The sequence below is a fragment of the Miscanthus floridulus genome, chromosome 18, assembly GCF_019320115.1.
Source record: "Miscanthus floridulus cultivar M001 chromosome 18, ASM1932011v1, whole genome shotgun sequence".
Classification (NCBI taxonomy): Eukaryota; Viridiplantae; Streptophyta; class Magnoliopsida; order Poales; family Poaceae; genus Miscanthus; species Miscanthus floridulus.
In genome coordinates, this window is record NC_089597.1 from 67,028,483 (window position 1) to 67,098,931 (window position 70,449).

General features: G+C 50.9%; 2 protein-coding genes across 7 annotated transcripts; both read left to right on the plus strand.

The window, feature by feature from the left end:
- The first annotated feature begins 2,895 nt into the window (after positions 1 to 2,895).
- LOC136523139 (ubiquitin-like-specific protease 1D) lies at positions 2,896 to 49,655 on the plus strand. 6 transcript variants are annotated; one of them, XM_066516917.1, is made up of 15 exons: positions 2,896 to 3,243; positions 3,666 to 3,717; positions 4,934 to 5,007; positions 5,075 to 5,328; positions 6,249 to 6,341; positions 7,018 to 7,066; positions 16,027 to 16,097; positions 16,292 to 16,321; positions 16,399 to 16,494; positions 17,920 to 18,031; positions 20,375 to 20,469; positions 29,440 to 29,562; positions 30,054 to 30,168; positions 49,017 to 49,124; positions 49,218 to 49,655. In XM_066516917.1, the coding sequence occupies exons 1-15, from the start codon at positions 2,965 to 2,967 to the stop codon at positions 49,413 to 49,415; spliced, it is 1,749 nt and encodes a 582-aa protein (XP_066373014.1). In that variant the 5' UTR covers positions 2,896 to 2,964; the 3' UTR covers positions 49,416 to 49,655. The 6 variants fall into 6 exon arrangements, with proteins under 6 accessions (XP_066373014.1, XP_066373015.1, XP_066373016.1 ...); XM_066516918.1 differs by having other exon boundaries at positions 17,932 to 18,031; XM_066516922.1 differs by having other exon boundaries at positions 3,205 to 3,243; positions 4,944 to 5,007.
- An 8,016-nt stretch (positions 49,656 to 57,671) lies between these two features.
- On the plus strand, positions 57,672 to 62,363 carry LOC136523990 (uncharacterized). Its single transcript, XM_066517485.1, has 4 exons — positions 57,672 to 58,411; positions 58,493 to 59,231; positions 59,321 to 59,729; positions 59,817 to 62,363. The coding sequence occupies exons 1-4, from the start codon at positions 58,083 to 58,085 to the stop codon at positions 60,239 to 60,241; spliced, it is 1,902 nt and encodes a 633-aa protein (XP_066373582.1). The 5' UTR covers positions 57,672 to 58,082; the 3' UTR covers positions 60,242 to 62,363.
- The last annotated feature ends 8,086 nt before the right edge of the window (positions 62,364 to 70,449 follow it).

A 70,449-nucleotide genomic window follows, 5' to 3' on the forward strand; every position in this document is an offset into this window, starting at 1 on the left:
ATGTATTTTTTAATTAATCCCTCACATCAGTTATCCTTATTAAAAATAGATCCTTCTCTCTCTCACCGTCCCGCTTGCTGGAGCAACGCGCTGCCGAGACCGTGGCCGCGTATCGCTAGCGCTCGCCGTCACCCACCTCACCATGGCATACAGCGCCTCCTGCCACATGTCGCTCGCGCTCGCCGTCGCTCACCTCACCAACCAAGGCCGTCGTCGTGTTCTGCATCGCTGGTGCCAGACTCGAGTGGTAGGGGAAGGGTCACCTCATCTTCGTCGAGGCAATGTCTTCGTGTTTTGCATCGACGTCACGTACGACTTCTGCTCCCACTTCCTGCCCAGGTGAGGCACGTCGACGTACGGCACTGCCGTCGCGTCCTCCTCCGAAGCCCCTGTCTACCTGTTGCCCTGCAACCATCTTGCCCGCGTGATTGGCTGCTGTGGGAAGAGAACACGCAGCGAGGAGCTCTAGATCGGACGCCGAGGGTCCCCTGCATTTGTCAGATGTGTGTGGTGGCACTAGGGCTGAAGCGGCATAATGTCGAGCACCGGACGCCGTGGGGGAACAAGCTCACAAGAACAACGGACAACGACAATGCGGGGCTCCTCGTGTGCGTGCATGACCGCACAGCACGTGGCGGGAGGCGGGCGTGGCCGTGGTCGGGTACTCGAGTGTGGCTACGATTGACGGGGGACCTCCGCCTAGGCCACACCAAGCCTGGTGGCCGCCTTGTGGACCTTGACGCTGTTGGTGCAGGCCTTGATGCGTCCCCACGAGAGCTAGCGGTCGTGCCGGCCGGGGTCGTTGCTGACAAGGGCTAGCGCATGCGGTTCCGCACTTCCACTCCGATGTGCTCCCCTTCCCCGAGATGGCGGAATAGGTGAACCTATAGCTGTCACCACGGTTGCAGCCACGATGTCGCTGCCACACGCAGCCTATGCTTCGACGCCCGCCTCGTCGAGCTCTACAGCGTCCTCAGGGACCGAGTCAACTAAGCAGAACCTTCCGCCCTTTGAACACATGCAAGAAGCTAGCTAGCTGACAAGACTCCAGAGGCCATGCATCTGGTCTCGCCGTACAACCCGCGTGCCTGACTGACTGCGCACGGTGCGCCCTGCGACGCGCTCGTGCTTGCGACAGGCAGCCCGCGCAACCTCCTAGCTGCAGCCCTGCGCGTCCTCCGCGCCTAAGTGCCCGCGTCCTCCCTCGCGCGACCTCCGTGCCTGTGGGTGGCGGCCAGCTCCGCGCGGCCCCCTGCGTCGGCGACCGACGGCCCGGGGGCAGGTGACCTAGCCAGCGGCGGCGGTCGTGCTCCAGTCGGCAGCGGAGGAGCTTGCGCAGCAACTGCGGTGTCGGGAGGCTTGGCTGAGGGGCGTGGAGTAGCCTACGGCCAAGGTCTCGACAGCGTGCTCCAACAAGCGGGACAGTGAAAGAGAACGAAGGGTCTATTTTTAATAACGATAACTAATGTGAGGGGTTAATTGAAAAATACATGCCATGCTAGCATGCCACATCAGCAAAAAAAAAAAAAATCCACGTGGCTGGCATGGGCCTTCGGTGCACCGTTTAACAAGTTTAGGGACCCAGAAATACATTTTTGTAAGTTCATGGACCTATATAACATAGGTATACAAGCTAAAGGGCCACTGGTGTATTTAACTCTATGATAAATAATATTTATCTTAAAGCATCTCCAATAGTTTCTAAAAAGTTAATTGGTAAATCAATCGGTTTTCCAAGTGCCTAAAATATTTAGAAGTATATTTGTTAGGTTTCTTCAATGATTTTTAAAATCTCACTCCCGTAAAAATATAAAGATAATTTTACATAAAAAAATCCTACACTATTTTCAAATCACTCCAATTACTATTATTCTTTCTTTGTCTCCTGTGCACTGACATTAAAAATCTTGTCCTACTTATTCTTGCCCACATCCTTCTATCTTCAGATTGGCCGATCAATACGCATGCCTATATTTGCGCGTGATTGGATAGGTTTTGCCAAGCGCGGAAAGATTGGAAGTGGATGGAGAGTAATTTTTTAATCTTACTGAAAAAGATCAGGATTGAGAGTGGCTTTCTGAACTATTGGTGATGCTCTTAGAACCGTTGTAATTATAAATAATGGGATGGTTCCAATTAAGGGCCTATTCGAACGCACCCAACTAAAGATTAGATAGCTAAAATTTTAAAGTAAAATTTTAGCCCGCTAAGGGCCTGTTTGGATGGTGCGGTTTTCAAAAACTATAGTATCACGAAACTGTGGTTTTATAAGCCAAATAGATACAAAACTGTGGTTTAGAAAAAAGAGGTGGTAACTGGAGTTTCTAAAACTCCAAAAGGACTATAGTTTTGACAAAATCATGGTTTTAGGTACTACAAGATTTGTTGCATCCAAACACCCAGTAGCTTTTAAAAACCAAAGTAATTTGTAAAACCACAGTATTTCTCTAATACTTAAAAAATGCTTTGCATCCAAACATGGTCTAAAAGTTTCCTAGCTAAACTTTAGCTGTGTTGTTTAGATGCTCCAGCTAATAGACTCAGCTAAATATTTGCTAATTTTAGAGCATCTCTAGCAGTCCCCTTTCCTAACCTGAAAAAGAAAAGTCTGTTATTTTAGAGATCTTGTAGCTCCAGCAGTTCTAATGAGAAAAAAGGTGATCTCTCCTTCCTCAATCCACTATTTTTCTCATTAGAGATTAGATTTTCTCGTTCTGCTAAGGTGAAGACCTTAAAAATCCTAAAACATATTTTGTATCTTCTCAAATAACTAGTTTTTGCGTTAAAGTTTTCTCATACCGCTGGAGAGGCTCTTAGCTGGGTTAGAAATAGTTACAGCCAGATCAGCTTTAGCTGACTAAATTTAAGCATCATGCCCTAACAAAAAAAAAAAAAAAGACTCCTGCTGTCTCCCACAATTTCTCCGCCTCCGCCTGGTAAGAGGCGAAGCCGCGCCCCGGGTGAATGCCGATGGCCGCGGCTTCGCCGGAGAAGCTCCACTGCGGCGAGGTGGGGTCCGGTGACGAAGAAAAGGAGGAGGCGGAGAGGGCTGATGCCGAGGTGATAGCGCAGCAGCTGTCGGATCAATCGCTGCGGGAGAAGGCGCAGCGCCTCCAGGGCCTGCTCACCGAAGGCACGTCAGAACGCCTCCCTGACCGCGGCAGGAAGCTGCGCGCCACACTCGATGCTATCCACCGGGAGCAAGACCGCCGCCAGGCCCGAGGTGACGGGGCACGAGCGCCGGTGAGTCGCTCTTATTCTTTCCTGTTTCTGTCTTCGTGGGCGGAGGTATTAAGAGTAGAGGTTCTATTTTCTGGGTGCTCCAAGCTGGTGTAAAAACTTTGTGGGGGATGAATTGGGGGAGGAGGTGGAGAGTTGTGCTTGACTTCAAGGTCCTATTCAACGAAATGCCTGCAAGCCGTTTGAAGTCTAAGCAGAAGTGACACAAAGATGCTATGCAATCTTGGACGTGCACAAAGAATCTGGAATCAAAATTAGAGCTTGCTAGAGTATATGATCAATTTGTCTTACTGTCTGGTAATGCCTAGCATATGTATCTGAAATTGTGCCCAGCAAATGCTATGCGATAATTGTACAATATAGTAAAGGTTTGGTAAGTGGATTTGCGTGCCTGGTAAGCCTTGTTCCGGAATTCTTTCTTGCAGGGTAATGAAGCATGTGAAAGGAGAGTCCGATCAAGGTGTATTGAATCATCTGGTACGTTACTGATGCAATATCGTTTTAGCAACTCTCTATACTTGGGAGTTTCAAAATACCATCTTGTAGAAATTCATTGTTCATAACATGATTACATACTCTCAAATAGTAAAATGCAGGGTTACATACTTTCATGTTTGCATTTACAAATATTCAGTGCATTATATCAATATTGAATGAATGATGAGTATCCTTTCTATGTTTTTCACATTCTACAGTTAATGATGTTGTTTATTGCAGTTCCAGTGTTGTCTGTTTATGTTAGTTTGGGGCTTTATAATTTTTTCTCACTATTTTATTTGTAACTATCACTCTACTCTGTTTATATGTAACTTCTTTAGGGCATCTTTTCATGTGCATTTCTTTCCTTAATATAATATGTGGCTTTCTTGTTCTTAACCCTTTAAATAAAACATAAACACTGTAATTTCACAAAACTAACATGGAAAATGCAATGCAAGTTTGCATAGCTCAATGAAATAATAAATTTTTCATTGAGGGCTCTCATGTTGTACTTGAGGGACTTGAACCTGTTCGCTTGAACTTATCAGCCATGGTATAGTGTTTTTCTCTCACAACAAAACAGCATCAGCCGACTTATCAGCCGCAGAAACCACCAGCCGAACAGACTAAATAAGTGACTATTCATCTTTTGGTTAATTGATTAACCTTTCTCTTCAACGTTTGATGTAACTGAATAATCCTGACATTGTAAGATTTTTTATATAGCTTTTCAAATGATTGAATCTAGAAGATTAGAAATTGTTAAAATAACTGGGTTAAAGCAAATGGATACCGAAAGCTATATGATAGCCGAAACTATGTTGTAAAAGAAAAAAAAATCTGCGCTTACAATCACAATGAATTCATATCTGTGAAGTTGGAAATTTACACTTTTGACTCACTGTTATGGCCATGTGACTAGATACAATGAAGATAAATTATCGCCGGTGTATGGACCAAGTACGAAGAAAATCTGAATGTTGTGCGTGCTTTTATCTTTTCCACCACCCACAAATCCAACTACTTGTTGAAGTGTGGAAGGTTGAAAAGCAGTATGCTGATTGAGTTTTGAGCAGTTTGGATAACATTGTTTTTTGGGCTGACCAAGTTGTTTTTACCATCTGTATACCCTTTGCCCCTTTCTTTCTATATGGTTGTTTTTTCATGATTGATTTCTTTGTTGTTCAGATATGCATTTCCTAACTTCTTGTAGGTTTGCGTAGTGACCTCAGTAGAGTTAAAGTATCAGTGGCTGATTTCATGTCTTCATTTGGAGCGGATAAAGAGGTGAATATCTTATTGTGTTACTTAAATATATTTTTTCCTGTGCAAATGTTTATGTTATGTACATTAGGCAGGCATCAACATATCTAGTTTGGAAATAAAAAGTAGGAGCCCAAACAAGCCTAGCACTTTGATAGGAAACAAGGGGAAGTTGTGTGAAGAGAAAGACTCTTGTGAAGCCTCTTCACAACCAATGAATTCAGTTCATGAAGAGTTGCACCTGGACACCTCAGAGAACATGGGGAAGACATCTTCTGGTGATGCCTCTAACAGCAATGTCCACAATATAATCTGGGAAGAGGTTCCCACACCCTCTCGTAAAAGGTGATCATCTCTCTTTTTTATCATTTTTGGAGTTTTCGAATTTCATTTAATTAAGTAACATTGCATAGTAAAATTTTTTTTTGCATATTCGCTTTATTGCTGATGATGATATTATGATAAGACAAGTTTTCAGGCTTCCCACCTGATTGTTTATAAAGAAAATGCAAGATGCTGTACTGTACCTTATTTATACTTTTTCAGTAACTATAAATAGGTCTGACTAGTGGAACCAAGAAACACGTTTTCAAATTTAACTAGAAGTAATCAAGGAATATAATTGGTTTAGTTATTTTTTTTTGCATATTTAGATAAATGAAATATAAAATATATGTTCTGCAACTATACAATTAATTGTTAATTATATTGCACATATGAATAACCAAAGTTACATGAATTTGTAATATTTAGGGGTGTAAATTTTAATTGAACCCTTCTCTTCTCCTTTAGTTTCAGATTATTCAGAAGACTTTCCATTTAACCAAGGATGCTTGGTAGTGTGTTATTTACCTTTTTTAATAAAAAACAAAATACACACTGTAGGTCATTGAATGACATATAATTGCTCTCCCAGCTTTTTCATATTTTTTTTTCTGTGAACTTGGTCCACCAACCAATTCATTCATTTTTCTGAACTATTGTTGCATTCAGTTTGGACTTTGGATAGGTGCTAGACCATGTGAAAATATTAAGTTTTAAGTTAATGCTCACTTCTGGAAAATCATTGGAGGGGGACCACTGTTCAATTTTTTTTTCCACCATGGTTCATCATTAACACTACATATATACAGAATGTCCTGTAGTCTCCTTAGCTGGCTTTGGAGATCCTCATGAAGCCATCTCCTAAAAGTAAGACGCCAATTCCTATTTTTCATAGTAGCCACTGACCAAAATTGCTCTTTGTTAATCTCAAACAACTGCAGGAAATTATCCTTGAGGGATACATGTCCACACCACTTATCGTGCCAGAAACTAGTGTCTTTTCCATTTCCCACTAACATGGATCTCCTACTTAGGTAAATATGTCTCACTTTCAGCAAATCATTGCACACAGGTGAATTGTTGCTGCCTTTGCTGATGTGTGCTATACCACCATTCTTCATATATTTCATCTTCACAATCTCCTGCCAAATTCCACTCCCGTTTTCCACATTCCACCACCATTTGCAGAGAAGACTAATATTTAATTTCCTCAGGTCCTTAATTCTTAAGCCCCCTTTCTCCTTAATTCCTAAGCCCCCTTTCTCTTTGAGTTTTGTTATTTTGGCCCATTTAACAAGATAATATTTCTTTTTCACCATTCCCCCTTGCCAAAAAAAAAAAAACTTGGAAATAATCTAATAAGACTTCCAAAATGCAATTTTGAGTTATACACTTGTCATTCTAGTTTTTTAACATGTACTTGTCTACTTGAGAGTGTCGGATGGCTGTGCTAGCCTTAGGTTGGCAATCGCATATGATAAATTGTGCTAATCTATCATGTGCTGGAAAGGACAATAGAATATGGGGACCATGATGATAGCATGTCTTGCTATGCAGTTGTATCTGCACTGATTAATGGAGATGTTACAGTACAATTATTTCTACATGACCACTTCTCATGCATGTCTATAGGAGTAGAGTAGCTGCTGTAATTTGTTTTTATCATGCGGATTTTGTTGTTGCATGAGTAATCTAACTGACTTTTATTAGGAAAGGAGCTTATCCAGTTAACTTTTCAATGCGACTGAGATCAAGAAAGGTCAGTATGGACTTTTGACATTCTTGCCATCATGATTTTGTGCATTGCTTGTTTTTTTACCACCAGAGACCAGACTGCTATATATTTTTTTTTCTCAAATACGCAGGAGAACTGCGTATCATTATATTAATAGTAGAGAAAGGAGTCATACAGAGACCCAAACACACACACAAACACACACACCCAGACTGCTATATTTATGTAGCATTTATGCTGGATTGTTTAATTTGATTACTATAATTGGTAGAGCCTCAAGCATTTTAGTTTTTGGACATGGAAAAGGAAAGTTGTTTTGTTTGTGTTTGCCTCAAGCTCATCGATAATGTGGAAATGATTACTAGATTACTATATTTTCGAACTGTGGGTAATGAAATACTGATTCATAGGTGTTCATGTCACATATTCGCTTATGGACCTAGACCCTTCAACTTTAAAGCACTAAGCATTCTATATCATCAAAGCCATCAACCATCATGCATGTTTCTTCTGTGGTGATCTGTTTAATGGCCTGTTTGGCTGGGCTCCTCTCCGGCTCCGGCTCTGGCTCCTCCAGATGAGCCCTACCAAACGTTTTCCTGGAGGAGCCGTTTTTCAGTAAAAAGCAGAGGAGCCGGAGCCATTTTGGCCTCCAAAATGGCTCTGGCTCCTCTGGAGGAGCCCCTCAGGAGGAGCCGTGCCAAACACCCCCTAATTTGATGGCCACTGGAAAGTAAGAAATATTGATATGCCTTTGCACTAAAAGCAATAAACATAGTGGTGAGATGTGAGAGCAAATTTTGTGTTGTGAGCTTAGGCAGCATTGGTGTTTAGTGTACATTTGATATCACCCTTCTGTTTGAATAAATTTCAAGTTTGCATGTGCTTGTTAATATGTTCAGTATATGATCATATGTTTGTGTACAACTATTTAGTTTGGCCATGAAAGTCTTTTAGTTAAATGTAATACCTGTAGTTGTGAAGCGCATACCTAAAGTCTTGAATTCATCCTTAGTTGAAAGAACTAAAAAAGACAAGTAGTTGACTGTATTATGAATCTTCCTTGTAATATGCTACTTCCCATATTGGTAGCTACCCACAGATACATATGGTGCACTGCATGTATTTTTTCTTGAACATGTAGGAGAACTGCACATCATTATATTAAGAAGAAAAGGAGTCTAGATGACTCTTACAACCCCTATAGGGGCAAAGAAGTTACAAAAAGGCTTGCCAACAAAACCTTAAACACAACTAGTGACCATGAGCGAACAATCATGCATATATGCTATGGAGCCCTTTGGCTCATGACATACACCATAACAGCGTCTCATCGCTAATATCCTGCAAGATGGTAGTAAGATTAGGAGAAAAACCTTGCATTTATAGCTTATTATCTTGTAAGAACTATTCTTGGGTGCAGTAACAATTTTTATTTTTGAAAATCATGGATGTAGTAACATGAGTACTGTACGCACTGCATCACACACATGCGTTGTCAGAAATTTTGCGTATTCTCTTCAATTTATAATGTAGCATATGGTGTACTGCACTCATGTATTACATATTTTTCATGAAGCTTTTCGAATGCACTGCATATTTTCGAGTGTGGAATCTGCTACATTTGAATGTGAACCCATGTAGGGAACACAAAAAAGAATGCTATGAACATCAAATAAATAGCTTCATTAAGATCCAGCAGCCATTTGCACCAGATACTGCTAGTGGAAAATTGTAAACACCAGTCTACTTGATTTATAAGTCACTTATCTCCCCAAACAAAGGGCTATGTATTAAAAAAAATGAGATATGGAAAAAAGTCAGCTTGGAAATCATTCCAACAATGTTTATAAGTAATGCGCCATAGCTGCCAGCTAAGCACTTGTGTAGAGCATTTATCCAGTGATTTCAAAGAAATAGGCATCCCAGCCACAGGGGAAAATTGGATAAGGGTGGAGTGGGGTACCACTACTGCAATGCCCATATTAACCTTTGAAGCTGCTGGATGTACATGTACTATGTGGCAAAGATGCCATTTAGACACATCGCAGTGCTTGTGTATTCGATGGAGCGACTCCTAGCATGTCAAGAGCTCTCAGCGTCACGAGTGATGAACGGTGTCTTTGGGAGATAGCAGGCGCAGGAAGCCTCTCTTCTTTGACTGGTCTGGCTCATGAAGAGTAGTAGGTTGGCATCTGGGTGTGTCGGTCGCTTGTTTCAGTCCTAAAGGCGCGCTTGTAATCACAAAACAATAGAGTGGTGTGTAGTGTGTGTGTGTGGGTGTTAGTGTTTATGTTTGTTTGTGGTTTTGTTGACCCTTTTTTCTTCTTAATATAATGATACACAGCTCTCCTGCGTCTTCGAGAAAAAAAAAGATGCCATTTAGGATGCTAATGTCATTTCAATGGGATTACACTAGGGCTCCATGCAGAAACTTCTTGGAGGAGACATCTACAAGCAATTGTAGTAGTCTAGATATTGTGTGTCACTGCCCATGAGCAGCCCATGAGCACAAAATTAACTTTACAAATTTGTAACGGGTCCGCATTTCCAGATAATAAATCAGCAGTCTAAGATGTATCTTAGAGACCAGACTCAATAAAACACAAACATCCTTTTTGAACTGGAAATCTGTGATTAGTATTTTTCGATTCGTAGGAACCTGAACATTTTGAATGTCATTTTCAGGATCCTTAGGACTTAGGCAGCGGTGGATCCAGGAAATATTTGAGGGGGGGGGGGCTGAACAACACTGCTGCTCGATCTTAAGTCTCAGCCCCCCCTACACTATAGAACTTTGCCTAAAAATTCATGGGGGCTCCACAGGAGGTTCCACTGTTTCGGTATGGGTAGGGGGGCTTGAGCCCCCCCCCCCCCCCGCCCCACCGTTGGATCCGCCCCTGGACTTAGGAGTATCAGTAGAGAAAATATTTTCTTGAATCTTATATTTGCTACGGTTAAGATGGAATTTAGGCACAGTTTGGTTCTGCGGATGTCCGGGGATGGGATAGGGCAATCCCCTTTTCATCGGTGTTTGGTTAGGAGGGGCTAGGGACGGATTCATCCCTGGAAAGGTATATCTTTTTCTAGATGTGGGGCAGCTCGGTTCTCTCAAATTGGGTGGACGAAGCCATCCCTCATAGTCGGCGTGACGCGCTCTCTCTGCGCGGCCAGGTGCGAGCACGGCTACCAGGAAGAGCCAGGTGGCATGGCTAGCGACAGCGGGGGGAAGCATGGTCAACTCGTGAGGTGCTGGCCTGGCGGAGCTATGAGCTCGAGGCAAGCAGAGGAGAGGGGCAGAGAAGATGCGGAGCACTTGGGCGAGCGCCAACGGGTGGGAGAAGCTCAAGGATCGATGGCGAGGGAGCAGGACGAAGCTCCAGTGCATGGCGGAGCAGGCCCAACGACCTCCTCCGGCTGCACAAGATCTCCACTGGGGTGACCTCCGGCCACGTGAGATCTGTTAAGTGTATGGTTAAGGCTCTATCTATAGGCCTATCTATAGGCCCACTCTATATTTAGCCATGCGGCTCTCTATATATGGTCCCCTTCACCTCTGGAGCATCTGTACTCTGTGATCCCAAAGGTTCGTAACATGGTATCAGAGATATGGGATTAGGGTTAGGATTAGATTAGTCTGACCCACGATCCATTTTTTTCCTTGGGATCCTCTCTTCTTCGCGCGGCCCGTCGCTGTGCCCTCTCGTCGCCTGTCTTCCCGCGTGGACAGCCCGTCGCGGTCTCATTGCGCGTCTTCGCGCGGCCTGTCGCCGTGCCCCTTCGCCCGACGGCCCGTTGCCGTCTCATCGCCCGCCCGAGGCTTCTGTCCGCATGTCCACATCACTCGCGACTTGGATCGCGACTCGTCTCCGTCGCGGCTCGTGAGTTGCATCGCGAATCATCCGTCGCGGGGCACGTCGCTCGCGACTCGTCTCCGTTGCGGGGATCGTCGTCTGCTGCTTCCGCTCGTCGCCTCTTCAACCTCTTCAATCTCCGGCTTCTCTGTTCTGCCCGCCTGTTGTTGGAACAGAGCAGAGGAGGTCTTGATCGTCATCTGCTTCCGCTCGTCGCTGCTCCACGCCTCTTCAGTTTCCAACTTCCCTGCTTTGCCCGCCTGTTGGGAGCAGAGCAGAGGAGGTCTTGCACGTTCAGCAAATAGAGGGGGTCGTCTGCTTCTTATACCACAGTGGTAACAGATCGCTGCCTCCCTCCTCCTTGGTCAGCTGTTAGCAGTTGTTTCCATCATCTCTCAGTCTCAGCTCAACGCAATTGTCATCCGTATCACTTTAGAGGGTCCAAATTATCCTGAATGGGCCTTCTGTGTAGAAACTGCTTTAAGGGGTCATGGTTTACTACATCATTTAACTGACAATGCCCCTAAGCCTAAGGAGGATGGTAGTAATGCTACTGCAGTAAAGGATTGGGGTATCAATGATGGCAAAGTGATGGCTGCTATGGTCAATAGTACTAAACAATCCTTGATTATGAGTCTATCTAAGTTCAAAACTGCTAAGGCCATATGGGAAAATCTAAAGCAGCGCTATGTACAGGACAGTGGGGCTCTTTTACATAGTCTTATGCAGCAAACTCATGTCATAGAGCAGAATGATATGTCCATTGATGAGTACTATTCTGCTTTTGATCGATTGATGGGATCATTGACTTCCATGGTACCTGAATGTTCAGCTGATTCTTGTCCAGCACATAAATTTATTGAAAAGTTTTTCACTTACAGATTTGTCATGGGAGTTCGAGCTGAGTATGATTCCATCCGTACACGGTTGCTTCACAGTTCTTCTGATCTCACTATGGCAAATGCTTTATCAGATTTGCTTGCAGAAGAAACTCGTCTCAAGTCCCTGTCCTCTACAGTGTCTCATGGTGTGTTGGCAGCTTCTCGGAGGACTAGTGCACCCAATAGTACCTCTGCCGAACCTTGTAAGCATTGTGGCAGGACTGGTCATCTTTCAGAAAATTGTTTCTCTCATCATCCAGAGAAGTTGGCTGAGTATCGTGCACGGCGTGCTGCTCATGGTGGTCGTGGTCGTGGTCGTGGTACTGGTTCCACTCCTAGAGGCTCAGTTTCAGTGGCTACTTCCTCGACTGTTAGTGCTCCCTCGGCTTGGGTGCTTGATTCAGGCGCTTCTTTTCATGTGACCTCTGATCAGTCCCAGCTGGTTGCCTGCAAGCCGGTCCCTGATGGTGCTTCTGTTCAGACAGCTGATGGTACATATTGTCATATCACTCATCAGGGTTCACTTTGCAATAATCACTTTTCTGTACCCAATGTTTCCTTTGTACCTCAGTTGTCTATGAATCTTCTGTCGGTTGGTCAAATTACCGACCAGAATTGCTTTGTTGGTTTTGATGACTCATCTTGTTTTATTCAGGACCGTCGCAGCGGGAAAGTGATTGGGACTGGCCATCGCCGTAAAGGTGCTTCTAGCCTCTACGTTTTGAACACTCTACGTCTTCCTTCGTCCGTTCCATCTACAGCTCATGTCTCATCCGCTGCATCGTCTTCAGCCTCTTCATTTGCCAAGTGGCATCATCGCCTTGGTCATCTTTCTTGGTCTCGTTTGTCGTCCATGATAAATAAAGGTTGTTTAGGTCATACCTCTATTGAGTCTAGCTTTCATTGTAAGGGTTGTAAGCTTGGCAAACAAATACAACTTCCTTACCCTTCTAGTGTTTCTCGTTCTGCTAGACCTTTTGATATTATTCATACTGATGTATGGGGTCCTGCACCTTTTGCTACAAAAGGTGGCCATAAATACTATGTCATTTTTATTGATGATTATTCTCGCTATACATGGATTTATTTCATGAAACATCGTTCACAATTGTGTTCCATTCATCAGTCTTTTGTTCAAATGGTTCACACACAATTTTCAGCTCCCATTAAAGTTCTTCGTTCAGACTCTGGGGGTGAGTACTTGTCTGCTGTCTTTCGCCAATTTCTATCGTCTGAGGGTACACTTGCACAGCTCTCTTGTCCAGGTGCTCATGCTCAGAATGGTGTTGCTGAACGAAAACATCGCCATCTCATAGAGACAGCTCGCACACTTTTGATTTCATCATTTGCCCCTTCTCATTTTTGGGGAGAAGCTGTTTCCACTGCTGTCTATCTCATCAATAGGCAACCTTCATCCAAATTGTCTGATCACTGTCCTGGTGAAGTACTTTTTGGTACTCCTCCTAGCTATGATCATCTTCGAGTTTTTGGATGCACTTGCTATGTTCTGCTTGCACCTCGTGAGCGCACAAAATTGACTGCACAATCTGTTGAATGTGTTTTTCTAGGGTATAGTCCTGAGCATAAAGGTTATCGATGTTATGACCCATCTTCCCGTCGCATACGCATCTCTCGTGATGTTACCTTTGATGAGGATCGCCCCTTCTTTTATAACCCTTCCACTAACCCTTCATATTCTCCCACAGAGTCCACCTCTTTTTTGAGCCTTCCTCCAAATTCATCCACCGATGATGCCTCTGCACCATCTGATCCTCCTATTTCCATCACACCACCTTTACCTCCTACAACATCCTCGTCTCCATCTCAATCTTTTTCAAAACCACCTATTACACGTGTCTACAGCCGTCGTCCCTCCCAGCTTCCGTCTAGTTCTCCCACCATGGCTAGTCCAGATGAGCCCGCTGCTGATGCTTCTAATAATAACATTGATGATTCACATGTTGATGAGTTACAGGTTGCTCCACGATATAATCTTCGAGACCGCAGTACCATTCATCCTGAAGAGAAGTACGGTTTTCCCCAAGTGCATGCTGTTGTTGATGAGCCATCCACTTATCAGGAAGCTTCTCAAATTCTGGAATGGCAGCTAGCTATGTCCGAGGAACTTGCCGCCCTTGATCGTCAAGGCACTAGGGATCTTGTTCCATTGCCATCGCACATAGTACCTATTACATCTAAGTGGGTATTCAAAGTGAAGACCAAGTCAGATGGCTCTATAGAGAGATATAAGGCCCGTCTTGTTGCCAGAGGTTTTCAACAAACTCAGGGTCTAGATTATGATGAGACTTTTGCACCTGTTGCTCATATGACGACAGTCCGTACATTAATTGCAGTTGCAGCAGCTTCTTCTTGGCCCATATCTCAAATGGATGTCAAGAATGCCTTTCTTCATGGTGATTTGATTGAAGAAGTTTATATGCAACCGCCCCCGGGTGTTGTCGCTCCTCTAGGATATGTCTGTTGTCTTCGCCGTGCTTTATATGGCCTTAAACAGGCTCCTCGTGCTTGGCATGAGCGTTTTGTCTCAGTGATACGGGCTGCTGGCTTTTCAGCTAGTGATCATGATCCGGCTTTATTTGTTCATTTGTCACCACGTGGCCGTACGTTGCTTCTTCTCTATGTTGATGATATGCTGATTACGGGTGATGATAAGGATCACATTTCCCATGTGAAGCAACAACTCAGTGCTCAATTTCAGATGTCTGATTTGGGTCCTTTCAGTTATTTCTTAGGCATTGAGGTCAAGCAATCTACTCAGGGCTATCATCTTTCTCAGTCTAAGTACATACAAGATCTTATTGCTCGTTCAGGCATCACTGATAGTCGAACTGCTGCCACACCCATGGATCTTCACTTGCAGCTTCGTCCCACTGATGGGGTACCTCTTAAGGATCCCTCTCGATATCGACACATTGTGGGCAGCCTTGTTTACCTCACTGTCACTAGGCCGGATATTGCTCATGCAGTCCATATTTTGAGTCAATTTGTTTGTGCCCCAACTTCTGTTCATTTTGGACATTTACTTCGCGTGCTACGCTACCTACGGGGGACATCATCTCAAAGTTTACTCTATGCGCATGATAGTCCGCTTCAGCTTCATGCTTACTCGGATTCCACTTGGGCGAGTGACCCAACAGATCGATGTTCCATCACTGGATATTGCATTCTTCTTGGCTCTTCTCCTATTGCATGGAAGTCCAAGAAGCAAGCAGCTGTATCTCGCTCTAGTACAGAGGCTGAACTTCGAGCCCTTGCCACTACAACTGCAGAGATTGTATGGCTTCGATGGTTGTTGGCTGATTTAGGCATCTCTTGTGATGTTGCCACACCTCTTCTATGTGATAATACAGGAGCCATACAAATTGCTAATGATCCTGTGAAGCATGAACTCACAAAGCATATTGGTGTGGATGCTTTCTTTACTCGGTCTCATTGTCATCAGAAGACTATTTCTCTCCAGTATGTGCCTTCAGAGTTGCAATTGGCTGACTTCTTCACTAAAGCACAAACTCGGGAGCAGCATCGGCTTCACTTGATCAAACTCAATGCTTCAGATCCTCCACTTCCACCTTGAGTTTGAAGGGGGGTGTTAAGTGTATGGTTAAGGCTCTATCTATAGGCCTATCTATAGGCCCACTCTATATTTAGCCATGCGGTCTCTGACAGCAGTGCTATATTCTTTGCGGCGGTGTGAGATCTTGGGCAGGCCGAACATCTCTGGCAGTGGTGCCTTCTCTGCACAAGAATTGCAGTGGCCGGTGCTCACCTGAAAAGGAAGAAGACACTAAGAGTAGGCTTAGAGAGAATGACAGGTGGGGCCCACAGATTACTAGCTAATGGTGTTTAAACCCCATCCATCCCATCCCACCTAATCCTTCATACAGAAAAAAAAACTGGAATGGACTTATTCCTCCAACCAAGCACGAGCTGGGATGATCCCATCACAAAAAATAGGGATAGGATCATTGCCCCACTTTGTCCCTAAACCAAACACAACCTTAGTTTGAAGTTACAACCTGCGCTATCCTATATGGTAAAATGCTTTACTTCTACCCTTTTTTTGTTTTTGCTGGAGTGTTATTAAAATGAATCCTATGGTCTGTGACTGTAAGTAGAGATCTTCACATGTGAACTTCCAGGCACTGTTAGATAAACGCTTTTCTCGCACTGTTATTTATTAGATTACTCCTCCCACAAAGTGTTATCTCATTTCTGTATTGTGATTCAGGAAGTGGTTGTTCTTTTGGATGGAGATACACCCCATCTAGAATCTGCTCAGGAAACATCCAATAATAACTGGTAAATGTTCAGATACAGTTAGTCATTTTGCTTATGTCATAATTATCATAAGTGTGAACGTATACATCATACTTCATAGGCTATTAACTATGCATACTTAGACGGCTGGTTGATATCTTGGCATCTGCAACTCTTCTTATGTTTTGCGCTAGTATCTTATGTTATTGTCTAATGTTGGAACACCATTTTTTCAGGGATGCAGAGAAGCTATACTATCCTTCAAGGTTTGCAGTTAATCTAGATTCTTTGATCTTCTTTTGACACACAGTTCATCGCCATTTTATTTCTGCCGTATTCACAGGGAACACCTTAGTTCTGTTGAGATTTCTTCTGATGACATCAGATGTCTCCAGCCTGAATCATTGCTGTCCTCACCTATAATGAACTTTTACATCATGTAAGCACTGTTCTCCTTTGCTTGCTAAAAGTATTGGTTTTTTAATGTTGTTGAGACTTGAGAAGTAATAATGGGCTTAATAAATTCAGTTGCTCATATCGAATTCAGCGATGTAGTCATGAGTTTATACATGTAGACTGGATTTAGTTCACCTTTGGCATATGTATCAACATGGAACACTCAAGACCTGGGAGTTTTGGAACTTCTACCACATTTTGAGATAATTTAATCTTCTAGCATTGATGCCAAGCATTTCTTAATGAGGCCTCCAAAGACCAGCTTATGCTTTTACATGAGTTGTGGGATAGACTTACTTGTCCGGCCCCAAATGTAGGTCGTTTTAGGATTCTAATTGGTCAAACTTCTTTACTTTGACCATCAATATATAAAGAGCAGCATAGGTTGACAACACAGTTGATGTTACTAGTTTGCTCATGGAAAATACTTTCATACTATACAATTTTCACTATGTAAAACATATACTTTCATAAAAATTGCAAGCAAAGTGTCATATTGGAGACCGTATCGATGTCATAGACGACATACATTTGGAACCAGATGTAGTTAGTTGATTCTAGGAAGGGTATCTAGCACAAGTTAGTAGCTCATGTTACAAGTTTACTTTTGACACAGGAAAATGGCTTAACAGGAAGATGCTATCTGACTGAATACAATGCTATGATTCTAAACATGATTATCAAATTTCATGTTTTACATAATGCTTACCACATATCTGAGCAACATGATGCATTGCCAGGCAGAACTCAATATTTTTTTTTTCTGAACATGGAGAACTGTGTGTCATTGCATTAAAAAGAAGATAATTTGTTATATCTAGTTTGTTAGATTACATCCGCGCTGTTTACATATTGAAACTCCAACACAGCGTAAGCATCTATCATCTAACAGCTTCTAGCAGGAAGAACTCAATATAGATTTGGAAAAGGGAATTCATGGATATTGTGCCACTATTATAATAAATGAAGTTTTGTCCAATTAACAAATTTGATATAAGCTTACGATACTGCAAATTTTGAGGCAAACTTATTGTTCATGAGCTAGCTGCTATAGCCCATCATACATTGATACTTGTATATCATGATTTTATAAATATAAATTTGAATATAATTGCAAGTACGCGACTGTCATACCTGGGTTGTCATGTGACTTTTTTGCTTTCCAAAATGGCCCAATGTAGATCTTTCAAAAAAAAGGGTCCAATGTAAACTGACTGCTTTGAGGCTTTGAGCTTTATTACCCCAATGTGGTAGTAACTGAACATTTCCAGATGTGATTTCGGGTGGTAGTTATTTTTTTTGATGATTTTGATGCTCCAGGGAATGAGGGTTTACATTTTTGTGCTCTTATATTTCTTGGAAGTTTGTAGTCGTCTTTTCTGACCTATTTCGTGATAATCATAACTAGGCTTTCTTGTAGGTATCTACAGGGACCAATGCCATCAATTATTAGACCAAGAGGCGAGTATCACATTTTTAACACATACTTCTTTAGCAAACTTGAAGCCATAAAAACGAAGGTAACTTTTTGTATGGAACTTTTTACTTAATGATTTCCTTACTTTCTTGTCAAAGTTCAAAAATCTATGTTGTGCCTCTTTTGCTTGACAATGTATTCTAGTACATATTCCACATTCTATGAGAATGAACACCTAAACCCAGATGATTCTCTAAGATAAATAGAATTCAATCCAGGAATAACAAACATCACAACCAAGGGATTTACTAATGCAGAGAATTAGGGAACACTTCACACCCAATATAGGGGGGTTGACTTTCATATGTATAGTCAAAGTACAACTTCGAGTACAAGTCACATGATATACATGTGTTAGACTATACGTATCTCTAATGCCCGCCCGCAGTCACAGCGGTAGGGAACTAGATGCAGAGATGGGCCTAAAGTCACTACATGCAGTCCCTTAGTCATGATGTCCGTGAACTGATGTGTGGAGGGGACATGGAGCATGTGGACTTGCCCCAAAGCATCCTTCTCGCAGACGAAGTGGATGTCAATCTCGATGTGCTTCGTGCGACGATGCTGAACCGGATTGGCTGTCATGTATTAACGTTGTCGCAATAGACAATGGTCGCCGAAGGAATCAAGATGTGGAGCTCCTGAAGCAACTGTCACAGCCAGCAGCACTCAGCAATTGCATGTGCAACAGCCCAATACTCTGCCTCTACACTAGAACGGGACACTGTAGTCTGCCGCTTCAAGACTAGGAGACCAAGTTGTCACCGAGGAAGATGCAATAGCCAGAGGTAGAACGCTGGGAGTCTAGGCCGACCCAGTCAACGTCAGAGTAGGCAGTCGAGGGTGCCCTTCACATGCAGCATGCGCTTGATCAAAGCAAGGTGCGGCTCTCCTGGGTCGTACATAAAGAGGCAAACCTACTGAATGGTGTAGATGAGGTCTAGTTGAGTCAGAGTGAGGTATTGTAGAGCGCGAGCAAGACTTCGGTACTCTGAGGGGCTCTCGACAGGAGCACCGTCTATCGCGGACAACTTGTCCCGAGAGTTAGTGTACTATCGCTGGGACAGGAGGAGGTTGTCGGAGGAGCATGTGACGGAGATGCCGAGTAAGTGGTGGATAGCACCAAGGTTTGTCATAGTGAACTCGGAGCTGAGCCGGTCAGTGATGCGCCGCAGGAGGGTTAGGGAAGACGCCATCAAGACGATGTCGGCTACGTAGAGCAATAGGTAGGCGACATCATCTCGATCTTTATAAGTAAAGAGACGTGTCAGATTTTGTCGTCGTGAAGCCGTGGTTGCAGATATACGAAGCAAACCACTGGTGCCATGCCTGACGAGCCTGCTTGAGACCGTACAAGGGCCGAAGGGTCAACGAAGCCGGACGGCTGCTGGTAGTAGACAGTCTCCACAAGGTTTGCCATGAAGAAAGGCTTTATTCACGTCGCGCTGATGAATAGGCTAGTTCACGATGCAGCAATGCTAAGCATGGCACGAATGGTGGCTGACATGACCACCGGGCTAAACGTCTGTCCATGACGAGGTCGTGGACGTTGGGGGCGATGGATCCAAGAAGCCAATTGTGGATGTAGGAATCGTCCATGACCGGACCCACTGGGGATCATTGGTGTTGGTCGGTACAGTTCTGTCAATGTGGTTGCGAAGGCCAAACTTCCCCAGCAGGGACTTGAAGAAGGGCGCCCACTTATGAAAGTTGGGATGTTTTAGCTCGAGGACGATAGGAACATGAGAGCATACAACAATCGTTGTGTAGGTAGCGACGACGATTGGCCTGTCGGGGAGATGGCCCAAGGCGCCGCTGGTGGCAGAGGAGGCCGTGGAGTTAGTGGAGATAGCAGGAACATGCGGGAGAGGTGCGTGGGGCTCACGGACACGTGTGTGCGGAGGAGATCGCCCGCAGGGGAAGGAGATCATGCGTAGGGGCGTCGCGAGGTGGGTATCTGCGTGGCCATGGAGTCAGCAGCGCGGGAGAAAAGTTAGGGTAGAGGAAGGAGCCGGAAGGGGAACCGAACTCTTGATACCATATAGGGAACACCTCACACGCAATGTGGGAGGTAACTTTCATATATATAGTCAAAGTACAACTTGAAGTATAAGTCGCATGATATACATGTGTTGGACTATACATATCTCTAATACTTAATACCTAGGAAAGTCACACTTCCTTTTTTTTTGGAGGGGTGCACATTTAAAATCTTGGTAAATAATTGGTGTCCCAGCCACACTATGGATTTTTTTTTATCATTTACTCGGAATAATTCATTTTTAACCTCATAATTAATTCGGAATTTGATGCCTTTATTATGATATTTGCCATGGTATCCATGTGTTAATTTGTTGATTGACTTCTTTTATTTCTTAATCTGAAGGAGGACAAGACCACTTATTTTTTGAAGTTGAGAAGATGGTGGAAGGGTGTAGATATATTTCGAAAGGCATATATATTGATGCCTGTGCATGCAGAGTAAGTGATTTTGTTCGATGTTGCTGTGGGGTTGAGATATCTTTTGCTTCACATGGTCGAGATCAGCATTTCTTTTACTAGGTTGGCCAATTACAATTTTGAAAACAGATTGTAAAAGTGGTTCTACTATCAAAACCTGGAAGTACCTGGTCCAGTCTGGTTTGGCACAGCAACCATCCCTGCATATGACTGTCACGACTCACAAAATAGTCAAACTGCCTGGTTTGCAGTAAATTGCAAATTTATTAATAAGAACATCTAGTTGTACTTAAATCAAGAAGCATGACACCTTCAAGTGATTTTTTTTACTCCATAGTCACAGAGTTTGTGCAGCCTTACAAACCTATGGCTAAACCACAACTTTGGAATTGGGATATGGAATAGTGACACTGCTTTTGCGTTATCCTTTCTACACGGGTGAATGGCTGTCAGATCATATCAGACCTCCACTACGTAGCTGTTGACCAAGTTGATGCTAAAGTAATTGTTGCCAATAATAAGTGATTCCAGAAGATTCCCTTTTATGTCTAGTTGGCGTCTTGGCCGTGCTTTCCGGACTTCCTTGAACTGGCCATGTATCGTTTGACTACAGAAGAAAGAAAATGAGTGCAACACACACCCGCACACATCCACTAGGAAGAATATACTGCCTTCGTCCCCTATTTTGAGATATAATAAATGTTGATATAAATCTAGTCAAACATAAAATTGATTGACCCCTCGAAAAGTGAGATGTGCACTCTTTTTGGGACGGAGGGAGTATGCGCCACACTGCCACTGGCCAGGCGATAAAGTGACCACAACAGAAAGACCTAACCAACAATGACTTTATCTTGTTACTAACCTTGGGGATCAGAGAGAATGGTAATTCAATTAGTGGAGATGACTATATATAGGAGCCTCATGGGCCATATGGGTCTATATTAGATGGGCCTTCATATACTTAACACCCCCCTTCAAATTCAATGAGGAAGTGGAGGAGCATTGGGTTTGATCAAGTGAAGCTGATGCTGCTCTCGTGCTTGTGCTTTAATGAAGAAATCAGCCAACTGCAACTCAGAAGGCACATGCTGAAGAGCTATGGTTTTCTGATGACAATGAGACCGGGTAAAGAAGGCATTGACACCGATATGCTTGGTAAGGTTCATGCTTCATAGAATAGGTGTGGTGGCATCACAAGAAATACCAAAATCAGCCAACAACCATCGAAGCCATACAATCTTTGGAGTAGTAGCAAGGGCTCAAAGTTCTGCCTTCGTACTAGAATGAGATACAACTGCTTGTTTCTTGGACATCCATACAAGAGAAGAGCCAAGAAGAATGGAATATCCTGTGACGGAACGACGATCTGTTGGGTCACTCGCCCAAGTGGAGTCCGAGTAAGCATGAAGCTGGAGCGGACTATCTTGAGCCTCACTATCCTGAACATGAGCAAACTATCAAGGGCTCAAAGTTTGCTGCATGAGGGTATGCATAAGAGCACCACTATCCTGAACATAGCGCTCCTTCAAAATTGGACCAGATAGCTTTGGCTGTTTTGAACTTAGAGAGACTCATAATCATGGACTGTTTAGTACTATTGACCATGGCAGCCATCACTTTTCCATCGTTAATCTCCCAATCTTTTACTGCAGCAGCGTTACTACCATCCTTCCGACACACAGCTGCATCATCAGTTAGGTGAAAAAGTAGGCCTTAGCCCCTCAATGCAGTTCTACATAGAACACATAATTGTGACCATCTAGGGTGATATTGATAACAATTGCATTGATCAACATGTTAGACATGACAAGGATTTGATCAACAACAGTGTGAGGGTTGAAACAGTTACCAAGATCTCTGCAACTAGAAACAGCAGCACTGCAGCAATATTGATTCTGTGGAACCTCTACACGCCGATGAAGATGCTCTCAAGCAGACGAACGGGCCAGAGGAGCCTCAATAGATGGGTGACAAGTAGAGGCAAGCAAAACAAGGCAGCCATGCTTGGAGACGGTGGATAGCATCGATGGAAGACAGGCACAGATGAAGAGAACCGCGTGGACTGTCGTTGTTGCCACGCGTGTAGACGACGGGCGGGCGGGCGGATATGTCTGTGCGTGGAAGACGGCGGGCAAGCGGACATCTGCGGCTCGCGAAAGGGAGGCCCCGACGAGCGGACTCGGGGTCATGACGAGTGGCCGAAGTGGTTCCGGGAGGAACCCTCGAGATCGGCGCACGAACTGGTGACTGACGCAGATGGCGTCCGGTGCAGACAGGTCCGTAGGGATCGGCGCGCGGATTAGCAACTGGTGCGGCTAGCGTCTGGAGGACACGTCGATGGGCCGCACCGGTTGGATCCTAAGGAAAAAATGGATCGTATAGGTGGATTAAATTAGCCTAATGCCCTAATCCTAACCCTAAACTATGGCTTTGGTATCATGTTACTAATCTTGGGGATCGGAGAGAATGGTAATTCCATTAGTGGAGATGATTGTATATAGGAGCCTCATGGGACATATGGGCCTATATTAGATGGGCCTTCATATGCTTAACATGTCTAACAGAGGCCTTTGCCCCTGTACCGCAGGCACCTTGACAATCATAAGCTTAATTATACTTCATATGTTAGAGAATGGAAGGCATCATTCCCTTTTTCTCTGAGACCAAGGATGTGGGGGTTAGATGATATACCCTTGCTTAGGCCTTACATATGCATGTGCGTGTGAACCAATCGCCCAGAAGCATCAGCCGTGGACTTAAATGTACCGTCATGCTTATACCACATGCACGCTGCGGACAATCGGGAGCGCATGCTGCTTGCAAAGTTGCAAAGTTGCAAAGGGAGGGATATACTTGACCATTTGCTCATTGAAAACAGTATACATCCTCTAAAGCTGTACAAGCAAACGAAACATGTGCACCCGCTATAAAAAACAGAGTAGTACAGTCATAAACGTTTTAGCCTTAATTTATTAGGTATCATGTACATTCATACTGTTAATGAGGAGTGCCCGACCGATGCTGTGGGGCCTCTCTCTGCTTCCATTGATGTGGCGCAAGGAACCGAGGAGACGGCGGCTGTTGTTATTGAGGGGTCCTCGACCGATGCTTCGAGGCCTCGATCCGATGAGGTGTTTCCCTCGGTGGCCTTCCCTACGCTAATGCGCTTTGAAGTTGACGTTGGCGCCGGCGGCTGTTCCTGGAATAATGTGAACATGGTTCCTGGGCCTCTTCCGTCCCCCGAGCCCATCACAGGGCATCTGGTTGATCTTGGGCCCATGGTGACGGCTACTGCCTCTTGCGAACCAGCGGCGGATTTACCTATTTCATGTGGGCTGGACCGTGATCTTCAAGTAACCTCTGATTCCGGTACAACAAGTGATGTGGGCTTGGGTGAGGCTACGACCTGGAATTCCCCCGGCCGGTCGACAGTGTTGGTCTCTTTCGGGAACCTGCCTGTCGATGCGGCAACGGATGGAGTTCCTTCTCCGACCTCGCCCAGCTCGCCTGTGCAATTCCCCCCTCTTCTGCTATCCCGGAGTTCAATCTTCTAGTAACCCCACCTCCATAGCAAAGCACATCTGCAAGGCCTCTCCAAGTGTACTCGCGTCGACGCCTCCGTCGGCGCCTGCACAAGTGCTCGAGTCCAGTGGGCGCCGCTTCTCCCCTGATGGCGGGATTGCAGATGACGCCCCGGCCGAAGGATGGCCCGGCTGCTGAGGAGAATCGGCCCTCGTCCCCTCCTTTGGCGCAGGAAGTTTCCCCCTCGGCTGCCGGCGTGGTAGTCTCGTCAGTGACTCCGTCGGCGGCTGGGGGGCCCTCTGCTCTTCCTCTGGCCACGGGCGTGGACGGCGTGGTGGGCTCACCGGTGACCCCGGTGGCAGTTAGGGCTGCCCCCATGCTTTCTGCCCCGGCAGACTTCATCAACAAGTTGGCCCGGCGTGCTGTCGGTCTGCTTCCTGTCCCCCGAACTAATAAGAGGAAGGGCAGGTCACGCCCGCCTGGTGAAGCTTCGCGGCAGAGCCGGCGGCTTGCTGGGAAGGTGGAATTTGGCTCTGAAGACCTGGAGAGAAGTATGAAGAAGAAGGCAATGCAAGCCGTGGACATTCTTACCGAGCAGGAAGGCATTGATCAGCACGCTCTGGACGACTACGCAAGGCTGTTCGGTCAGACCCTTTCTGATTCACACATTCGTGCCTTGACTGCTTTATTCAACTGGTCTCTTCCTTATGATTTTGGCCCTGGTAATGAGGGGTTTGAGCTTTTAGCTGATTAGTGAGAGAAGATCTCCAGAGATTTGTGGTCGTATTTTTGTTTGTCTTTAATGGATCCAGCTAAAATTCTTATCTGGAATGTAAGGGGCCTTAATTCTTCAGCCAGGCAAGACTCGGTTCGTGCCATTGTCGATTCAGCTCGTCCAGACATTGTCTGCATTCAGGAGACTAAAATGGTGGCAGTAACAAGAAGGACGCTTCTGTCGGCATTTGGCTCTGATTTCTCTGAGTTCATTGAAGTCCCTTCGGCTGGTGCTAGTGGAGGTATTTTGGTAGCTTGGCGACGGCATATTGGAGTATCTGGCGCTCAACGTGTTGATAATCACAGCGTGACCATACAGTTCTCTTCAGCTGAGGGGCAACCTTGGTGGCTTACATGCGTTTATGGACCACAAGGAAATGAGGAAAAGATACAATTTCTGCAGGAACTTCGTAATATCAGAGCCGACTGCCCAGGGCCTTTGGGTTGTAGCTGGGGATTTCAATCTGATATATAAGGATGAGGACAAAAACAATGCCAATTATAACAGGGCCTTGATGGGTCGTTTCAGACGCTTTATAAATGATCTTGTTCTTAAGGAAATCCCTCTGCATGGTCGCAAATTTACGTGGTCAAACCAGCAGCTCTCCCCTACTCTAGTCAGGCTGGATAGGGTCCTTTGTTCAGTAGATTGGGAGGAAAAATTCCCTAATTGCTTATTGCAGAGTATGGCTTCCAATGACTCAGATCACTGCCCTCTCTTGCTTGGTCTGCGGGACAACATGGTTGGTCGCCGAAGATTTCACTTTGAAGCCTTTTGGCCGAAGCTTGAGGGGTTCCAGGAGGCAGTTTCAGTGGCATGGAATTCTGTACCAGCTGGGCCATGCCCATTCATTTCTCTGGACCGCAAATTTAAAGAAGTCTCTAAAGGGTTGCAAAGCTGGAGTGACAAGAAAATCGGGCATATAAACTCCCAACTTGTCCTCGCCAGGGAGATTCTCCACCAGCTTGAGATTGCACTAGATGCTCGTGTGCTCGCTGCAGGAGAAATCTGGTTGAAGAATAATCTGAAGAAGCATTGCCTCGCGTTGGCTTCCCTTAAACGCACTATCGCCTGGCTGCGTTCAAGGATCAATTGGCTAAAGGATGGTGACGCCAAAACAAAACTTTTTCAGCTGCATGCCCGTCATCGGAAGAGGAAAAACTTCATTGGGAAGCTAGTTTCTGAAGATCAAATCTACACAAATCATGCTGACAAAGCTTCCGTTATTGATGATTTTTATAACAGCTTGCTAGGTACACGTGTGGACAGGGAAAATACGGTGGACCTCACTGAATTGGGGCTGAATACTCACGACCTTACAGAACTTGACCTCCCTTTCACTGCAGAAGAAGTATGGAGAACCATAAAGCGGCTACCCCCGGATAAAGCGCCCGGGCCTGATGGTGTCACGGGTAGGTTCTACAAGTCCTGCTGGTCAATCATAAAAGATGATATCATGGCTGCAATTTCAGCAATTTGGAGCAGAAAATTTGTCAACTTCGAGGTCCTCAACACAGCCTTCATCACCCTACTCCCTAAGGTGGACTCAGCAGAACGGCCAAAGGATTTCCGGTCTATTAGCCTAGTTCATAGCTTTGCTAAACTAGTCACTAAGCTGCTGCCCAATTGTCTGGCAAGCTGGCTGCGACAATTGGTGTCTCCCAACCAAAGCGCTTTCATTAAAGGTCATTTTATCCAAGATAACTTCATGTTGGTCCAGCAAACAGCAAGGTTCCTTCACCAGCAAAAACAGCCACGAATTCTACTCAAATTAGACATTTCTAAGGCCTTTGACTCAGTGTCGTGGCCTTTTCTCCTTGAGGTGATGCAACATTTGGGTTTTGGGCCAATTTGGAGAGACTTGGTCAGTGGGCTGTTAGCATCTTCTACTCAGGTTCTGCTGAATGGGATTCCAGGCAACTCTATTGTTCACCAGCGGGGCTTGCGTCAGGGTGACCCTCTATCACCTATGTTGTTCATCTTGGTTATGGACGTTCTAGGACACATGGTTTCAAAGGCAGCCAATGAGGGACTCCTGCAGCCCCTCTCCAGGTGAGTTTTGCAGCATAGGATCTCTCTCTACGCCGATGATGTGGTGCTGTTCCTCAGGCCGGAAGCTAGTGACATCAGTCTGGTAATGGAAATTCTCAATCTTTTTGGTGATGCTTCGGGGCTTAAAACCAACCTTCAAAAGAGCAGTGTTTTACCCATCAGGTGTGGTGACATGGAGCTGACCACCATCCAGAACCTGTTGCCTTGTGCGGTGTCCGATTTCCCATGCAAATATTTAGGTTTACCCCTCTCCATTAAGAAGCTCACTACGGGGCAGATCCAGCCTATTATTGATAAGATTGCAGATCAGCTGCCAGGATGGAAGGCGGACCTCATGACAAGGGCTGGAAGAAAAGTGCTGGTACAGTTTGTGCTCACTGCTATGCTAGTGTACCTTGTTATGGCCATAGACTTCCCTCCCTGGGCCATCAAAGCTGTGGACAAATTTAGACGAGGTTTCCTATGGAGGGGAAGAAAGGAAGCAAAAGGGGGTCATTGTCTTGTGGCATGGGGCAAGGTGAGCCGTCCACCGGAGTTGGGTGGTTTGGGGATCTCGGACCTGAAATATCTTGGATGGGCGCTGCGGATGCGCTGGGTTTGGCTTCAGCAAACGGAACCCCATAGGCCCTGGGCGAACTTTCCTATCTAGGTGCCTGGAGAGGTCCAAGCCTTCTAAAGTTTAGCGGTTGTCTCTGAGGTTGGCAACGGGGCAAGCACTCTTTTCTGGGCAGATAGATGGCTGAATGGACAATCAATTGCAGACCTAGCCCCTCATCTTCTTGCTGGAATACCAAAAAGGATAGTAAATAAACGCACAGTTGAAGAAGCTCTTACTTATCGTGCTTGGGTTCTGGACATCCGAGGTATTATGACCGTGGAAGTAATGGTGGAGTTTTTCAGTCTCTGGGATCTCCTTTATGATTTTCAGCTACAGCCGGAGGTTGAAGACGCTCACATTTGGCGTCTTTCTTCTAGTGGTCAGTATTCGGCCAAGTCAGCATATGAGGGTTTTTTCATAGGATCCACTCTTTTTGGCCCATATGAGAGAATCTAGAAATCTTGGGCTCCATCCAAGTGTCGTTTCTTCATGTGGCTGGTTGCACATGACAGGTGTTGGACGGCTAATCGGCTTGCAAGGCGGGGGCTGCCACATCCTGCACAGTGCCCCCTCTGTGATCAAGAGGAGGAAACCGTTAACCATCTGCTGGTTTCTTGTGTCTTCGCTCGGCAATTTTTGTTCTATTTGCTCCAGCACTTTGGGATCCAACAATTCTGTCCACAACCTTCAGATTTGTCTTTTGATGTGTGGTGGGAAAATTCAAGCAATGCTACTGTTGGGTTAACAAGGAAAGGGTTCAACTCTCTTGTGATCTTAGGAGCTTGGACCTTGTGGAATCACCGAAATAGATGTGTTTTTGACGGAGCTACTCCTAGCTTGGGTGGTGCTTTGGGTTTTGCTTTAGAGGAGAGTCGGCTTTGGGCTGTGGCGGGGGCTCGGGGGCTATCTTTCTTGGCTTCCCAGCCTCCCCCTCCCCCCCCCCCTGTAGCTCTGTAGCCTGGAGGACATCTAGTCTTGGTCGCTTCTTTGTTGTCACAGGCGTGTATGTACTTTTATTTTGGAGTGGTGTGGTGTGTGTTGTAATTGGGGTCTCTCCCCTTTTTTCTTCTTAATATAATGAAGCGCAGTTCTCCTGCGTTTTCGAGAAAAAAAAGTGAAGAAAGAAGAGTATTTCATTCTACATGCTTTATGTTGACTAACTGACTATGCAGATAATTAAAATAATATATACTCCCTGTGGTTCCAAATATAGATCCATTTAGTTCTCCTCACAGTTGACCAAATATAAGTTTATCAACAACTCCAATGCACCTCTTTTATCTCTATTTTCCTCTTTTTCACCTATATAAATGCATCTGGTTGATGGAATAAACAAGGATCACCTTGATATGACAATAATCTAGGGGCAATATGGTCTTTGCACCACCTACTTTAATTCATGTGATAGGTCCAAATGGAATTATATTTGGGATGAGAGCTAGTATAATTTATGATTTTTTTTTTCACGAATATGCAGGACTGCAATGCATTCCATTAAGAGAAGAAGAGTTAGGCCAAAATAGCCATACACAGCGTACACGCATGCACACACACACGCCTACACCACTTGCCCGTGATCACAGGGCTATACTTTTACATTTGCACCAAAGACAGATATGTTACGACCTGCTGGACCAACTCCCAACTACTGCACAGGGACCTTGTATAATTTATGATTGTTTAGAAAAATGATGCGCTTTGTTGAATAATGTGGTTTGTGTCATGCTAAACCAATATTTACTGTGATTTCGCTTACAGGAAAACTAAATGAAGTAACCTAACACTCGCCTCTAGATTAGTGGACTCATTGTCAAGAAGTTATTTTGCCGGTTTATTAATGTATATGTATTCATTTGATTTTACAAAAAAACATTGTTGATTACAACCTTCATAATTGAGAAAAAAAACATTGTCTAAAATTTAATTGGTGCATGATCTAAGCACTGTTCACTGATTACATACCTGTACGATAGTAACATGTTACTTCTAATATTTTGTTAAAAAAGCTGAACTTTGTGCTCTTATTGTTTCAATTGGTTAGAACACATTGGAGCCTCATCATAATATGCATGCCAGCAAAAGAAGATCAAATAGGCCCCATCATACTTCATTTGGATTCACTGAAGTTTCATAGTAGTAGATGGATATTCAATGTTGTTAACAGGTAAGCAATCTTGAAAGCTTTGTCATGCTGTATTTGACTTTTTTGTACTCATTTTGCCTTTATTTATGATGATTTTAGCACAGGAATATGATGATTTTAGCGGTGTTTTTGGATTATTAACTTCCAGTGTATGGGCCCTAAGGCCAGTCTCAATGGTAATTTCATGGCCGTTTCATAGGCATCAAATAAGCTGATGTGGTATAGTTTAATTGAAGAGAGATGAAAATAATTTCATGGGATGAAACGAGTTTCATGGGGATGAAACTTGTTTACACTGTTTGCAACAAGGAAGTCTTGGAAACAGAGCCATGAAACTCCCACCGAGACTGGCCTAATGCCCTATTATTTGTTGATGTTACCAATGCACTTGTCTAGGTGTGAAGACATTCATGATAGTATTTATATATGTGGTATTTTATCTCAAGTATGTGCAGGAAAGGCATGTGGCGTTTTATTTTCATTCTATTTGTAGCTCACATATTTTTTTGCAGATTTCTCAAAGAAGAATGGAGCTACCTGAATGAGAATATTTCATCGGAAGAATGTCCCTTACGAGAAACAGTGTGGAAGAATCTTCCTCGTAAAGTCGAAAAGAGAAGAATTGAGGTAATCCCTTGTTCCCTTCGAAATGCTTTCTTCTCATGGGAAACTGGATGGGAGGTCCCTTGAAATGCACTACTGCATGTGGCAGTCATGTAGACACCGCTCATGATGTCACAGTAGACACCCGTCGCCAAAGGAACCGAGATGTGTAGCTCCTGGATGCCACGATGGTAGCAACATGATACTTCGCTTCAGCAGTGGAGCAGGAGCGTTTGGAAGACCAAGACACCAGATTGTCGTCGCGCAGAACCTGGAGGTGGAGCGCCGTGTGTCCAGGCCCGTCCAGTCAGCATTAGAGTAGGCGGTGAGGGAGTCGACGACGCCAACGCTGAGGTGAAGGCCAACAGAGAGGGAGCCCTTCACGTACTGCAGAATCTGCTTGAGGTGCTGCGCACAAGGATCATGCATGAATAGGCAGACCTGCTAGACAGTGTAGGCCCTGTCGGGCTGCATTAGGGTGAGGTACTGAAGAGCACCTGTGAGGCTCCTATACTCCGAGGGGTCGACAACAGGGGCGCTGTTGCTGCCCAACAACTTGGACCAAGCGTCGACCAGTGTTGCTGTCGGGTGGCGCTCGGACATGCCAGCACGCTGGAAAGGTTGACAGCGTACTAGCTCTACGAGCCAAAGGGCGCCTAGCTCAAACGGTTAGGTGACCCAGCGACACTCCTCAGGTCCTGGGTTCGACTCCCCCTGGGAGCGAATTTCAGGCTGTGGTTAAAAAAATCCCCTCGTCCGTCCCCATAACCAAAGCACTGGGGGGCACCGGCCCAATTCTCACTTGGGCGACGGAAAGCCACCGTGTAAGGGTGGGGGCGGGGGTTCGGGGGTTTTCTCGGCCGGGTGAGAAGGTCCTTCTTATTTGTAATACTGCGGGGGCAGTCTTAACCCCCCCGATCGATTTTTTTTTACTAGCTCTACGATAGGAACAGACCGTCGCTGTCATGCATCACTAAGATGGTGAGGAAGTGGTGCAGGTCGTCGATGTCTGTCATGGTGAACTCTGAGTGGAGATGTGCGATGATGTGGTGTGTTGGCACGATGCTGTGAGGATAATGTCATCCATGTACGGAAGTAGGTAGGCGACTCTATTTCCATATTTGTAAACAAAGAGACGCATGAGACTTGGAAGCGGTGAAGCCGATGCTTTGCTATGTATGTGGCAAAGTGCTCGTTCCAAGCCCGTGGAGGCTGCTCGAGACCATACAAGGATTGCTACAAGATACAAACTTGGTCAGTGGTGATGGGGTCGACGAAGCCCAACAGCTGCTTGCAGTGCACAGTCTCCTCCAAGTGGCCCTGAAGGAATGTGTTCTTCACGTCTAGCTGGTGAATTGGCTATTCATGTGAGGTGGCAATACTGAGGACGGTCTGAATTGTCACCAGTTTGACAACCAGACTGAATGTCTCGTCGTAGTCAACACCAGTCCGCTATGAGAAGCCCGCACCATCGAGCCTTGTGCTGGTCTAGGGAGTCTTTGGAGGAACTTGCGCTTGTAAAACCACTTGCTCGTCACAACATTAGCTTCGGGCGGCAAGGCACCAACCGCTAGATGCTGTTGTCGATGAACGCCGTGTACCCCTCCACCATCACAACACGCTAGCTATGGTCGGCGAGCGCACTAGGATAATTCGCCAGGATCGTCGATGTTGTCATGGGGGAGAGGTTAAGTCGATCGGAGAGGTTAAGTCAAGTGATAGGACATGCTGTCGATCTGGAAGCGCACTATCGGACGTGAGGGCGGCGGTGGCGTTGGGGTGCCCACTGTCGCCGTTGGCAGCGCGGGAGGGACACTAGAACAACCGAAGGTGACAGATGTGGCGGCGGCAGTAGACGACGCTGAAGTGCCACCTGTCCTTGGGCTGCCTGCCCACATGCGGAGCGGTCGTAGGTGTGGCTCACGGTTAGTGGGCCGCTGGCGGGGCGCCAGCCACGTGGAGAGGGGTCGGTTGCAGCCTGTCGGGTGGGCGCCGCGACCAGCTGGTTGCCGGCACTGGAGGGCTAACAGCCGACTATGGTGTAGCTTCATGGCCGGCCGGTAGCAGGATCCCGATGTAGATAATCGCCGGGTCCTTGGTGTGGCTGCTCAATATCACCGAAGGAGTACGCAGCCGCTCAACGCAAGATGGCAGAGCTGCTGACGTCGGGGAGAGACCCAGCATAAGAAAATCTACAGATGACGGCATAGAGGCTACAAAAGGTGCCAATGCGAATGGAAACACAGACTCATCAAAGATGACTTGGCACGAGATGATGATTCTGCGACTAGACATGACCAGAAAATCTAGAGATGACGGCATAGTCCGCCGAAGGTGCCGAGGCCAATGGAAACACGGACTCATCAAACGACGTGGTGTGAAATGATGATTCTGCAGCTAGACATGTCTAGGCAACGATACCCCAGGTGTGACGAGGGGTAGCCAAGAAACACGCACGGGGTCGAGTGGGGATCCGGGGAGAGAGTTTGTGTGGCATCGTGGCACTAAGCTAGGAGGTTATCTGGTGATGAATGTACGACTATGCTGTTTTGGGGCAAGGTATATAGGGGCACGAGAGACGTAAGGCAATGCTATGGCTGGACAGAAAGGAGGTGGTGGAAATGTTGACGATCTCTGTGCCGTTGTTGGCCTGAAATCACTTGGCAGGATGCCAAACTGTGTATGGGCATATGCAACAAAATCAACAATGTGGTGGTGCACATTGGATTTGTGGTTGAGAGGAAACAACCAACAAAAATGAGAATAATCATCAATTAACACCAAATAGTTTTTGTAGCCCGAAGTACTAAGAACTGGAGATGTCCATACATCGCAATCTGTAGCAAATCAAAAGGTGCTGAAGTAAAAGAAGTGGAACTGCTAAGCGGAAGATGCATGTGCTTGCCACGCTGATGGGCATGACGCAGGGAGCACAAACTTTTATTGCAGTCCAGGATGATCGAAGGCAGTGATGCCACGGGGAAGACAAGGTGTTGAGGCTGCGGCCTGTAAGGTGGCGCCGAAGGTAAAGTGTAGAGATCCCTATTGTAGCGAAGAATCATACGCCCCATTTGCTGGTCCTTGACATAAAAACCCAAGGCATCAAACTCAACATAACGATTATTATCACGGGTGAACTAGCGAACAGAAAGCAAAATCAGGAACGATTGCAGGGGCAACAAGGACTTTGTTAAGGTGACAGGATGTGTCGGCTGCCAACAAGGTGGCGGTGCCATGATAGGATGTGGGGATGGTGCTATCGTTGTCTACAATGATGAAGGAAGTGGAATGAGGTAGGCGGGAAAGCAGTATACCATCCGATGAAGACGTGGGCGGTGGCACCAATGTTGAGGAACCCAGGAGGAACCAGTTTAGGGCGACGATGAGCCCCATCTATTCCTGTCCGTCGGTGCCTTGTTGGGCACTAGGTGACAGCGTGGACACATTGGAGATCTAGGCTAGGGCGCGCGGTGTGCGCTTGTGGGAAAGACACTGTGGATGCCACTATGGCTAGCCGCCCCAGGGAGCACCTAGGGGATGGCCCGTGGGTAAGTGTTACGGACATCGTCTTCGTTGCCCTGGTATGCGCCACTATTGTTGCTGCGGCGCTCACTGCCTTTCTTGTGGTTGCGGCCACCTTGGCCACCACCACCGGTGCTTTGACAAGAATCGCCTCCTGAGACTGGTTGGTCGGTAGGCCAAGCTGCAAGGTGTTGAGCTGGCGTGGAGCACAGTCTCAGTAGCGACCTTATCCTCGATAGCGAGACGAGGACTAGCTTCTCGCGAGCGGTGGCAAAGCTGGGCAGCGAGTCGGAGTCGGTGATGTTGGCGGTGGCGGATAACCGAGGATTAAGGCCGCGCAACAGGTTGACGATGAGCTATGAGTCGAGGACGGGGAGGCTGACGTCACACAACACATTGGCACTGGCCTTCATCTTCTGGCCGTACTCATCAATGGAGAGATCCCCCTAGGTCATGGAGTGGAACTCAATGACTGACGAAGACGGCACACGAAGCCTTGTTCACTTGGAAGAAGCCCTCGATGGCGACCTAGAGTTGGCGAGCAGTCTGGTTGGGCGCGATGCTGAGGCCGAGGAGCCAGACGGTGATTGCCCACTATGGATCAGCCGGGCATGCCTCCGTTGTGCAGTCGATGTGCAAGTGAAGGCCAAACTTGCTGCATAGGGAGAGGAAGAAGGAAGACCATCGGTTGAAAGTTAGGGTGCTTGAACTTGAGCGTCACGGGAACATGGGACTTGACGGCGATCATCGTGTAGGGGGGTGACGTAGATCGGCGGCGCTATCTCTGATCCAAATGGGAGGGAGCCCGAGGTGTGGGAGCTGAGCGTGGCGCTGAAGCAGAGGAATCCATTGATATGGCGAGGGATGAGAGGCAACGGCGGCGTGGCACGAACCGGCACGCAACGGGCCTTGTAGCGCTCGAAAGAACCATCTGCCTTGAATTTGTTTTTGAAAGCCCACTTGCCAGTAACAACATTGGACTGAGCTGGCCGAGGAAGAAGTTCCCAGGTGTTGTTGGTGAGGAGAGCGGCGTGCTTGGCTTCCATTGCTGCACGCCAGTCGGAGTCAGCAAGAGCGGCACGATAGCTCCGTGGAACTGGAGAGAGTGGTGCAGCCGTGAATAGAGCTAGCTGCCGGAAACCATGCTTGTCGCGTGTGGTCATGGCGTGCTGATTAGCCACGGGCGACATTGGGACGGCGCCGGCAGGAAGAGGAGTAGGCTGAGCGGAGCGGCTGGAGCTGCTGAGGTTGGCGCCGGTTAAGCAGGCGGAGCCGCTGGAGGTGTTGCCAGGGGCGGAGCAGTGGGAGGTCACCGGGTGTACACGAGGCCCTGGTAACGCCCGGGATCCATGAAGATCACCGGAGGGCCACTCTTGCAGACCTGCTGGAAGTAGCAGTAGGGGCCTGCTGGAAGTGTGGCCGTAGACGCCCGGGAGGGAGCCAAGACTGGCGTTGGAGCAGCCAGGTCTGGCAGCCCCGTTCCTGGGGCCAACGCTGGGGGTGCCTGCCGTATGTGGCAGGGTTGGATTGGCGCCAAGAGTGTCCTGCAGAGTCAGCACAAGGTGACGACATAAAGGGAGCTGGCACCGGGTTAGGAAAATCATCCAAAAAATCAAAGGCGGCCCTGGTGGGGGTAGTGGAGTCCTTGGAGAAGGGAAAGGACTCATCGAAGACCACGTGGCGCGAGATGATGATTCGGTTGGTGTGGCGATCAAGGCAAATGTAGCCCTTGTGGTGGGGGGAATTGCAAAGAAAGACATAACATGGAAAGTTTGTGGGGGGGGGGGGGGGGGGGCAGTGGCGGAAAGGTTAGGATAACTGGTGCAACCAAAGACCCGAAGGTGCTCATAAGATGGTCGGGAACCAAAAAGAGCGAAATGTGGGGTAGAAAAATTGAGTCTTTGTTGGCACAATATTGAGGAGGTAGGTGGCAGCGCTGAGAGCCGCAGCCCATAAGGTCGGGGGAATGTGTGCCTGGAAAAGGAGGGAGCGAACAACATCATTAGTGGTGCGAAGGATGCATTTAGCTTTACCATTCTGTGCGGACGTGTAGGGGCATGACATACGAAGGTGAATGCCATGGGACAGGAAGAAAGTGTGGGCGCTGAAGTTATCGAACTCGCGGTCATTATCACACTAGATGCCCTGAATAGTGAACCCCAAACTACGTACGGACATAGGCAAAGAAATTAGAAAGGGTGGTAAAGGTGTCAGATTTTAGTCGCAATAGAAAAGTCAACAAATAATGGGAGCAATCGTCAAGAATAGCCAGATAGTACTTGTGACCGGAGACACTAGTAACAGGGGATATCCACAAATCACAATGAATTAATTGGAAATTATGAGTGGCACGGGATGATGATGCATGAAAAGGTAAACGAACATGGCGACCTAACTGACAAGCATGGCAAAGAGGGTCACTAGCACTTTATTACAGAGAATGGCAGAAGAACCGTGCTAGTTGAGACAAAACTTCATGACCGGGGTGCCCAAGACACTGGTGCCATAAGGATGTAGAGGTGGACGCATGAAGGGCAGTAGCTGGAAGCCGCAAAGGGTATAGGGGTCCGGAGCTGTCACACCTGACGATCTTTCTCCGAGTAGGAAGATCCTTCACAGAACAGCCAAAAGGGTCAAATTCCACGTCAGAGGTGAACTGGTGCACGGAAATTAGATCTTTAATAAGGTTTGGGGAAACAAGGACATTATTAAGACGAAGGTGTGGTGAAAGGTGAGCAACACCAGTGGAGGTAACTGGAATAAGGTTCCTGTTATCGACAACAATGTTGGATGGAGAGTGATGTGAAGGAGTAGCGAAGAGGATACCAGCATCAGAAGTCATATGGTTGGAGGCACGGGAGTCGAAGTACCACTCGCGTTGTGGTGGCTGCTGGAGGGTTATTGTCTGAAAATTGGCGGCGAGGGTGGGCTGATCCCAGCCAGCAGCAGTAGCACCAGGAGGAGCATGAGTGCCGGTAGAGCCATAGGGAACGGGAGCAGGTGCTCCCCACTGACCGTCCCACTGTCCTAGTGTCCTAGTGGCCTGGCGAGGCCTGGTGGTGTAACGAAGAAGGCCTGCGGATGCTGTCCAGCAGGAGGTCGCGGTGCTGAAGGACCCCGCGGTCCAGGCCACATGTGGATGGACCCGAACCAAGCATTGTAGAAGTTGGGCCAACCGCCGTTGTTGCCGGTACCGCCCCCGCTGCCGCTGCCGCCCTAGGCGCCACCGCCCCATGTGTCGCGCTTGCCGCGCTGCTAGGAAGGGCCGCCCCTGGAGCTGCCGCCGGGTTCGCCTGCTGTGTGGGGCGCTGGGGCTGAGTTGGTGTAACATACGATGAAGCAGGAAGCGGCTTCGAGCCACCGGCGCTGGAGACAGCAGAGTTCCTCTAGACGGAGATCGTCGCGCACCTGCAGGAAGGTTGGAAGGGGGTTGGTGTGACGAAGATGGAGACCGACGGCGGCAAACCGCTCGTTGAGGCCCTGGATGATGTTGAGGACGAGGGTGCGATCGGCGATGTGCTCGCCAAGATCGCAGAGATCCTCGCCATCCGTTTGTAGCGGCGACAGTACTCAGCAACAGGGAGGTTACCCTGCGTGAAGGAGCAGAACTCCTGGTCTGTGTAAAGTGCACGCGCCGTACGATTCCCAAGAAACTGGGACTCGATGGCGAGCCAGAGGACCCAAGCAGAGGCACCGCGCTGGGAGACCGTGTCGGCGAGATCGTGGTGATGGTGTTGGTGAGCCAACTATGGACGACGCAGTCCATCCTTACCCAAGCGGGAGAGGTGGGGGAGGTTGCGTCGGGGAGGACGTGGCGCTCTTGGGAGAACTTCCCGAGGGTGAGGAGGAAGGACTCTCGCCACCAGGAGTAGAAGGTCAGGTGACGTCGAGGAGCAGGGGCACAAGAGCCCGAAATTCTGCACGGCGATGGCTTGGCCGTGTAGGTTCAGAAGGGCTGCAGCCTCGTGGTGGAGAAGAGCCACGTTGAGGGGATAGCCGGTGTCGGAGGCAGCATCCTCAGCGTCGGCGGAAGCGCCGTCATCTTCACGGGGAGGCTCGGCGGCCGCGTGCTCACGAGTTGCGCGGTCGAGACGTCGCGGAACATGGGTGTAGAGTATATACAAACTACAAGTACAAGTACCAAATAAGGTACAATCTTGTACTACATGGCCTATTGCCATTCTAGCAACATGGCTGATATCAGCCCACTATGGTACAAAGTACAAACCTGTACACTACAGTACAAGGTACAAGCTTGTACACTACAGTACAAGCTACAATCTTGTACTAGATGGCTTATTGCCATTCTTACTAACAGGAGGGGGAGGGGCGGCGTCGGGGGTGGTACGACCTTGCGCGTCTGCGAAAGAGGGAAGGGGTACCTCCAACAGGAGGCGGCGGTAGGGACTAGCTATTGGTCCCTCACTGCCTTGCATAAGTAAACAGTAGGCTTACCAGCACACACGCTTACTATGGCTAGAGGTAAAAGAAGGGGTTGAGCATAGCTCTCACACACACTGCAGATGCTCCAGCGCTGGCCAAGGCTCTGCCCTTTGGTTGTGGTAATTGAACTGCTTTTTTTCATTGCATAATGGTAGAGTATATACAACTCATGTACCAACTATAAGGTACACATGAGCATGGCTGAGTACAGCCCCAACTACTTCTAGTACTAGCAGTACAATTCCTACCTCAGTCCACTACGAAGATATGGCTGATGTATTAGCTACCAACTAATGTACCAGTGGTGGCCTATTGTTCTACTGCTACAGCAACTAGGACAACAGAGAATGACCTATCGCCAAATCTGATGTGCAGCAAACAAAGAGAGAGAGATCAACAACAGATTATGTCTTACAATTCTTCCCCTAATCCTGCTGCTAATCCAAAGCCCTGACCTCATTTATGCCAATCATCTTCCTCAGCTCCATGAATTGCAGGCGCCCGAGTGACTTGGTGAGGATGTCAGCGAGTTGTCTGCCGGTCTCAACAAACTCGATGACGATCTGTCCTCCATCGACGTAGTTCCGGAGGAAGTGGAACTTGATGTCGATGTGCTTGCTCCGGTCGTGGAGGACAGGATTCTTGGCGAGGGCGATGGCGGGCTGATTGTCCACCATCAGAGCTAGCGGGTGAGCTTCCTCGCCGGTCAGCTCGCTTAGCAACCGGCGCAACCAGGCAGCCTGGCACGCCGCCGTGGCCGCTGTGACGTACTCTGCCTCACACGTTGACGGCGCCATAATCTTCTGCTTCAGCGATTGCCAGGCGATGGGGGCTGCTCCAAGGAAGACAAGCACACCAGAGGTGCTCCATCGCCCGTCGATGTCGTCCGCCATGCCTGCGTCGCTGGAAACAGTGAGCTCCGACTCACCTTCCTTTGCCTTGGCGGGTGCCTCACTGAAGACCGTGAGCCACAACCCACCCTTGCCACCACTCTTGCAACAACCTTTTCACCACCGTCCAGTGATTCTCATGCGGTTCCTCCATGAACCGACTAACATACTCGACCGCGAACGCGATGTTCGGCCGAGTATGCATGAGGTAGAGCAGCCCGCCGACGATGCTTCGGTAGCACGTCGCGTCCACCTTCGTCGTCGTGCTGTGCTTGGACAGCTTCAGCCGCTCCTCCATTGGAGTTGCGCACGGCTTGCACTCCGCCATGCCGCTGCGCTCCAGTAGCTTCTCCGCATAGGCGCGCTGGCCTAGGGAGATGCTCTCCTTCCTTTGCCTCACCTCGATGCCAAGGTAGTAGGAGAGCGCACCGAGATCACTCATCTTGAACTGAGCCGCCATCTCGTGCTTGAATGCTTCCATGTCTTTCACTCGCGCTCCAGTGACGATCAGATCGTCCACATACACGCCGACGACGAGCACCTCCTTCCCCCATCGCCGTGTGTAGAGCGCGTGCTCTGTGGCGCAACGAGTGAACCCAAGCTCGCCCAAAGTGGCGTCGAGCTTGGCGTTCCACGCCCTTGGAGCTTGCCGAAGCCCGTAGAGCGCCTTGCGCAGCTTGAACACCTTGTGCTCAGCGTCCTTGACGACGAAGCCCGGAGCTTACTTGACGAAGACCGTCTCGCGAGCTCGCCGTTTAGGAACGCAACTTGACGTCGAGGTGGTGGACACGCCAATCCTTCGCTGCTGCCATGGCCAACAGCAAGCGAACGGACTCCATGCGCGCCACCGGAGTGAAGACTTCCTCGAAGTCGATGCCCTCGCGCTGGACGAAGCCGTGGGCGACGAGCCGAGCCTTGTACTTGACAATGGCGCCGCGATCGTCCCGCTTCACCTTGTAGACCCACTTCAACCCGATCGGTCTGCAGTCCATCGGTGGATCCACCAGCTCCCATGTCCCATTGTCCTCGATTGCCCTCATCTCCTCCAACATCGCTCAGCGCCAATTGGCGTCGCGTTCAGCCACTGTGAACGTCGGTGACTCCTCTGTGCTGACAAGGAGTAGCTCTAGGTCATCCAGAAGCCGGCTAGCCAGCCTAGGAGCTCCCCCTTCGCCGACAATGTTGTCCATCCGCCTGAACCAAACCTCCTCGCCGTCATGGAAAACATCCACGAACTCGTCGATGTCGGTGGGTCGTGATGCGAACTCCAGTGGGGGTGTCCCCTGTGCTGCAGTCGCAGGGGACTGTGGTGTAGGTGAATGCGCCGCTGTTGGTGGAGACTACTCTCCAGCAGTAGCCTGTTCTCCAGCAGCCCATTTGTTGGTTCCTCGCTGCCCTGCACAGGTAAGCAGTATGCTTACCAGCACACACTCACTCGCTATGGCTAGAGGTAGAGGAAGGGGTTGAGCACAGCTCACACACACACTGCAGATGCTCCAGCGCTGGCCAAGGCTCTGCCCTTTGGTTGTGGCAACTGAGCTACCTTTTTTTATTGCATAGTGGTAGAGTATATACAACTCATATACCAACTATAAGGTACACATGAGCATGGTTGAGTATAGCCCCAACTACTCCTAGTACTAGCAGTACAATTCCTACCTCAGCCCACTATCAAGACATGACTGTATTAGCTACCAACTAATGTACCAGTGGTGACCTATTGTCCTACTGCTACATCAACTAGGACATCAAAGAATGACCTATTGCCAAATCTGTTGTGTAGCAAACAAAGAGAGAGATCAACAGCAGATTATGTCTTACAGTAGCCACCACCGATGCGGCAGCGAGCGAAGGAGGCGCGCAAGCAGCCGTGGTAGGGTTGGCGCGACTAGGGTTTGGGGGTTGTCGATACGGAACACACGGGATACACCGCAAGGAAGAGAGGAGATCTAGTTTGATTAGGATTCCTCCCGTGTAATCCTAGTAGTAATACTACCCTGTAATCCTACTAGGACTCTACATTGTAAACCGACTAGGACTCTGGTCTCCTGACTATATAAAGGATGGCGGAGTTCCTAGACAGAGACAGAACGCAACACAACACTTTACAATCAATTCAACGCAAAGGCTAACGCCGACCGGACGTAGGGCTATTACTCGATCACGGTCGAGGGCCCGAACCAGGATAAATCGACTGTCTCTTGCGTTTACCGTCGAGTTCTGCATACGCTGAAGCCCGAACATACTGCCCCGGGTACCCCCGTGGCAGGCTATCGGTGGTGAAACATTGACAGCTGGCGCGCCAGGTAGGGGCTTTCGGTGAATTTGCATCCGAGAGCTCGACGGACCTCGATAATATGATCTTCTCGACGGGATCAACCTTCATCTTCGGTTCATGGATCTGCGAGGCAGGCGATGATGGCAAGCTCCAAAGCCGTCTCCTCGAAGATTCGGATCACCTTGAAGACCTTTCTATTTCGGCGACTACGACAGATCAACTCGTCGGAAGATTCGCGTAGCTCGTGATGTCCGATCCAACTCAGATTTCGCGGCTTTGCGCATCCGACTCAAACTCAGGCTCCGCATCCGAGATGGAGTCTTTACCGAGTTCTTTCAAGAAACCAAGTTCTTTTCCGGCGGGGCTCCAGAGCGCGGCCTCAGCCTATCAAGAAAACAACTCGGAATACACTCAGAGTCCTTTCAAGAAGTCGGGTCCTCTCCCAATTGGACTCAACAACATGGCAAGATCTTACCAAGACCCGCTCCAAGAAGTCGCCGGTCCAGTGCGAAGGCTACGGCTTACCGAAGCACAGGAAGGTCTCATACTAACCATGACATCTCAAGATTGCCTCGTCCACTGGTCGGGTCCTATTCCCAGAAGCAGCAACGCCCGATTAGTTGATGAGACAGCCGTTCTACCCTACCAAAAAGGCAGTATGCTCTACGACACCGATGCCTCCATAGAAGACGCCAACAACTCATGCAAGGCAGACATAGAAGCAGTACATGCTCGAGAAGTTTTTATGGTTCGACAATCACCGCTGATACCGCCACAAGCACCAGATGTCAGATCCTCAGATGAGTCAGAATCCAACATATCTCCCAACGCCTTGGAATACGATGGCGAGTCTGAGGGCCAGAAACAAGCCAGTTGTCTGACTACTCGTCACAGTTTCCGACTACTTTGGCTGCGGTGACCAACTACTCGACAGCTCATGTCCAAGTACTCGCAAGCTGATGCTCGGGGGCTACAACCACTGGGGTCTCCTGAGCGCAAAATGTTAGGATCGCGCGCTGATTCTTCCACGCGGCCGTCAATCAAGTAAGTCATGGTTTAATATTTTTTCAAATATTCTTTAATCATCATATATCTCTGGATATTATCCATATGCCTCCGCGGCTCTACTACAGTTGATTTACCTGGGTTACTGAGGCCTTAATCCGTGAAGCCTACTCGCCGGAAAGGGAACCATTTTCTGGACCACGTCATAAAATAAGGAGCTCGCCCACCGCTGGCTGCCTTACTTAGCCACTACTTCGTTGGGTGAGACACATGCCTCGCGCTGTCTTACTCAGTTGCTGCTCTACAAGTCGCCAGGACGTTTGACTACTCGGTTAAGGTGATCAACTACTCGACAGCTAAGGTCGACCTTGTTGTGATGATTTGGAAGTTCTAAGGTGGGGGTGATACGGGGTCTCCAGTGAGGGGACTGCCCACTCGAAGCCTTTTGACGGATCATCTAGGTTGCCTTACTCGGATTGGATCATGGTCGAACGAGAAGATTTTGCGTCAACAAGATGAGCACGAATATGAGGATGCACGTGCATATTTATATGTACTTTCATTACTCAAGCGAAACAAAGGAAGAGGCATGACATACAGCAGCATGCAAGAAGACATCAAGGACACAAGCTAATTATGGAAAGTACTCGATGGCGCAACTGTGTTGACTTGCAATGGTATATGGATAGCCTACTGCAGTTCGCGGGTTACTTGGATACACCCTTGAGAATGTCTCTCACCAAGACAACAGTTGGCTAGAAGGAGGTGCTGAATCAGAATACACAGAAGCCGGAACGCACGATAGACTCCCCTGTTTTGCAAACAGACTTGCTTCAAAACGACTACCTCACAAGTTCAAGCCGTCCAACCACTCTAAATATGATGGCAAGACCGAACCAAGGCAGTGGCTCAGGATTTAATCGCAGTCGATTGAACTAGTCGGAGGAGACGACGATGTCAAGACCTTGTTCTTTCCCATGGCCCTAGAAACCATGCCCCTTCAATGGTTCGACAAATTAAATCCAGGGTCAATCAGAAATTGGGAGGACTTGCAAAGAGTTTTCTGTGAAAATTTCGCGGGTATCATTACGCACCCCATCACCCACGCAGAATTAAAAGGACTCAAGCAGAAAGGAGGCGAAAGTCTCAAAAATTACTATCGACGATTTGGCAAACTACGTGCTCAAGTACATGACATCACCGAATGAGAAGTAATCGAAGCTTTTTCTCACGGAATCATTGCTAGGTGGCAATTTCAGGACTTATGCAAAGAAAATCCGAGAAACAATGAAGAATTCAGACGCACAGTAGAAAAGATGATTACTGCAGAGGAGAAGACACGAGAAAGGTTCCCGGATAGAAACAACCGAGACAACCCAGACAAGCAAAATCATCGAAACATCGACAGCTGGCGCGTACAAGTTGATAACTGAAGATGGAAAAGAAGTCAACAATACATGGCACATCAGCCAACTAAGAAGATTCTACGCATGAAAACAACTCAAGGAAGAATATATATACAAGCCACAAGAGATCAACGTTCATGATCAATAAATATGGTGTTCCTCGACAACATGTCTTATTATGGCTTTCCCCCAAGGGTAGCTAATAAGCTGACACCCGATCCAAAAAGCAAAATGACTGAAATCATGCCTGAGCATACCGGACGAGAGCAAAAGAGCTGAAAAGATGCTTGAGCCCGCCGATGAGGGTAGCTAATAAGCTGACACCCGATCCAAAAAGCAAAATGGCTGAAATCATGCCTGAGCATACCGGACGAGAGCAAAAGAGCTGAAAAGATGCTTGAGCCCGCCGATGAGGGTAGCTAATAAGCTGACACCCGATCCAAAAAGCAAAATGGCTGAAATCATGCCTGAGCATACCGGCCGAGAGCAAAAGAGCTGAAAAGATGCTTGAGCCCGCCGATGAGGGTAGCTAATAAGCTAACACCCGAACCAATCCTAAGATGTTTTCTACAACCAGACGAAAGCCAGACAAGCACTTGAAAAATCAAGAAAGTTTGTCAAGACAACGATCTATAAAAACTGAGTTGTTTACACGGCACAGATGAAAGCCAGACAAGCACTCGACAAACCAAGAAAGTTTGTCAAGACAACGATCTACAAAAACCGAGTTGTTTACACGGCACAGATGAAAGCCAGACAAGCACTCGACAAATCAAGAAGGTTTGCTGAGACAACGATCTACAAATACCGAGTTGTTTACACAGCGCAGACAAAAGCATGACAAGCACTTGACAAAATCAAAGACATCCAGACAAAGAAGACATCAACGAAAAATAACGGATCTTCACTCAAAAAGAAGTATAATATCCTTATTACAGAGGCTGGAGTAATAAAGTCACAATCCTCCTGGCTAAATCTTCGACCTCAGGCTCCACCTTTTCAACGGCATCTAGATATTCTTGACTCTCGGCTTCCTCCGCAATCTTGGACAAAGGGACCTCCGGAGCAAGAACCCGGACTTGGGCAAGAACATTTCTGGTATATTCAAGATATACAAGAACTACAAAATACGCCCGGGGGCTGCTCTACTTCAGAAACTATCATATTCATGACTACGGAGATTTCAGACCACGCAACAAAATGCTCGATGAATCAAAACAACACACCAGGAGTGTATTTATAGACCAAAGAAGCGGTGCACATGGACCGGGAGCACCAACGGAACAAATCTAACAAAGAACACAGTGAAAAGACAAAATTTGATGAAAGAGGACTCAGGCGTGAAGGAACAGTACTCAAGAACAACCATATTCGGAAGAATATACCCACACTGTACAACTCGTGAACAAACAGCGTTTACACTCAACCACCACCATACAACTACATCTGACAGCATCAGACTACTAGAGAATATGCCAAGACCCTGCATCCGAATTCTTTCTAAATAAAAGAACCCGGATATATGCTCGGGGGCTGCAACAGGAGAGGTTTTCAGTTCTTTGAACAACTCAGATTTAAGACCCTCCAACTCTTTGTCCCAAATAGCAAGAGGCTCGGGGGCTATACTCAGTAAGTGCACTTTTTTCGAAAAAAACGCACATCACTCAGAAGACAGCAATTTTCAAACAACATAAGATTTAAGACCCTCCAACTTTTTGTTCCAAATAGCAAGAGGCTCGGGGGCTACACTCAGTGAGTGCACTTTTTTCTTCGAAAAAGTGCACATCACCGAGAAGACTTCTTCAAGACAGACCACTTCAAGGCTTCACGACAAAAAGAACCCAAACCGATCTATATTCGAGTTCTTTTTTATAAAGAACCCGGGTATATGCTCGGGAGCCTTTCGACGAAGAATCAGAGCAATTTCAAGACAAGACCCTCCAGCTCCTTGTTCCAAGCAGCAAGAGGCTCGGGGCTACACGATGGGAGTATTTTTCTTCAAAAAAGCACACCACTCGAAGATCCCAAGAAGCGCTACATGGTTTTACTCAAGAAAGCACTCGGACGACGCTTGTTCTTACTCGGCAAGACCTGAAGGAACAAGACGAAGCTTCCAGAGCTCAACCATGAAGTGCTCGGGGGCTTGTCGATATGGAACACACGGGATACACCGCAAGGAAGAGAGGAGATCTAGTTTGATTAGGATTCCTCCCGTGTAATCCTACTAGGACTCTACATTGTAAACCGACTAGGACTCTACATTATAAACCAACTAGGACTCTAACTTCCTGACTATATAAAGGAGGGCGGAGTTCCTAGACAGAGACAGAACGCAACACAACACTTTACAATCAATTCAACGCAAAGGTTAACACCGACTGGACGTAGGGCTATTACTCGATCACGGTCGAGGGCCCGAACCAGGATAAATCGACTGTCTCTTACGTTTATCGTCGAGTTCTGCATACGCTGAAGCCCGAATATACTGCCCCGGGTACCCCCGTGGCAGGCTATCGGTGGTGAAACATCGATAGGGGTGGGCGGGCGAGTGAACCTAGGCTATATATAGTCATGTATGGCCCTGTTTGGATCCCTCTAGATAGTAGCAATCTGCTAATTATTATCTCTTTTGCATCCAAACAGCTATGGATAGTGGACTAGATAATAGAATAGATAACAACTATCTCACTAGTTGAATCAAAGTAGATAAAAGTAGCTAATAGGTGGTCCCACCATCCAACCATGCGCCTGCGCCCGAGAAGGCAACGCGCGTGCGTCGCTGGGCCGTCGCCTTCTCCGTCTGCCCCGTCGCGCGCCCTCCGCCTGCGCCGCCGGGGCGCTCGCCTCCTCCGCCTATGCTCGCCACGGCGCTCACCTGCGTCTGCATCTCGGCCTGCGCCTCCTCCTGTGCGGTTGCGCCTGCGTCGCGTCGCCGAGGCCTCCTTCGCCTCCATTGTTGAGGCGCTCGCATCCTCCACCAACGTCACCAAATGCCGAGAAGCTCCGAGCAAGCCCCTTTCGCTCCATTAGCGCGAGCAGCAATCGGCGGCATCGACGGCTACAATTGCGGACGGGTTTGCCGTGGCGGCCACGCACTGCGCCGGCGGGCGCTGCGCCTGCGCGCAGGGATGCAGTTCCAGGCGCCATCGGCGGTGGCCTTGGCGCAGGGCGGGCGCGAGGTGAAGAAGTTGTCGGTGTAGGTGAAATTCCTGAGGCTGGCGAGCGCGCAGATGCCGGCGGGCACGGCGCTCTCGAGGCGGTTGGGGGTGACGTCGAGCTCCTGACTGGACGGTGGTCATGTTGGAGATGGTAGCGTGCAGCTGTGCCCTTGCAGGTGGTTGTCGCTACGTCAAAGACGGTGAGCTTCTGGAGCAGGGCGACCTGCTGCGTTGCCGCCGGGATGACGTGCAACAGCCAGCCACCACTCCCGCCGGCACCGGCCTCGCGGCGGCCTCCATCTCGTGCTCGACCCTCCGCAGCGCCGCCAACACCGCCCCCGTTGACGACCTATGACGCCGAGCAGCGGCATAAGCGGCTCCGTCTTGCTTCTGACCAAGAGGGGAGGAACTTGCGCCGTTCTATTGTGTGTTGCTCGCGCACGAGGAACCTGCGCCGCCGGGGTGCTCGCCTCCTTTGCATTCGGGCCGCCGCGCCCCTCTGCCTGGGCTCACCTCCTCTGGCTGCACCGCTGCGGTGCCGCGTCATCCTCATCTGCAGCACGGGCAAGTCTTGTGAAAGCCGGACGTTGACGCACGGACGACAACACGTTCGTCAGTGGCATCTTCGTCATCAGTGTGGGCGTTTGCGCTGGCCGGCCGGCGCGTTCGTCGGCGGCATCTTTGTCATCAACGACAATGCGGACGTCTGCGCTGGATGGCTGGACGTGATCAGCGTGGACGCGTGCTTGAAGCTTCAAGCAAACGATGCTAATCACAATCGGCATCTGGAGCACCAAAACGCCGCTGGCTTTGTTCTTCGCGGGAACGCACGCACGGACGGCCGCAGGAGAGCTCACCGTATTGGCACATGCATCTATTAATTAGCTGGGTATCCAAACTCCCTCTCAGCTAATAGGTAGATAGTGAATTGTTATCCAGCTAATATTAGATATGTGCTATTAGCTAGACTACTACTATCTGATGATAAATCCAAACAGGGCCTACATGTGAATAGTATAACCTGTGGTACGAGTAGCGTGGTACAACAATATGGTTATACAATAATCCTAATACTAGCTATGTCATGGTCATTACAAATGGTTAGCTTCAACAAACATTATAAAATGCTGCCATTACAATCCATATTGCTGAAACAAGTGAAATTATATTTTTTTTCCTTGTAAAAATAAAGGAACAGAGAAAAAGAGCATCCTTTTGAAACTATATTGCTGAACAGAGAACTATATTCTACCTTGGCATAAAAAACATTAAAAATGAACAGATCGGTAAAAATTGTATTGTGTAAGGGCATGTTTGGTAGAGATTCACCAGCTCTAGATTCACTATTTTCAGCTCTACTCCACTCCACCATAAATTTCCTACCATTTTAGTGGAGCTCTTCAGGGGGTGCAGTTTGGTGGAGTTGGGGAAAATTACCCACCATTGCCACTGGTTAAACAAATAACGCTTCGTTCTGTTCTGTTCCTTTCTTCTTTGCGTGTCCGCAGCCCACGCCCGACACCAGCGGAGCCCCCGCCCGAGCCCCAACCAGAGCTGCGCCGCGAGCACCAATGGAGCCGTGCCCCACCGGAGTTGTGCCCCACCGCAGGCCGCGCCTGGCACCATAGCCGCACCCCACCGGAGCTCCCACGCTGCCGCTGCCGCCACGGCCGGCACCCGCCCTGCCGCCACGCTCCGGGGTCGCGCCCGGCCATGGCCGTCCGCAGGTGCCGTGCCCACCCTCCGCGAGGAAGAAATGCATGGGAGAAGGAGAAGCCGATGCATTTTTTTTCTCGTGACGCGTGGGTTCGAGTGTCAATGAGATAGTGAGAAACGCCAGAGCCAAGGGCAAAACAGGCTATTCCAACCAAAATGCCCTTGCGTGAATCTGGAGCTGCTGCATTAGCCAAACAGTCTTCTGGGAGATCCTCACTTTTTACAGTATCCTATAGTTTATCCACACTGGTAAGCAATTGAGCAATTGAGTAAATTTATAGACACAGCATGTGCAAAATCACACCAATTTACAGGGTACAATTGTTCTCTTGAGATAAATGTTTTAGTTGTCCATGGTTCTTATACATTATCACTTGTCAAAACATCCTCACATCTTTCCAAATAGTATATCTTCTGGATTTCCATATAGATATCCCTTTTTCTTTGTTGCCAGGTGCCGCAGCAGGAAAATGATTACGATTGTGGCCTATTTGTGCTGTACTATATGCAGCGGTTTATTCAGGAGGCGCCTGAAAGGTTTCAGAAGAAAGACTATTCTATGGTCAGTCATCATTGTGCTGTTTCACTCATTTTGTTTGTATGTAGATAGGACATGGATGTGTGACTCACTTCTGTCATTACTCTTTTCTGTTAGTTTGGCAAACGGTGGTTCCGACCAGAAGAGCCATCTCAGCTTAGAGACCAAATTCGCCATTTACTCCACTTGTGCAGAGAAACTGAACTGAAGAAGGGTGTATCAGAGTCGTGTGGGGAAGGTCAACCTAAGATTGAGAATGATGGAACCGATCCGAATGCCTCCGAGCCAACAACGCAGAAGCATCTGAGTGAGTAATGCTGACAGAACTGTTTGACTGCAAATTTTGGATGTTGCTGTAGAGGGGACGGACAACATAGTAGTCTTTAGGTCGTGTGGGTTTGCGCCCTACATGGGGAAACTTGAGGGTGCATGTATATAAAAAATCCTGTATCCCTAGTGTCCGGAAAATGCCGTGTAAAGTAGCGATACTGGTAGCCGTCAGGTTGCTTTGCGAGACTTACACAACGCTGTCGGCTTGACATTCTTCACCTTCCATTTCCTTATGTTCATCGTGATAGCGCAAGGGCCCCCGGCTTCTCGAACTGCATCATCCTTATGTTAGCAGTGTTCACCTGTTGAGACGCTGGCCAATGCCATCCTCCCCGCGGGGCGACCTGTCACGCTTACAGCTCCAGCTTGGGCTGTGCGAATTGAGGGTGGATCGTGACACGGTTTTTTGTATGGCCGAAAGCACGACACTACATGAAAATTTTTGGCCTGTATCAGCACGTTACCAGTACGAGGGATCCTCGTGTTTAGGATCTCGGCGTGTTGGTGGCATAGCAAGACCTGTAGTTTGGGCCATGATGGACCGGCATGATACAAAAATAGCATGTAATTACAAATATAACGTCACAATATAATTTTCTAGTATTTATTAACTCTTTCAAATTATAAATCGTCTAGCTTTTCTAAATATAACTCTTTCTATGCATCTCTCTCTCTCTCTCTCTCTCTCTCTCTCTCTCTCTCTATATATATATATATATATATATATATATATATATATATATAACTACTATCCTGTAGCTGGCTACAGAATAACTTATTCTGTAGCCACTTTGAGTTACGATAATTACTATGTTATTTTACGAGATTATAGTAACTCCCTTACTAAGTGGTTTAATATAACGTTATGGTAAATATCCCCATGTGTTATAGTAACCCAACTATCGTAAATATGTATTTATATTATGGTAAATTAGTATATAAAATTATAGTAAATGGAGGTGGCTACAGAATAACTTATTTTGTAGCCGGCTACTGAATAGCCTCTCCCTATATATATAAATATATATAAATATATATATATATATATATATATATATATATATATATATATATATAATAAAAGATGTGTATTTAGAAAAATCAGAATGACACAATTTAAAACTGAGAGCGTACTAATCATCGAACTTTTAAATGGATTATAACAATTATTGAAACTTTTCATAAAATTAGTACATATAAAAATAATTTTTATATCATGAGCAAATGAAGGGAACACGTAAAAAGGAGACCTCCGGTGAGCATTGGAGTGCTACACTAGAGAGCCCCAATGGCTAGTTTCCAGCAGCTGGAAAACTAGCATTGCCAGTCAGGCACTCTGGTGACATCTCTGGACGCGGAGACCATCGGTGCATGCAATGCCAAAGCCCAACCATTTTGTACCGGACTCCGATGTCACCTCCTGTGACACACCGGAGAGTTCCGGTGAATGTCAGCGCCCAAGTTGCAAGTTTGCAACCCTCTATGGTAGAATCGTCTGTTGCCAACTCAGGTGATCACACCAGACAGGTGACGTCCTTCGAAATTCCGTGTGTGGCTGAGTCTACACCGGATGTCAACGCGCGACACCTCCGGTGGTGCACCTAAAGTTAAGGTGCTCCTCTGAAACTTCACTCAAGTCAGTGCACATTGGGAGCACTTCGGTGAGTGCAAAACATCACTACTGAGTGTTTTTCTCTCCCGCTTCGCAACGCGCCAACTCTCAAATGTTTTGCCAAACATTGAAGCACTGAGTTAGCATTTTTCAAAGTGTTTCCAAAAACATTTTCACTTACAACTCACCATGTCACTAGGCCTAATGCATATGCATGTAAATCTATACCTAGTGACACTAGATAACCGCGTTTACTTTAGAGTTATCCTCTTAATAGTACAACTATCTATCCTAGATCCGACCATGCACTCTATTGCGTCTTTGCCGGTAAAAGCAAAGCTCTAACATATACCTTTGCCTTCGTGCTTGCTCCTCACTTCTTTTCGTCCAATGTTGAGCACATGATCAACTTGTGGGCAATGCCATCTCGACCATGGATGCCGCCTTGCTCAACCCTTGATGTGGACTTCACATAGCTTGGTCAACACTTAGAAAAAGGTTAGTCCACTGGTTACCTCAATTATCAAAACCAAACATGAAGCTTTCAATTAGTTAGAAGATTAGAGACTTAGGGCTAATTAATTTTTTCTCCCTGTACAATTTCCAGTATCATTTATACTTTTAGCTTTCTTTTGTATCACAAAACAAATGTGGATTTGGCTATTGATTGTACTCTTACTAAATCAAATACGTGTGCGCGTTGACGTATTTCTCATCGTATGTGATTATCATTGCTATTGTCAAAACTACCCCTATGCTCAAATCATGGCTCTGCCCCCTGCCCTAGCAACCCATGGCTGCGCCTAGCCACTAGTCGCGATTGGTTGGAGAACAACTGAGGTGGGCCGGCTGGCTAGGGAGCAACAGTGGTCCGCGATCGGTGGGAGCGTGACAAAGGTGTTGAAAGCGAAGACTGAGCTAAAGTGACCGTGATGCCTAAGAGGAGGAGTGAATTAGGCAACTTAAAAACTACTTCTAGCTAAGGCCTTAATTTCAACCTAGTCAAAACCTATGAAATAAATAATGCAATTAAGGTTTTGCTAGGTGTGTTGCTATCTCTACCGCAAAAAAGTTATACACCCTAAGCTATAATCCTATCAACTAGCCTATCAAACTAATATAGGAAAATAAGCACACAACCAATCTATATAATATAAACGTGGAAGGTAAAAGGGCGATAGAAATGCAAACTCCTGTTGACGACTCCGGTTTTTTTATCGAGGTGTCGAGAAGCTCATGCCTTTCCCTAGTCCTCGTTGGAGCTTTGTCGGTGTTTTAGAACCGGGGGTCCCTCAACCAACGAGTGAATTTGTACTGCGTGTCCCTAATCCCGGATGGTGATGCAAAGAGACACAAGGTTTATACTGGTTCGGGCAGTCGAGGCCCTACGTCCAGTCTGAGAGATTGATCTTGTATTCCTTGCACCGGAGTGCTCGTGGTAGGGGGTTACAAGCTGAGTGAGAGAGGGAGCTAGCCCCAGGTCTCGGCGAGGGTGGTGCGAACTGCTTGGGACGTTGCTCCCAAGCAGCGTGGAAGTGCGTGATTCTATCGGTGTGTTTTTCCTCCCGCCCCCAGAAATGGCCCTGGCTACCTCCTTTTATAGTTACAAGGAGGAAGCGAGAGGTACATGAGAAGGCTACTATTTGCTGACGTATTCCGCTCCCTGAAGCAGTATGGCGTCGTGGGAGTTCCAGTCGATGTCTAGTCGGTATGGTCTTCAAGGCTGACGACATGCTGCGCTCTTGTACTTTTGTTGACTTGGTGAAATGCCGAGGCCTGGTGGCTGCTGTAGTAGGCTGTGTCGAGACCTGTCGCGCTGAGGCCGAGACCCACTGTGCCGAGGCCTGCTGTGCCGAGGCCTTTAGCGGGTGGCAATGTGAGGTCTGGGCGGCCATCGCCGATAGTTGATTTGGGCGGAACAGTGCCGAACACGCGTCTACAGGATACGGTGCCCTGTATCGTCAGTAAGGGATGGTAAAAAGGCGATTTGACCGTTGTCCTGTCGTGGCATGCTGCCGATCGTGACTTTCGTAGTGCGGGCAGCTGGGTGCATTAATTGGATGCGATAGCCCGCCGGAGTGACTTTTGAGGTGGAGGTGACGAGATTGCGGGATGAGCCCAGCCTCGGGCGAGGCGGAGCATGGCCAGTTCGCCCGAGGCCCTACCGGGAGTCTCGGGCGAGGCGGAATCCGAGGCTCATCGGGGGTCTCGAGCGGGGCGGAGCGGTCGGTTCGCTGGCCCCGAGGTCACAGGAACCCGGTTCTGACTCCCCACGTCGTGTCCGTCCTTGGTGCAGGAGTTTAGGCAGCACAGTAGCCGGTAACCCTTGCACAGTCCCATCGTGGATGGCAGGGTGCTGACGTGACGGACGTCTGGTCTGCCACGTCGCTGCACTGCGCCGCCGTGTGATTTGTTGGAGTGGTTGAGCGCCTCGATAGGACGTGCGGAAGTGACATGCTGGTCGTACTCGGTCTTGTGCGTCATGGGGCTCCAGTACGGCTTGATGCAGGACATGGCGGGCGACGTGCGGGTTGCCGTGTAATGACGCCGTAGGGGGCAGCGGCTATGCCGAGGCCGAGCCATCGCGGGGGGGCTCGGTGGTCATGGACCCTCAGGCTGCCGAGCCCGTGAAGCAAACTGTCGAGGTTCTTGGGGGGAGTTATTGGCCTTGGGTACTGATTCCGAGGCTACAGTAGCCCAGATGTGGCTCCCCACGCTGCATTGTCCTCGGTGCAGGAGTTGGCAGCATAGTGAGGCATGGGCGTCACGGTGGTTAGTACAGTGGCGGGTAACCCCTGCCCAGTCCTGCCTCCTGTCCCATCGGCCATTCTGCTGTACTGTGCCGGGCGTGCGGTTGTCGTCAGGGGCAACAGTCGGCTGAGCTGATGTGACACGACGTTTTGTCAGAGGGACGGGAGAAGGAAGAGGCGGCGGAGTGCTGCCGAGCCTGCCTTGCGCGAGACGGAGGGTCGGTGGCCCGGCCGTGGCCTTTGGCGGGGAATTGCTCGGGGTCGGTAGCGAGGGGGCCTCGGGCGAATCGGAGAATCGGCCGAGGCCTGCGGCGATGGGCCTCGGGCGAGTCGGAGAATCGGCCGAGGCCCTTGGAGCCTCGAGCGAGTCGGAGAATCGGCCGAGGCCAACAGCGTTTAGCTGGTTTCGATCTTTACGAAGTCTAAGCAGTCGTTTTTTGGATTTTGCTTAGGGTACCCCTTCTCACGGTATCCGACAGTAGCCCCCGAGCCTTGGGGGGAGTGGAGGCACTCCCCCTGAGGTTCTGACGAGAATTGGCTCTTGATAGTTCCTGTCGGGATGTTGTTTTGTTTTCGGGGTTTCGGTGGGTGCGCGCGAGCGCACCCGCCGGGTGTAGCCCCCGAGGCCCTGGAGGAGTGATTCCACTTCTCCAGGGGCTTTTCTCTCTTTCGAGTGGGGAGTTATATTGTGTTTGCCGGGCCCGTGGGCGCGAGTTCGGATCGCAGGGCCTCGACGATGCTGCGGGAAGAGCCCCTTAGCCTCCGCCTGGAGCGAGAGGGCCGTCAGGGGTTCACCCGACTTTTTATTCGACCCTCGCGCTTCCTTTTCGCTCGGAAGGAGGGTTTGTTTTGCCGAGACCCCTCGTGTGCGAGTCGGAGCCGCCGGGTCTCGGCAAAGTGTCACAGGAAGAGTCCCTTAGCCTCTGTGCGGAGCAAGAGGGCCGCCAGGGATTCTCCTGACTTTTTGTTCGACCCTCGCGCTTCCTTTTCGCTCGGAAGGAGGGGTGGAAGATGCCACGCTACCCTCGGTGGGCGCGAGCGACGGCATTTCCGGTGAGCTGTTATCGGGTAAGTCCGAGTGGAGGCCCGTACCCCGTTCGCTGGGGGTCGGCTAGCGGTCCTGAGACGCGCTCCAAGAGTACCGGAGGGTTTCTCTAGTGGGTGCCGAGGCCGTTCGCTGGGCCTCGGTGGCTCGGTGCCTCCCTACGGTGGGATCCCATTCGGAGACTTCCCTGCCGGTCTCGGACACGACACAGGGCATCCCAAGCGTCTCGCTTGCTTGGGCCTCGGCCTCGCATAGGCTCGCCCGTAGTCGCCCCTGACTCTGTTGTCCTGGGGCGGCTGTCGAAACCCCTGGGGGCCCAGCCTTCGAACCCCTGGACCGTAACGGGCTTGGGTCGCTTGTCTTTATCTCGGGTGCAGGAAGAGCCCCCGAGCCTCCGCACGGAGCGAGAGGGCGGTCAGGGGTCCTCCCGTCTTTTTTTGCCCGTCCCCCGCCCGTCCTTTTCGCTCGGACGGGGGGGGGGGCTGTTTGCCGAGCCCACTCGTGTGCGAGCCTGAGCTGCTGGGTCTCGGCAAAGTTGCAGGAGGGCCCCCGAGTCTCTCGCGCGGAGCGAGAGAGCGGTCAGAGGTCCCCTGGCTTTTGGTTCGCCCCTCGCGTGTGAGGGTCTGACTGCCGAGCCCCCCTCGGGTGCGAGCTTAGGTCGCGGGGTCTCGGCGTCTTTTTGCAGAAGGAGCTCCCTAGCCTCTGCACGGAGCAAGAGGGCCAGTCAGGAGTTCTTCCGGCTTTTTGAACGACCCTCGCGCTTCCTTTTCGCTTGGAAGGAGGGTTTGTATTGCCGAGCCCCCTCGTGTGCGAGCCCAAGTCGCTGGGGATTCGGCAATGTGTCGCAGGAAGAGTCCCTTAGCCTCTGCACGGAGCAAGAGGGCCGTCAGGGATTCTCCTGACTTTTTGTTCGACCCTCGCGCTTCCTTTTCGCTCGGAAGGAGGGTTTGTGTTGCCGAGTCCCCTCGTGTGCGAGCCCAGGTCGCTGGGACTCGGCAACGTTTTGCAGGAAGAGTCCCTTAGCCTCTGCGCGGAGCGAGAGGGCCGTCAGGGATTCTCCTGACTTTTTGTTCGACCCTCGCGCTTCCTTTTCGCTCGGAAGGAGGGGTGGAAGATGCCACGCTACCCTCGGTGGGCGCGAGCGACGGCATTTCCGGTGAGCTGTTATCGGGTAAGTCCGAGTGGAGGCCCGTACCCCGTTCGCTGGGGGTCGGCTAGCGGTCCGGAGACGCGCTCCAAGAGTACCGGAGGGTTTCTCTAGTGGGTGCCGAGGCCGTTCGCTGGGCCTCGGTGGCTCGGTGCCTCCCTACGGTGGGATCCCATTCGGAGACTTCCCTGCCGGTCTCGGACACGACACAGGGCATCCCAAGCGTTTCGCTTGCTTGGGCCTCGGCCTCGCATAGGCTCGCCCGTAGTCGCCCCTGACTCTGTTGTCCTGGGGCGGCTGTCGAAACCCCTGAGGGCCCAGCCTTCGAACCCCTGGACCGTAACGGGCTCGGTGCCTGGTCCCTTTGCCTGAAAGGAATCGGGTGGGGGTTACCTCTCTCCCTGCGGTTAGCAACGGCAGGCGCGCCTTTTGAGGCAGCTTTTTCGGGGAGGTGGGACGGCGCCTGCAGCTGCTGCGGTTGGGCGTGACGTGGCGTCAGTCGACGGGACGTAACTGCACGCGCAATTAATGAGGAGGGAGTGGGCGGTAAGACCGGATCTGGATAACCGCGCCGGATTTCCTGGGGGAAACTTCCCCGATTTCGTCGCCCGGTGGTTTCGATTCGTCCCTGCATAAATACGCAAACAGCCTCGCCCTCTCCCTCCTTACCTTTTCCGCGTTCGCCTTTCGCTGCCTCCGTGCCGTCGCTGAGAGCATAGAGCGCCGGGGAAGAGAAGTGCGAGGGCGAGAGATCGAAAGAGAGGAGGGAGAGAGATTACCGCTGTAGCAGCGTCCTCCGCCGCGCAATGGCTGGTGGTCCCGTCATCCTCCCGGCGGATCCCTGGGAGCGGTCCGACGTCACCGAGGAGAAGCTGCAGTCGCTCGTGGAGGCCGGTCTTCTTCGCCCGATCACCGACCCCGACGAGCCGGAGTGGATTGCTCCGGGGGACGAGTCGGAGCCGAGGCCGCGCGACGGTTACGTGGTGAGCTTCGTCGTCTTCCACGAGCGAGGCTTCGGGTCGCCGGCGGATAGCTTCATGCGGGCACTCCCGCACTACTATGGCGTGGAGCTGCACAATTTCAGCCCCAACTCCATCGCGCAGGCGGCCATCTTCGTCGCCGTCTGCGAGGGGTATCTAGGGATCGCTCCCCACTGGGAGTTGTGGCTCCATTTGTTCCGAGCGACGTTCACCTCCAAGCCGGGGGGAACGAGGGGGGCTCGGAAGGCGCAGAGGGCCGGCGGCTGCACCCTCCACGTGCGCCAAGACCGGCAGTCCCTCTACATCCCGGCCCAGCTGTCAACGTCCAACCGTCGTTGGTATGACGGCTGGTTCTACCTCCGCAACGACGGCGGAGGACTTCCCCCTTATACCGGGCGGGTTGTAGAGAGTCAACCGGAGAAATGGGGGTACGGCGTCATCAAGGTCGACCAGCCTAGGCTGGAACCGCTCTTGAGGGCCTTGGGGAAGCTGCGTGACTGCGGCCTTTCGGCGGCCGTGGTCGTGGCGGCCTTTCACCGCCGGAGGGTGTTGCCGCTAATGGCCCGGCGACGGCGGCTGTTCGAGATGACGCCGAGCGACCCGGTCGCCGGTATCAAGATGTCCGCCTTCGCCCTTACCGATGACGAGACCCTGCGTCGGGTGAGGGAGGCGGTAGACGGGAAGCCGAGGCTCGATGACTTGATGCCGTTCCCGATGCGCCCGTCGCGGGGGTATGTCTCGCTGGTAAGTTGGATGTTGTCGAGGCTTTCGCGTCCTTCTTGTTTTTCGCCTTTTTGGTCTGTTGTCTTACTTCGTCGCTCTCACAGGGGATAAGAGACGTGCGAGGCTCCCCGCCGCCCGTTCCTGAGGACGCCCGGCGGCGATCCGTGAACAGGGCGCGTGCCGAGGAGGAGAAGAAGAAGAAAGATGCCCAGGAGGCGAAGCGCACGAAGAAGATCCTCGCGCGCGAAAAGCTGGACGCCCGTCGCCGGCGCCAGAGGCTCGACGGTCTCCCTTTGGAGCCGTCTCCCTCGCCGTCGGTGTCGGATTCTTCGAGCGACGGCGGTGGGTGCGAGGTGGGGACGGCCTGCCTGGAACACCTCCCCGACATCAGGGAGATGGTTCCCGGGGCGCCGGCAAGGAGCCTGACGCCCCTAGGAGAAGGAGGAGGTGTCCCGGGGCCAGTGGTGGCCCGTCCCGGCGCCGAGGCCGGCACACCCGAGGCGCGGGTGTCGGAGGAGCGTGCCGTCGGCCCGATGGGTTCGACGGTGGAGGTTGAGCGGGTGACGGTGGGGGCGACCCCATTATCTCCGCGAAGGGTCGAGGAGGTGCCGGGGTCCGACGGGGACCAGCTGGCGCTGGTGGACACCGAGGCCGCGTTGCTGCCACCACCGCCGCCGTTGCAGAGGAGGCGGACGGTGTCGAAGCGGTTGCATCCCCGTTCGCGGTAAGCGTCTTTCCTGGCGGAGTCCGCTTCTTGTTTGCCCCTTGGTTGCATGCTGACCTTGGGAGTGTCCTTTTCTTGCAGCCAGACGCTTCTGGTGGGAGACCCTCCCTTGGCGCCCCGTAAGGCGCTCAAGGTGAACGTTAGCTCTTCCGCCCATCAGGCAGCGGAGGCGCAGGCAGGCGTGCGACGTGGCGCGGCGTCGGGTGAGGCCGTTTCGGAGGAGGCGGCTGCCCAGGAACAGGGGGCCGAGGCGGCCGCGGAGCGAGTGGAGGAGGAGGCTGCCCAGGAACAGGGGGCCGAGGCGGCCGCGAAGGAGGCTGGGGCGTCTGCTATTGCCGAGGCCACTGAGGGCGAGGCCGGAGCCCCCAAGACCTCCGACGTCAGGGCGGTGGACGCCGAGGCCATCAAGGTAGAGATGGCGGAGGCCAGAGCCCTCGGGTCCGTCGAGACCGAGGCGATGGAGGTGGAGACGGGGCAAATTTTGGCGCCGCCCCTGGTTCAGACAATCTCGTCTGATGATTCCTCCCGAGGGAAGGAGGCGGCGGACGTCGAGGCGGCCAGTACCGCGGAGCAACAAGTCCCAGATCCTGCCGAGGGGAGTTCGGCCCTTGTCCCGCTACGGCCCGAGCCCCGTGGGTGGAACTTCCCGCGTGTTTTCTGGCGGGACCAGGCTGATCCCGAGGGGGAGCCTGTGTTCGCCCTTGAGGACGTCGCCGAGGGGGGGCGTTGGGATACCCTCGAGGAGTATCGCCGATTGGCCGTGCGGTCGTTGCAGACAGCGATGACTGTCATGGAAAGGGACTTGCCTGGTGTCACTCGGGTGAGTACTTTCCCCTCTCGTGCCGCGTTGTTTTCTCTCCGAGCCCGCTCGCAGTGTTTTGACGTGTGTTTTTTGTTTTGCCTCCTTAGGAGCTCGAGACCCGATCCCTTGGGAAATCGGTGTTCCTGCGAAATGAGAGGGATATCTGGGACCAGCTCCGGCGCCAGAAGGGCTTGCTTGCCGATGCCCAGGGACTATTGTCGGCGCGGAGTGCGGAAGTGGAGGACCTCCGCCTTCGTTGTGCCGACATTCAGGCGGAGTTGGCCATGGCTAAGGAGCAGTCCGCCCCTCTGGTGGCCAAGATCAAGGAACTGGAGGAGGAGCGAGACTCCTTCAGGCTTCGGGCCCAAGAAGCGACGGCCTCTGCGAAGGCTACAGCCGGGCAGCTGGGTGCGGAGCAGAGCGAGCATCAGGCGACAAAAGTCGCCCTGGCGGAGGCTACCAAGGCGGCCGAGGCCTCTCGGGTCGAGGTCTCAGCCTGGAAGGGCAAGGCCGAGGGTAAGTTCCGCTGAACCATGTTCCTCGTTCCATTTGCTCTTTTTGTCCTGGTTCGCGCTTGACTCCTGACCCCTTGTTGCGACGTAGATCTGGAGAAAGAGGCCTCCCAGGCGGCTGAGGCCTCCGTCGCGGCGCAAGCAGCGCTGGATGTCGAGGTCCGGGAGCACGAGGCGCTGCGCAGCGCTGTCCGGTCTGCCTGCGAGGCTCTGGACGTCGAGGAGGTCCAATCAGCTAGCTCCCTTGGGAGCCGCCTCATCGCGTTGAGCGGCCACGTCCGCGAGAGACTCCGAGGGGCGTTGCACACGGGTGTCAAGCGCGCCCTGGCCGTCGTCTCCTCGCACTACGCCATCAACCTCGAGGCTGTCAGCGACGGCTACGTGTTGCCAGAAGATGACGAGGAGGCTGATGCAGAGGTCGTGAGGCTGTTGGAGGCGGCCGAGGCACCTGGCACCGCGTTGGCCAAGCTGTTCGAAGAAGAGGTGGTTCCTCCCGCGCCAGCCGCCGATCCTTGAGCTTTGACCTGGGCCAAAAGGGGCCATGTAACCGGATCGAGTTAGTTGCCGAATCGTGACGTTTTTTTGTGGCCGTCGAGGCCCTTAAAGTATTTGCGTATGTGTGCTTCTTAACCGTTTTCCATTCTATTTCTAAGTTCGTGCCCTCTGTCCCGATCGCGAAGAAATCCCTCGGAACCTAAGCCGTCCTTCGGCGAAGGGCGGTGAGGGAGCTGCCGTAGCCCAGAGGCGTAGGCCGTTCTCACGACTCAGCCGGCCCTTTGGCCTCTAGACAGGCTTTTGGTCTTTGGGTTTCTTGCGAAGGTCCCGTCGGAGCGCGAGAGAGTTTGGCGTGGAAATTTTCGGAAAAACGGTTGAGAAATGGTGTCCGGGACTTAGGGGGGTTCCCCCTTTTTAGCCCCCGAGGGAGGCTCGACTTTGCAGAGGCAGAGCCGAGTCTCCCTTATTGCGTTATAGTGACGTCGAGCCCCTATCGATAGACAACCTCTCTGCAAAGAACTTCCTCGGAACCTAAGCTGTCCTTTGGGCGAAACGGTGGTGAGGGAGCTGCCGTAGCCCAGAGGCATAGGCCGTTCTCACGACTCGGCCGGCCTTTTCGCCCTTGAGACGATCTTTCGGTCCTTGGGTTCTATACAGCCGATTTGTCTATAAGGGGGTTCCTCGAAAGATTATAACAATTAAAGAACGCTTCTTTATTTATTTCGAGAAACAATGTAAACAACGTTTGGAAATTTAAGGGTAGAAACGACGTAGCTGTTCTATGTTCCAAGCGTTGGTGAAGATTTCGCCCTTCTCGTTGGCTAACTTGTAGGTCCCGGGCTTCAGCACTTGAGCGACGATATACGGCCCCTCCCAGGGTGGGGTCAGCTTGTGGCGGCCCTTGTTGCTCTGCCTCAGTCTCAGCACTAGGTCGCCCACCTTCAGGTCCCGGCTTTGGACGCGCCGGGCTTGGTAGCGTCGTAGGGCTTGCTGATACCTGGCTGAGTGTAGTAGCGCGACGTCGCGGGCTTCCTCCAGTTGGTCGAGGGCGTCTTCGCGGGCAGTGCGGTTGCTTTGCTCGTTGTACGCCTGTAGCCTCGGGGAGCCGTATTCTAAGTCAGTGGGGAGGATGGCCTCGGCTCCATAGACCAGGAAGAACGGTGTGAATCCCGTGGCTCGGCTCGGGGTATTTCTTAGGCTCCAGATGACTGACGGGAGTTCGGCAAGCCATTTCTTGCCAAACTTCTTCAACTGGTTGAATATTCTTGGCTTAAGGCCTTGTAGGATCATGCCGTTGGCACGCTCTACTTGGCCATTCGTCCTTGGGTGCCCTACGGCCGCCCAGGCCACCCGGATGTGGTGGTCGTCGCAAAACGTTAGGAACTTGCGCCCGGTGAATTGTGTCCCATTGTCAGTGATGATGGTGTTAGGAACCCCGAACCTGTGGATGATATCCGTAAAGAACAGCACCGCTTGCTCGGATTTGATCTGAGCGATCGGACGAGCCTCGATCCATTTAGAGAATTTGTCGATAGCTACCAGCAGATGGGTATAGCCCCCGGGTGCCTTCTGCAGAGGCCCAACCATGTCCAGTCCCCACACAGCGAATGGCCATGTGATGGGGATGGTTTGGAGGGCTTGGGCTGGGAGGTGCGTCTGTCGAGCATAGTACTGGCATCCCTCGCAGGTGCGTACTAGCTTTGTGGCGTCGGCCACCGCTGTTGGCCAATAGAAACCTTGGCGGAAGGCGTTACCTACGAGCGTCCGAGGCGCCGCGTGGTGCCCGCAGACTCCCGCGTGTAAGTCCTGAAGTAAGGATTGGCCAGCCTCGGTGGTGATGCATCGTTGGAGAATACCAGATGGGCTGCGCCTATATAACTCGCCGTCGCAGAGGACGTAAGTCTTGGCGCGTCGCGCAAGCCGTCGGGCTTCGGTTCTGTCAGCAGGAAGCTCTCCTCGGACGAGGCGATCAAGGAGAGGGACTCGCCAGTCCGTTCCTTGGTCGGTCTTGGGAGGCTCTTCGTCAATCGCCATCGCCTCGGGCTCGGCTGGCGGGGTCTCGGCGGCAGAGGGGGCCTCGAGCCCTGCGGTGGGCTCGGCCGATGGGTCCTCTTCCGTCGCCGAGGCGTAGTCGACGGACGGCTTGTGGAGGTCTCTGGCGAAGACGTTCGGGGGGGCCGGGGTCCGTGCCGACGCCATCTTTGCCAGTTCGTCCGCGGCCTCGTTGAACTTTCGTGCAACGTGGTTGAGTTCGAGACCGTCGAACTTGTTCTCCAGACGACGTACCATCGCGCAGTACGCCTTCATTTTGGGGTCGTGGCAGCTTGACTCTTTCATCACCTGATCGACGACGAGCTGCGAATCACCCCGTACGTCGAGACGTCGTACTCCAAGTTCGATGGCGATTTGCAGGCCGTTGACGAGGGCCTCGTATTCGGCGACATTGTTGGAGGCGGCGAAGTGAAGCCGGATCATGTAGCGCATGTGTATTCCGAGGGGCGAGACCAGGAGCAGGCCCGCGCCGGCCCCAGTCTTCATCAGAGACCCGTCGAAGTACATGGTCCAGCATTCTGATTGGATTTGAACGGGTGGCAGCTGTGTGTCGGTCCACTCGGCTACAAAGTCGGCCAGGACCTGTGATTTGATCGCTTTCCGAGGCGCGAAAGACAAGGTCTCCCCCATGAGTTCGACAGCCCATTTGGCTATTCTACCCGAGGCCTCCCGGTTTTGGATTATCTCTCCCAGAGGAAAAGACGACACCACAGTCACCGGGTGGGACTCGAAGTAGTGACGCAGCTTGCGTCGAGCCAAGACTATGGCGTAAACTAACTTCTGGATGTGCGGGTAACGTGTCTTAGTCTCGGAGAGCACTTCGCTGATGAAGTAGACAGGTCGCTGGATGGGCAGAGCGTGTCCCTTCTCCTGCCTCTCGACGACTACGGCCGCGCTGACCACTTGGGTCGTCGCGGCGACGTAGAGCAAGAGGTGTTCGCCCTCGGCGGGCGGAACCAGGACGGGGGGGTTGGTGAGCAGTGCTTTGAGCCTGGCGAGGGCTTCCTCGGCCTCGGCGGTCCAAGAAAAGCGCTCGGCCTTTCTCAAAAGGCGGTACAGGGGCAGGCCTTTTTCGCCGAGGCGGGAGATGAAGCGGCTCAGGGCCGCAAGGCATCCCATGACCCTCTGCACGCCTTTGAGGTCTCGGATCGGGCCCATGTTGGTCACGGCCGAGACCTTCTCCGGGTTGGCCTCGATCCCACGTTCCGAGACTATGAATCCTAAGAGCATGCCTCGGGGGACCCCGAAGACACACTTCTCGGGGTTGAGCTTGATGTCCTTCTTTCTGAGACATGTGAAGGCAACCTCCAGGTCGCCGACGAGATCGCTGGCCTTCCTGGACTTGACTACGATGTCATCCACATAGGCCTCAACGGTTCGTCCGATATGTTCGCCAAAGACTTGGATCATGCACCGTTGGTAAGTGGCCCCTGCGTTTCTGAGGCCAAACGGCATGGTTACGTAGCAGTACATGCCGAATGGAGTGATGAAAGAAGTCGCGAGCTGGTCGGACTCTTTCATCTTGATTTGGTGGTAACCGGAATACGCATCAAGGAAGGAGAGGGTTTCGCATCCTGCAGTGGAGTCGACGATTTGGTCAATTCGTGGTAGTGGGAATGGGACTTTCGGGCATGCTTTATTTAGACCAGTGTAGTCCACGCACATCCTCCACTTGCCACTTTTCTTCCTGACTAGTACAGGGTTAGCCAACCACTCTGGATGGGATACTTCCTTGATGAACCCGGCTGCCACGAGCTTCTGTACTTCTTCGCCGATGGCCCTGCGCTTCTCCTCGTCAAACCGGCGCAGGCGCTGTTTTGCCGGCCTGGAGCCTGGCCGGATATCTAAGGCGTGCTCGGCGACCTCCCTTGGTATGCCTGGCATGTCCGAGGGACTCCATGCGAACATATCGACGTTCGCACGGAGAAAGTCGACGAGCACGGCCTCCTATTTGCTGTCGAGGGTGGCGCTGATCTTCAGTCCTCGGCCGTCGGGGACGGCGGGGTCGACGGGGACGTGCTTGACAGCCTCCGCGGGCTCGAAGGCCCCGGCGCGCCGCTTGGCGTCGGGAACCTCGCCACCAAGCTGGACGAGATCGGCGATGAGGGTCTCGGCCTCCACGATGGCCTCGGCGTACTCGATGCACTCGACGTCGCAGTCGTATGCATGTTCGTACGTGGACTCGACTGGTGATGACGCCGTTGGGGCCTGGCATCTTGAGCTTGAGGTAGGTGTAGTTGGGGATCGCCATGAACTTGGCGTAGCACGGGCGCCCCAAGATGGCGTGGTAAGCCCCCTTGAATTCCACCACCTCGAAGGTGAGGACCTCCTTGCGGTAGTTGGAGGGAGTGCCGAAACAGACGGGTAAGTCGATGCGTCCGAGGGGTCGCGTGCGCTTTCCTGGCACGACGCCGTGGAAGGGCGCGGAACCGCCTCGGAGCCGTGATCGGTCGAGCTCCAGGAGCTCCAGAGTGTTGGCGTAGAGGATGTTGAGGCCGCTGCCTCCGTCCATGAGTACTTTGGTGAGCCGGGTGTTGCCGATGATCGGGTCGACGACCAGTGGGTACTGCCCGGGGTTTGGAACGTAATCAGGGTGGTCATCCCGGTCAAAGGTGATTGCTTCCCGAGACCAATCGAGGTACCGGGGGGTGGCTACCCTGACCGAGAAGACCTCCCGGCGTTCCCTCTTTCGCTGGCGCGCCGTGAGGCATGCCGAGGGTCCGCCAAAGATCATGAAAGCGTTGCGTACCTCGGGAAACCCATCATCTTTATCACCGTCCCTTTCGCCGGCGCCCCTTTTCCTGGCCTCATCGTCGTCGGGGAGCCCGAGCCTGGCGTAGTAACGCCGGAGCATGGTGCATTCCTCGAGGGCATGCTTCACCGGGCCTTGATGGTAAGGACAGGGCTTCTTTAGCATGTCGTCAAATAGCCCGGGGCCGCGGGGGCCTCGGGGATTCCTGCGATCTGTTGTGGCGACGTGAACGGCCTCGAGGACCTCCTGCTTCCCCGGGCGGCCCTTCTTCTTTCTCTTAGGGACGCGGGTGGGCGAGGCCTCGGGGGCCTCGTCCTTTTGCTTCCCCTTGGCGTCGTTGTTGGGGAAGATGGCCCCCACCGCCTCTTCGCCCGAGGCGAAGTTGGTGGCGATGTCGAGGAGCGCGGCGGCAGAGCGCGGGACGTTGCGCCCTAACTCTCGGACCAAGTCCCGACAAGTGGTGCCGGAGAGGAAAGCCTGGACGATCTCCGAGTCACCGACGCTGGGTAGCTCGGTGCACTGTTTGGAGAAGCGCCGGATGAAGTCTCGGAGAGACTCGTCCGGCTTCTGGCGGCAGTTCTTGAGATCCCAGGAATTCCCAGGGCGCACGTAAGTGCCCTGGAAGTTCCCGACGAAGATCCTAACCAAGTCGCGCCAGTCGTGGATTTGCGAGGGGGGGAGATGCTCAAGCCAGGCTCGCGCCGAGTCCGTCAAGAGTAAAGGGAGATTGCGGATGATGAGCAGATCATCGTCCGCGCCACCCAGCTGACAAGCCAGGCGATAATCGGCTAGCCATAGCTCAGGGTTCGTCTCGCCGCTATACTTGGTGAGGTTGGCCGGCTGTCGGAACCGGGCGGGGAAAGGAGCAACGCGGATGGCCCTGCTGAAGACCCGAGGTCCTGGCGGCTCAGGGGAGGGGCTGCGGTCCTCACCACTGTCGTAGCGACCGCCTCGGTGCGGGTGGTAGCCTCGGGCGGCTCCGTCGTCGTGGCGCCGTCGCCTGCCAACTACCTCGTGGTCGCCTTGTACCTCGCGTTGGTGTCCAGGTCGGTCGCGCACCGAGGGGGCCCTGTTGACCGTCGGCGCGCGAGCGGGCTCGGGACGGACCGAGGCATCCTGACCTTGGCGAGGTCGTGCCGTGGGTTGCTCCGAAGTGCCTCCGCGCCGGCGGGAGGCGGAACTTTCGGCCTGCTGCACTGCTGCGGTCTCGAGGAGGTCGCGGAGCTCTCCGCGGACCCGTCGCCCTTCGGTGGTGGAGGGCTCGGGCATCGCTCGGATCAGCATCGCAGCAGCTGCGACATTCTGGCTAGCGCGGTTAAAGATTGGGGGTGGCTCTCCGCCCTCGTTGTCGTTGATGCGGTGATGAACGTCGCGGGCCCGCCCTCGGGCTCCTCCGCCCTCACCGCGCCCTCGCTGCTCCTGCTCGAGAGTGTCCCGGAGCTGTTGCAGAAGGAGTCGGTCCTGTTCGACCTTGGCCTGAAGCTCGCGGAGCTGCTCCAGGTCTGGGCGACGATGCCCCCCGTGGACGAGATTCTCGTTCCGTGCTGTCGGGGCTACGAGACGCGGAGGCGTGGCACCACCCGTCCCCGCCCGGGGCGGTGAACGAGTGCCTGTCCCTTCTTCCTCTTCGCCCACCGTTGGCATCCCGAGCCCGACGTGGAAGCACTCACGGGATGGATCGTAAGTCCCTTCGTCGTCGGAGTCGGAATAGCCGAGGCAGTAGTCGCTTGCGGCCAAGAATTGACGTAAAGCCCCAGGGTTGTGGAGTTCGGAGAAATCCACCCCGGGCCACGCCTCGTCCTCGTCCGAGGGGTCGGAGTGGGTGCTCAGGTCGAGAGCGAAGCGCTGGCGGCGTTCCGAGGGGTGCTCGTGAGCGGCGGCGTAAGCGTAGGCGTAGGAGGTGGCGGCATTTCTCAACCCAAAGGGGTATGGGAACGGGGCCGTCTCCAGATTCCGCCCCGCTGGGGTCGGTTCTTCAGGGAGTGGCGGAGCGGGGTTAGATGACTGGGCATCGTCGTAAGCCCCCGGCGATTTTCCTTTGTCCAGGCTCAGGTCAGACAGGTCCCCAGTCAGGGACCCCGTACCAACAGCTGGTCGCAGGATATCGGCGGGGAGTGTCGTGCTGCCCCGGGCTCGCGTAGCGTCGGGGTGGCCTTGCTCGCGCCGTGCCCGGCGAGCGTGGCGAGAGCGGCCGCCCGGACGCCGCCTACGCCTGGGCTGCCGGGGCGCGACTTCGTCGTCGGACGGTGGGGTTCGAGGAGCGAGGAGCACCATGTCGTACTCATGCCCTAGAGACATGAACTCTAGGCTCCCGAACCAAACTATGGTGCCGAGGCGCAATGGTCGTATGTGGTCTGCCATCCGGAACTTGCTAGGATGACGAAGCTGACACGCAGAGCCCCCTACCTGGCGCGCCAACTGTCGGTGTTTTGGAACCGGGGGTCCCTCAACCAACGAGTGAATTTGTACTGCGTGTCCCTAATCCCGGATGGTGATGCAAAGAGACACAAGGTTTATACTGGTTCGGGCAGTCGAGGCCCTACGTCCAGTCTGAGAGATTGATCTTGTATTCCTTGCACCGGAGTGCTCGTGGTAGGGGGTTACAAGCTGAGTGAGAGAGGGAGCTAGCCCCAGGTCTCGGCGAGGGTGGTGCGAACTGCTTGGGACGTTGCTCCCAAGCAGCGTGGAAGTGCGTGATTCTATCGGTGTGTTTTGTCCTCCCTGCCCCCCAGAAATGGCCCTGGCTACCTCCTTTTATAGTTACAAGGAGGAAGCGAGAGGTACATGAGAAGGCTACTATTTGCTGACGTATTCCGCTCCCTGAAGCAGTATGGCGTCGTGGGAGTTCCAGTCGATGTCTAGTCGGTATGGTCTTCAAGGCTGACGACATGCTGCGCTCTTGTACTTTTGTTGACTTGGTGAAATGCCGAGGCCTGGTGGCTGCTGTAGTAGGCTGTGTCGAGACCTGTCGCGCTGAGGCCGAGACCCACTGTGCCGAGGCCTGCTGTGCCGAGGCCTTTAGCGGGTGGCAATGTGAGGTCTGGGCGGCCATCGCCGATAGTTGATTTGGGCGGAACAGTGCCGAACACGCGTCTACAGGATACGGTGCCCTGTATCGTCAGTAAGGGATGGTAAAAAGGCGATTTGACCGTTGTCCTGTCGCGGCATGCTGCCGATCGTGACTTTCGTAGTGCGGGCAGCTGGGTGCATTAATTGGATGCGATAGCCTGCCAGAGTGACTTTTGAGGTGGAGGTGACGAGATTGCGGGACGAGCCCAGCCTCGGGCGAGGCGGAGCATGGCCAGTTCGCCCGAGGCCCTACCGGGAGTCTCGGGCGAGGCGGAATCCGAGGCTCATCGGGGGTCTCGAGCGGGGCGGAGCGGTCGGTTCGCTGGCCCCGAGGTCACAGGAACCCGGTTCTGACTCCCCACGTCGTGTCCGTCCTTGGTGCAGGAGTTTAGGCAGCACAGTAGCCGGTAACCCTTGCACAGTCCCGTCGTGGATGGCAGGGTGCTGACGTGACGGACGTCTGGTCTGCCACGTCGCTGCACTGCGCCGCCGTGTGATTTGTCGGAGTGGTTGAGCGCCTCGATAGGACGTGCGGAAGTGACATGCTGGTCGTACTCGGTCTTGTGCGTCGTGGGGCTCCAGTACGGCTTGATGCAGGACATGGCGGGCGACGTGCGGGTTGCCGTGTAATGACGCCGTAGGGGGCAGCGGCTATGCCGAGGCCGAGCCATCGCGGGGGGCTCGGTGGTCATGGACCCTCAGGCTGCCGAGCCCGTGAAGCAAACTGTCGAGGTTCTTGGGGGGAGTTATTGGCCTTGGGTACTGATTCCGAGGCTACAGTAGCCCAGATGTGGCTCCCCACGCTGCATTGTCCTCGGTGCAGGAGTTGGCAGCATAGTGAGGCATGGGCGTCACGGTGGTTAGTACAGTGGCGGGTAACCCCTGCCCAGTCCTGCCTCCTGTCCCATCGGCCATTCTGCTGTACTGTGCCGGGCGTGCGGTTGTCGTCAGGGGCAACAGTCGGCTGAGCTGATGTGACACGACGTTTTGTCAGAGGGACGGGAGAAGGAAGAGGCGGCGGAGTGCTGCCGAGCCTGCCTTGCGCGAGACGGAGGGTCGGTGGCCCGGCCGTGGCCTTTGGCGGGGAATCGCTCGGGGTCGGTAGCGAGGGGGCCTCGGGCGAATCGGAGAATCGGCCGAGGCCTGCGGCGATGGGCCTCGGGCGAGTCGGAGAATCGGCCGAGGCCCTTGGAGCCTCGGGCGAGTCGGAGAATCGGCCGAGGCCAACAGCGTTTAGCTGGTTTCGATCTTTACGAAGTCTAAGCAGTCGTTTTTTGGATTTTGCTTAGGGTACCCCTTCTCACGGTATCCGACAAGCTTCTCGCAAGGGCCAAGCTCCTGGTCGGGTAACTCACGTGCAAGTGGGTCTCTGGGATGACCTCTCCTGGACCGCTCTCTGTCGTCTTTACTATAGAGCTTCTGGCCAAACTGTCGCGGGCCTCGTTCCCTCTGGTACATGGTGGTGGCCACACCACAAATGGTTAATGCGATCTTTTAAGACTACAAATACGTCCGGTGTACAAACATGGTGCGCAAAAGCACCTAATAGCAAGAGGTATGCTAACCTCGCTAATACTAGGCCTAAACCTAGAGCAAGCACATTTAGCGGTGGTCTAACTAGCCTAAACACTTCGCAAAGCACCTACACTAATCACCATGTGTATCACTAAGCACTATGCAAGTGGAGAGCTCTAAAATGATGTAACAACACCTTGGTATAGTTTCCCAACTCCTCCACACTCTCCATGGCCGGTTGGGAGGGTTATATAGCCACCCCACCCCCAAACTAGCCGTTGGGCAACATTCTGCACAGGTTCGGAAAATTTTAGCCCTTCTCAGAAATTTCGAGGACTGCCCGCGAACTAGCCATTTGAAATTTGACCGTTGATCAGCCAACCGTTGGGTATTGGAAATTCTGAGCACCTCTTCAGAAAATTCGAGGTCCCATTTTTAGCCCACATACTTTCGTATTTTTGGCATAACTTTTAGCTCTAAACTCCAATTGTGATGATCTTGAACTTTTTGGAAAGCTAATGAAGAGCTTTATATCTTTGAACTGACATCATATTAATTTGACCAAATCCAAAATCATGAGACAAGACTAATTCATTCATCTCTTTGTGTCGGCTTCAATTTCATTTGTGTCTTCGCCATGTGGGCTTCTATTTTTGCGTCTTGGACTTAATTCTTCAATTGTAGGTCTTCAACAAAGCTCCTACGATTTTATTTGAGGTGATGATCATATGGTTTATTGCTCCACTTCTGGTCCAAGTCCGCATTTGCATCTTGTTGAACTGTACCAAATATGCTAGCAAACAATATAATATTGGTCCAATTGGTCATGTTGATCATCAAA

What these genes read in the sequence shown, in the direction of transcription:
- LOC136523990 (XM_066517485.1), top strand. Translation starts at nt 58,083, where the DNA reads ATGGTTCCCGGGGCGCCGGCAAGGAGCCTGACGCCCCTAGGAGAAGGA. An exon ending in CGGTTGCATCCCCGTTCGCG is followed by an intron (nt 58,412 to 58,492) that starts GTAAGCGTCTTT and finishes CTTTTCTTGCAG; the next exon opens with CCAGACGCTTCTGGTGGGAG. An exon ending in ACTTGCCTGGTGTCACTCGG is followed by an intron (nt 59,232 to 59,320) that starts GTGAGTACTTTC and finishes TTGCCTCCTTAG; the next exon opens with GAGCTCGAGACCCGATCCCT.
- LOC136523139 (XM_066516917.1), top strand. Translation starts at nt 2,965, where the DNA reads ATGCCGATGGCCGCGGCTTCGCCGGAGAAGCTCCACTGCGGCGAGGTG. An exon ending in AAGCTATACTATCCTTCAAG is followed by an intron (nt 16,322 to 16,398) that starts GTTTGCAGTTAA and finishes CCGTATTCACAG; the next exon opens with GGAACACCTTAGTTCTGTTG. An exon ending in AGAAGAAAGACTATTCTATG is followed by an intron (nt 49,125 to 49,217) that starts GTCAGTCATCAT and finishes CTTTTCTGTTAG; the next exon opens with TTTGGCAAACGGTGGTTCCG.